Genomic DNA, 72,089 nt, shown 5'->3' on the forward strand with positions numbered 1-72,089 from the left:
TAATCTTCAGCACACTCTTAACTTCATTGTACAACACCTTGAACTTAGCTATGAAACCAGCGCTGAACCCAAACTTCTCCATGACTTTCCAAAGAAAGTTGTGCTCAACGCGGTCAAAAGCTTCTTCCTGGTCTAGAGAAATCAAACCAGTATCTATACCCAACGAACTAGAGACATCCAAAACATGGTACCGGTGGATGACCTGCTCCATAACCTTCCCCAGCCTAGAGGCCGATACCTTTGACAGAAGTTTGTAATCCACACAGAGCAATGATACAGGGTGCCAGTTTTTTGATGTCCCCTTCTTTGGCAGTAGTGTGAGGACTGCCCCTCATGCAGGACACTGGCATGGAACCAGAGGCCAGACACACATTAAACACTTCCAGGACATCTTTAGCGAAGATGTCCCAGAAGGCTTTATACAATTCTACCCTTAGGCCATCAATGCCAGGAGCCCGTTGTCCCTGCATGCCCTGCAGGGCAGTCTGCAGCTCCTGCATCTGGAGGGGGGCCTCGAGCTGTGAGTTTGTCTCTTCCAAGACTTGAGGCAGTCCGTCACAGAACTCTTTTCAGCTCCTCATCATATTCACTTTTGTAAAGGGATGTATAGAAACTCACAGCTCGCGTTCGTATCTGGCTTGGTTCCACGAGCTCCTGCCCTGTGTCGGAGAGCATTGTGTGGATTACTTTCCTCTGCCCATTCTTTTTCTACAGGCTGAAGAAAACGCTAGAGGGAGCATCCATGTCCCTGATGTTCTGGAACAGGGACCTGACCAGTGCACCCTGTACTTTAGCGTCCAGCAGGTCGGCTAAAGCCATTTTTTTTTAACTTTGACACTTTCAAAACAGCTTTGATTTTCTTTGGACTCACTTAAATGTTCTAGTTCCATTATATCGGTTTCTAGATCCTTTATCTGAGTCTTACCATGGTCCCAACACTGCCTAAGACTGCTAAAATCACCCTTCCTCTGTCTAAAAATATAAATAATAATATAACAGAAATAAATAAGGACTTCCCTGAACTTATTGTCAAATTTAAAACAGAATTAAAATGCTAATATGCACTTTTTGGGAAAAATATTTCTGATAATAACATTACATAATAGCAGGGAATGATCACTAAAACCGGTAGGTAAAATATTACTACTTTTAAAGATTAAAATGATGTTTAAACAATAAATACAATCCAGCCTGGCTGAGGAGACCCTACTCTCTCTGAGGTGGGACCAGGTGTACTTTCTGGGTGCATCCTCCTCCACACATCCACCAGCCCATGGGAGTGGACCAGCTGCTTTAAGGCGTGCTGAGAGGCTGGATGAGGCTCTGCGTGATTGCCATCTAAAGATGCATTTTCGGTGCAGTTAAAATCCCCACCCAAGAATAAAAAATCCTCAGATGCACAACGATTTAAAACATCATTAACTTTTTGTAAAAAAAGCTCTCTCTGCACCAGTTTTTGGAGCATACACATTAATAAAAACAGCTTTAAAAGTCTCGAACTGAGCTTTGATTAAAAGCAACCTCCCCCGGATAAAATGTTGGACCTCCAGTGAGTTGGGTTTAAAACCCCTGGAGAAGAGGTAGCCCACTCCTCCACTCAGAGAAGTGTTGTGACTTAAAATGGCTTCTCTTTCCCACTCCCTCCTCCCGTCTGCTTCATTCGTAAAATCACTTTGCGTTTCTTGTAAAAAAAAGAGTTTCATAAAGTCTCTAGCACTGTTAACATTAAGAACACCCACTCTAAAAACATCCATAATGAGTGAGGTATTAAAAACAAGAAATAAAACAAATAAATTAATTAAAACAGCTGCCTTTCCCATCATCATTTATTTGTTTTTTTGCTTTCAGCACAAGTTTCTTTAATCTTAAAACGTCTTGATCGGTGAGGCCAGACTCCGCTCTTCGACTTACGTGGAGCTTGGCTGAAGAATAAAAAAGACCTAAGTCGAGAAATGATCTCTTATTTTCACCCCGTGTTGGCTTTTGTTTGCTGTAAAAAGCTCTTGATTTTTTTCTGATTGGCTGCTGTTCAAACTATAAATGTCACTGTTGTCTGGCACAAACTCATCAGTTTCACTTTCATCTGTGTTGAATTTTTTCTGTCTCCCTTCTTCCAATTTATAAGCTTTTGCATCATTTGTGTTTTTAGTTTTCCTCCTTCTTTTTGTTGCCGTCTTTGATTTTACAATTAATTCCACCTCCATCATTCACATACACACCCGGTGTATATACAGTACTCACCCCGTACACTGGGTCGGACCCAGCAGCGGATCTCCGCGGTGTTGCCCGCGGAGCAGCAATCGGCCGCTCACGTGAGGCGACCGGTGCGGCCACAGGCGCCCCAACCGGGGAGCCCGCAGTCGCCAGAGCAGCCTGCCGGAGCAGCCTGCCGGGCAGCGGTCCCCCGCCGCCCTGGTGTTGGTGGAGCCCCCGCAGCCAGGTGGAGCCGGATCACTCCGCCTCGGACAGGACTTCACCGTGTGTCCCTCCTCTCCACAACCGAAAAACTTGCCAAAAGTCACATACTCATAATCATCTACTTTAATACGGAAGCAGAGGTTGAGCTTCTCGTATCCTTCAGTATCATGCATCATATAGAGATGTCTGCGGTGAGACACTACGTGTTTCATTAATGGAGACTTAAGAGAGATACTACCGCTACTTTGTGTCAAAATTGTATGGATGGTCAACAGGTGTTTCTGACGTAGTTTTGTGAGATCCGGAGTCCGCTCAGCATTTGCAGTTGTCTAAGGTCAAAGTTCATCCACTGCAGAGCACACACACACACACACACACACACACACACGCTAGAGCAAGACTTCACAAATCTCTGTAAGCTTTCACCTACATTGGTTTAGGAAATGTAGGTTGAAATATAATTTAAATTTAAAAAAAAAAAAAAATTGAAGCCGAATGTAATAAAACCTCAACAAGACTTGATAAACATTCACAGGCAAAGGTGTGTTAGTGAGAAGGGGGAAAAAACAGACCCACATAAATTACATGTTAGATGTTTAGTAACATTTTCAACTTATTTCAAAGTTTTCAGAGACACTTATCCGTTGCTACTTACATTATAAGCAACCTAATTCCTATTCTGCTCCTCACTGCTCCAAACATAACACGCAATATTACCAAGCACAGAGGGAATGAACCAATGAGAAAAGGAGGGAGGGGAAATAAGACTCAACCAATGAGAGAAGGAGGGTGGGAAATAGGACTCAACCAATGAGAAAAGGAGGGAGGGGAAATAAGACTCAACCAATGAGAGAAGAAAGGAAGGGGAAATAGGACTCAACCAATGAGAGAAGAAAGGAAGTGAAGTAGTGTTTAGCCAATGAACAAAGCTGTCAATCTGTAAACCAAACTCATCCGGGTAGCACTAATAAGCGTAAATGGTCAACACACGCAATCGTCCCCATACAGTATGTTAGACAAAACAACCAGTAGCATGTTCAGGTAATATCGGTTACACAGCATTTGCAGTTGTCAATTATATAAGGCTCTAAGGTCAAAGATCATCCACTTCCAGCACACACACACAAGACTCAGTAAGCTTTCCCAACTTTGTCCTCATCTCCCATGTATCATTTTCAGAACATATGTATCGATCAATCATGTCTGTATTGAACAGAGGCCCCGGTCAATTTTTTCACACAAAGTAGTACACACGGTCAGTAGGAGAGGAGGAAAAGAGTTCGCCACTTCACTTCCCTGGCGAGTAATATTATTAATATTGATTATATTATTCCTCTTAAATGCATGTCAAATCACATCAAGAAAGATTTTTTCCTTATTACCGCCTTACAATTTCAAACACCGGATATTGCGTTGGTTAGAGAGAGAGAGAGAGAGGACTGTGGAGGGAGGGAGCGAGAGAGAGAGGCTTCTGGTAAAAACTTTATTAACATTAACATTTTTTTAAACTAACTTTATTGAACGTTATATATATAATATAGTTTTTCAAACATGCTTATTTTATTTTTTAAAGAGATTGAACCCACATTCCCAGAGAGTGGAGCCAGGAGCGCACATCCCACTGTTAGGGGAAGGAATGGTCAAGGCATAGGTACATTTTTATTTATATATTTACATTTTATAATTAAATATATTTATTTACTGATTTTCTCTTCTTTTTCTTTTTCAAGCGTTGCGAAGGAGCGTTTACAGAGAACAGGTTCTGAGACGCGTGAGGGGGAGGACTGGACGAGTCAGAGGTAATTTTTTATTTATTGATTGATTTTCTCTGTTTTATGACAGAAGCAGCAGGAAGGAGAATTCACAGAGAGCAGCGAGAGAGAGACTGCCACAACTATCTGCTCATTGTACAATCATTGCTCACCAATTTCCAAGCAATTCTTCACTTATTTAAAAAGTTGTAAGGTAACACGGTGCATGGTGTGACATTTTTTTTTTTTAATCACGCACACACACACACACACACACACAAACAAAATGGACCCTGATCAGTTTGAGACACCTGCTATAGAGGAATTAAATGGGGACCCTGACCAGCTTGGTATAATTCCTGTTCACCTACCTCACGTTGTAGAAGAATTAGATGGGGAGCCTGACCAGCATGGTATAATTCCGTTCCAGCTACATGAAGTTATAGATAAAATAAATAATAATAATAACCCAGATTCTCTTGACTGTCGCCCTGACCCTCCCGATGAAAGCTACTTTCAAACTCTAGACGATGCTCTACATCAACTTCACCAAAATCGTTCTCCTCAAAATCATTTACCTCAAAATCAGAACAATGACATCACGTCACGAAGACGCAATCTCTTTGGCAATTTGGAATTCCGTCAAGTCTTCACCATGCCTCCCCACGGAAATGAACCAGATATTGCACAATTTTATCAAGAGGTTTTGAGACATTTTACAGGTTTAGCGGAAAGAGTCAGACCTGAGGTTAGACCTAATGACATCTTACAGGCTGAGATCCCGTCTAGAATTTGTCGTTCAAGTGTTGCGAAACCCTCGAGGCGGTGGTAAACGAAAGATAAATAAAACGCTAGACTGTGAAATCTTAAATAAGAAACGACGACACCTGTACATGGTACACAACAAAAATAATCAGCTCTGCTTCGCCATCTGCTTGGCTCAGCATATCAACCCTGATCTCACCGATAAACAGGCCTTAGAACGGGGAAGAGAGTTGCAACATCTTGCGGGTCTGACCAATTATACACCTGTAGCCCTCAGCGAGGTCAACAAATTTGAACAGATAGTAAAGTGTAAAATTGTGGTGTTTTGCAGAGGCTATGATGACCGTGCTCTCTCACCATTTGAAACAGTCTTCCCCAAGTCTCGTAACCCCATGTTTCTATTCTTGTTTCAAAACCACTACTACGGGATAATTACTGATACAGAAGCTACGAGCACAGCGAGGAGCACTTTTGCCCTGGTCATTGCATCTCTCCTTCGATCCTGCCTGCAGTAGTCAGTATACTTAACCTGTATACTGTTTGGACTGCAACAGGACATGTCGTACACGCGCATGTTATGTTAAACACAAAAAGTCTAGACCTTTGACTAAGTCGAACCTCAGTACCTGCGAGCAGTTTCACAAATGCCCCAAGTGTAAAAAGCTTTTCTCTGCTTGTACAGATCACAAGTGTATTCATGAAAGATGTAGAATCTTTGGGGTCTATCAACCTCACGACTCTGACCAACACCAGTGTTACATCCAACCTCTGAAGCTAGAAGAACATCACACCCAAGCTATATTCATTTAGGATTTTGAAACATTTGTCAACGGGGAGGGTGAACACCTACCCTATCTGGTGTGTACAAAATCTTTACGGGGTGAAGAATGGATAGCTTATGGTCGAGGATGTGTCGAAAAGTTTCTCCTGAATTTCAGGAAACCTCAGTATCGGAAAGCTGCATTTATAGCTCACAATGCTAAAGGATTTGACAGTTACTTGATCTTCAGATGCATGGTAGAATTAGGTATGACACCCTCTATCATAATGCAAGGTAGTAAAATTATCTGTTTAACCGAAACAGATTACAAGTTACGATTCATCAACTCTCTTTAGGATTTGCAGACAAATCCAAGGGGCATTTTCCTCACAAATTCAGCCCGCAGAGGCGGGTCCTTACCCTCCTCCGTCAGATTATGGCATACAAAGCATGTCGCTGTTTTTGCAGGAAGAGTTTTATAGCTGGTACAGAGAGGTCTGTCAGGGTGTCTTTAACTTTGAGAAGAAAGCTCTGTACTACTGTACAAACAACGTTGATATTCTCCTCGAGGGGTGCATCAAATTCAGAGAACAGTTCATAGACGAAACGCATGTGGACCCTTTTAGTTGCATCACCATATCCTCGGCTTGCATGAAAGTGTTTCTCACCAATTTCCTACCCAAAAAGACTCTAGCTATACCATCACCTGACGACTACAGACGTCAATTCAAAAACTACTCTAGCACCTCCATTCAATTGTTGGAGTGGGTTGCGTATTCCAAAAACATTTTTATCCAACACGCTCTCAACCGGGGGGAAAAAAAGATCGGTTCATACTTTGTAGACGGTTACGCCGTTATAGATGGGGTAGAGTATGCTTTGGAGTTTCAGGGGTGCTTTTTCACGGTTGCCCAACCTGTTTCCGACCTCATGATAGCCCTATGACAGGAGCTGCACACGGGTAGTGAGGAGAAATTGCATCAGATGAGGTCTGCTCACGGTTTCCGTACAGAAGTGATGAGAGAGCACGATTGGACGGAAATGAAAAAAACACACCCGGGGGTGAAAGAGTTTATGAAGAAATATGATCCTCCCGAACTTCTCTCTCCTCGCTCGTCTCTTTATGGAGGTAGAACGAGTACCGTGAGGTTAAGGTACACGGCAGCGCCCAATGAAACTGTGTGTTATAAAGACATCAACTCCCTGTATCCATACGTCAATGCCATGTGTTCTTTCCCATTAAGTCATCCTACCATCATCCATAATGATTTTGAGGATCCCCAAAAGTACTTTGGGCTGATCAGGGCCATCTTCTACCCACCTCGCGGTCTGTTTTTCCCCGTTTTACCTTATAAAATATCTCAAGGTAAACTAGTCTTTACCCTCTGTCGTACCTGCGCTGAGAATCAATCATCAGAATGGTTCTTGTCCTCATGACGAGGAAGCCAGAGCTTTGACAGGAGTCTGGATGACTGCAGGATTACACAAAGCCATACAGTTGGGGTACACTGTGGCCAAAATCACAGAAGTGTGGCACTTTGAGGAGTGTAGCAACACTATCTTTGTTGACTACATACACACCTTTCTAAAAGGTAAGCAGGAAGCTTCAGGCTACCCCCCTGAGGCCGTCGATGAGGAGAGTAGGAAGAAATACATCAGAGAGTATGAGTTGCATCAGGGTATCCGATTAAACCCTGAAAAAATTGAGGCAAATCGAGCCAAGAGGCAGTGTGAGAGAGAGAAATGTCACACCTTGCAATGATGGAGGAGGTTGAATTTGATCCTAGATTGAAAGTTACATTTCATGTTTGATAGTTGATCCCAGTGGGTGTGGCAAGACATATTTTCTGAAATCTGTACTGGAAAAATGTGAGCGTGTGATGGATACTGTACCTGAAAACATTGTATGGATTTATACTTCTTTTGAACCCATGTAAGATGAACTGCAGAAAATGAATACAAAAATTAAAATCATCGAGGGACTACCTGATTCTTTAAAAGATATAAACCTGTTTCCGATCAAAGTCATCTGGTTATCCTAGACGATGTTATTTTTTAGGCTACTGATCATCCTGAGGTGGTGAAAATCTTCACACAATACAGGCATCACAGAAACATGAGCGTTATGATGCTGACGCAGGATGTATTTCACAAGGGTAAATACAGTCGTACCATCAGTTTAAACTGCAATTATCTGGTGTTGTTTAAAAACCCTAGAGACAAATTACAGATGAAAGTTCTAGCTCATCAAATTTTCCCCTCACAAAAACTGTTTTTCCTGGAAAGTTTTGAAGATGCTACCAAAGACCCTAACGGGTATTTAATTCTGGATTTGACACCTTCCTGCCCAGATCGTTACAGAGGTAGGACTGGAATCCTGTCACCTTTAGGAGATGGCGATTGACATAGCTAAAACAAAGTAGGTCATCATTATGTCAGCTCATATAAAAAGGAATGCTCTGTTACTAAAAGCTCTGTACCACGCCTCGCCGGCAAAACTTCAGACATTTTGAAACACTGCTCACCAGACTTTCACCAGGCTTTGTGTAAGATTGCATTAAACCTTTTAAATGGAATACTTCCAGTATCACATTCTCAATACAAACAACTGAAATGAAAAAAGAAGATCATCAGACTGCTGGCTGATAAGATAACCAGTTTAAAGCGTAAACATCAGGCTCTGAAAAAACAGACGGGGGTATTTATTTTTCCTTTGCTCTCTGCAGCTGTACCGCTTTTAGGGAGTCTTATAGGAGGTTTGCTTCCAAAAACATGAGGGAAAAAAAAAGTCTCTGAGGGGTGCCAACAAATTGTATCTGGTTTCACCCCATCAACTGAAAAGATTGACCCGACCCAAGAACCCGATCAGACAGACGGCTGAAGATGATTTGAATGAGAGAATGAGATCTATACTAAATGATCATGGATCGAGTCCATATGAAAAAGTGAAAAGGTATGACAAGGTTAAACAAGGTCAGAAAGATGAGCATCTTGCCGCCCGGTTGAGCATCTTCAGGATCTCATATGGCTGATTTATTCAAAAACCTCTCACTGTGTTATAAAAACTGATAAAGCCACAGGGCTGGACAAATTTCTTAAATACGTTCGCCAAGTTAAACATCCCCTTATCTATGGTGAATAACCATCATGCATGTTTGGCAGTTTTGGCAATTAGCAAATTATTAATAATTGTCAATGATAAATATTAATATTCATACAAATATTACTGAAATCAGTAATCGGGGCACCGCCCTGTGAACAGGGACTAATTATCCAAACCTGTGATCTCAGTCTCAAAAGGGTTATTGATATTTCAGACTGAACAGGGAAAGTCGGTGAATTCAAGCACTGACTGTCAACAAACCTTCGTCACAATATACATGCAAACAACACTAGGAAACTTCTCTTTAAGGTATAACAGAATTTATTAACAACAGTGAAATCAATTCACAACCAACAACACTTATGATAACAAATCTCTATTATATACTAGCCCTACACAAACAATCAACACAAAGAACAACAATCATGTCATGTGTCATGATGTATCATTCCTAAAATCAAATATTTCGGCATTGTACCCAGAAAGAGATTTTCCTGGTTACAGATCCCGGAATTCTCAGGGATGTAGTACGTTTTCACACAGACACGTGAGAGCGGATAGAGGGCGTTTCCCTTCATCATGGCCGCCGCGTGACCCAACTGGACGGCTGGGGAAACGGTGACCTTTTTGACAAACAGGGAGGCTGATAATGTCTTCAGGCTGAACTCAGAGTCACGACCTCCCATGAGGCTGAATGGATCGCTGCTGCGAATCACTTTAATTCTCAAATCTACTGAGTTCAGCAGAAGTCTTTCACAGAAAAATATCTCACTGCGGAGAGGGCCTAGCAGATCCACTTCGTTAGATTCTGCGCTGTTATTGTGCTCACTGGACCAATCCTTTGTTAGGGCCGTTGTTCACCACTATAGAGTCCATAGCACCAGCTGTGTCTTTGTAAAACAGACCTGCGCTAAATTGACTCTTTAGTGTATCCTCTGAAAAGTGGGAAAGTTTCTATCAGGGCTCTGTAAGGATGGGTGACGCTGGATTGTGAAATCAATCTATCCCCCAGAATAACATTGCATTGGCTGAAAATTGTATTGAGGGGATAATTGATGAGTGCCACCCCCGTATTGGCTGGGATGTTGGATCCATCCTTCTCTGGGAAGATGCAGCATGGTATTGTTAAGGTCCTGATACTTTTGGCCATCTCCGGGGATGAAAAATTCAATGGGTTGTCGCTCAGCGCAGAAAGGGGTTGATACTCTTTATATTTTTTATCCTCTATGGATAATTGTGTCATGGGAGCTGAAAAGAGATCCAGTTCCGCCAGGGTGCACTCGGGTGATTTCTAATGTAAAAGAGACATTTTTTTATTTATTAAAATATATCAGAGCTCTGCGCACACTTCCTCCTCTCCCGACTGATTTGCTCCTTTTACGAGCCGCACATTTTTTAAATGCGGAGGAAACGACACGTTCACCCGGTGGTCGTTTCCTGTTCTATGGGATAAGACCAAAATACCTCCAGAACCCTCCTGATTCTTCTTCTCTGTCAGTTGTCCCAGTACTCCTTTGACAGCATCCGCTGCGATGTTTGTAGCGGCCGTTTTAAGATGCGGTTTTGCCATGGCGAAACCTTTTTTCAACAGAGGGGATACGAAACGGATTAATTTCGAGAAGATAGACCCTATACCTCTACCGTACATCACCGGTGCTCTACGTAAAAAACGGGTAGAGCTCCTCCCACTTGACCTTCATAATAAGCTACAAAGCGGTGAGGATCCTCTTTGAGATGTAGCAGAACCCTGGTTATTTATTTATTTCATTTTTTTTCTTCCTTACAAAGAACGTTGAACGGGTTTAAAGTGGCGCTTCACAATTGTCTTTCCAAAGACAAAGTCCACTTTCAATTTCAATGTGTATGTTTTTGATGTAATTTTCCAAGACAGGTACAATACGATACATTACATACCTGAGGCTTGTCACGTCTCCAAAATCGCCTTTGACATTCACTACACACAACAGTGGTGAGTAACTGTCGCCGACCGCTTGATACTGAATGATGTCTGTGTATACAAACAAATTATATATCCCCGCGTTCAGATCACAGGGGTAGGGAGATGAGCGTTTGGAGAGGGTCCACCATTCCATTGACTTTTAATCCAACATATAAGCCAGAGGGGGATAGGTGCGGATTTTGTAAAGACTGTTGCCTCTGATGTCAAACCATTTGGTCACGTTGTTGAAAGAAGCCTCAAAGGAGGGGTCGTGCTTTTTGACCGCCGGGACCAAGTGTTCCTGGAGATCTTTAGGACGGTTATAATACCCTCCACAGTTGAATTTCACAATCACCAGCGGTTGAGGTTCATCGGTCACTCGGTCAAGTTCAAAATAGGATGAGTCTGCGGGTAAATTATGCCAGGTGCGAGGATAGACGATTTCACATAGACCCACCACCCATTCACTGCTCAGTTCAATGGGTTTAGCCAAATCCACCATGTAGCAATTACTGGTATTACTTTTAAATATCTCCTTACTGGCGTTGGAAGTCAGAGTCACGTAAAAACCCCTCGGCAGCTGTGTGCTCCATGATTCTCTATTGAAATCGAGTGACAGAATGATCTTTGTATACAAACTTTTTATATACCGACCACATCCGAAAACGTAACCCAACTGTTGAACTTCTCAGGCCAATTTTTCCATCGTACAAAAACCTGTTTTTTGTTTGCGGCCATTTTTACTTTTTGCAACTCAGCTTCATAAAATGAGCCTTCGATAGGTTCCCCGTCATGATTTTCTAATTTGTATAAGGGGGGTGTGCGAGGAATGTGATCTGTCACTGTAAAGACTTCATCCGTAAAACTCAGTTCATATTTTTTATCAAACACTCCTCTCACCTTGGATAAAGGGACCAGATCCCCTTTCTTAAATTTCATCTTTATTTTATCCCTGTGACGAGAGGAGAAGGTACCATACAGGTTGTGAAACACCTGATCGGGGTTCTCTGAAGTTACCTCCATAGGAGTAATTTTTATACTACTGTGGTAACTGTTGTTGTCACCAAGTCTGGTTAGACGTCGAGGTAACGTCTGGTGTTTTGAGCCGTAAAAAATTTAAACATGCAAGATTTCAGGGTACGGTTATATCTCTTGATGACCGAAACCTTTAAGTCACTGGCCATCCTAAAATGTTTGATACCATATTTCTTCATCAGAGCCTCAAATCTCTTATTGAAAAATGATTTGTCTTCTTCTGTTTGTAGCTTTGCAGGTATTAGACTCTCTTGAAAGACAGATTCAAAAGCCTTTATGATCAGCCAAGGCTTGCATGTCACAGAGGTCAGCTTGAAATTGATTTAAATAGTTTAGTAACAAACACTATGTTTCTCTTGAAATGTAAGTGTCTTGCTCAGATAAAAAATCTTTAACTTCCTGAACACTGACTTTTTCACCGGTTCCATCCTGTACCCCCTGCCGGAGGCGTTGCACACCTCCGAAGCTACCGGGATGAAGCGGGTTGTAATACACTTTTTCCATCCCCCGTTTCTCTGCCATCCTATCCTCTGAACCCTCTAACGTTCTCTAAGACAACACATACGCAGGAATGACTCTTTATTCATTTTATTATTTATTCATTCAAGTTTTTTATGTTGTTTTTCAAAAAGGGTAGAAAAATATATCATGCTTTTAAAACTACATTTCTTCAAGCAGGGTTATATATATTTGTAAACACCATACTACAAGTCAACTATAAAAATCTTTCAAAAGCACACATTTAAAAAATAATCAATCACGTAGTTTTGTTTTTTGTTTTTTTCAAAAGATAGAAAATATATCACGCATTTAAAAATGAGTCAATCACAATGTTTGTTTTTTGTTTTTTTCAAAGGATAGGATCTTAGGGAGACTTAAGATCCGGCATAACAGTCACTGACCAAACGCAATTGGAAAATTTTCACCTCATCTTGTCCAACCAAGTTGTCGTACATGTCGGTGATGGGTTCAAATATTTTCTTCGCAAATTTCAGTTCATGCAGGAGAGTCTCTGCCACCACATGGACTCTGAAATCCTCTGCTTCGCTGTTGCGGGCAAGCAAGAGGCGCTGAATAGCTGGAATCAAATGTGGGGTGATGAGTCTTTTCATCAAATGGTAAAAGTGCTCCTCGTAAAAGTTATCCTCCAACACCTCCAGGCACTCGTGCTCTCTCTGGCTAGGATGGTTGCTCTCACAACCATAACACTTGGCACGACGGTAGATGTGGATAGTCATGTTGAGCAGATGGAAAACGGACAATTTAACGGTGTTGATGAGAAGTGAAGACACCCAACCGTCAACCTTGTCCTCATCAGCAGGGTTTTCTTCCTCCTGTTCAGCAGGGGTTTCCTCCTCCGATCGAACATCCGGTGAATTGGCAGGCGTACGGGGCAACCCACCCTCTATCTCAGTAGAGTCACGTGAATTACAACCGTTCTGCACCGCAGGGTCGTCCCGAGGCGGTGTAAGAGGACTCGAGGGATAAGGAGGTTATTCTTTTTTGCGTTGAACATCTTGTAAGTTGTGCTGGTGACTGATACACTCTTTATAATATAATATAGGAAGGGGAGGCGTGGTTAGGAAAGTTCCGAGAAAATTGTCGTGGTTTTGAACGTGGGAGAATCTGAGAAAAAGTTCAAAAGTTTAGAGTTTTTTTCACAACCAGCGTATTCTTCCAACCGCGGCAGTTAAGGAAGGGGACTGTAATCCTCTCCCTCATCTCCATCATCCTGTCCGCCCATTCCAACATTGGTAAGACTAGCACGGTTCGGAATAAACCGCAGTCAGGATTAAATCTCTGCAGAACAAAAAGGTTGCAGGATCTCTTCACCGCCAACGTCCGGAGGTTGTGGTTCCTGATAACCATGTAGCCCCAAAGATGATTTTCATCCGAGACAACTCTTTATTGCTGGGGTAATTATCCGATCTCGGACGCTTCTCCTCAGGACTCTCTTCACCTGTTTGCATCTTTTTATCATGCTTCTCCTCAATCACGTTCTCACCCACATTTTCTTTATCAGGGTTACTCTGAGAAGTAGCTAATTTTAACGCCGTCTTCATCACACCCCAGTCGTCGAAGGTCATCGTTGCCATGACGGTTGGAGGAGACAACTTTTCCCCATTATTCAGCTGATAAAAGCACAGTTCGCCCACCTCGTACTTGAACACGTAACCCCAGGATCCAAGCATTCCATTCGCCGGTAGAGACCACTGCCCCTGCAAAGCTGCAGACGGTGTCATCTGGGTACAACACAGATACAGCGAACATTTCTTCGGAGCACCGGGCGCGTCAAAAGCGTCTCGGTAGATCGTTACAGCGACTCACAGATCAGCGACGAGGACCAGCTGTCAGATGTTGCTCCCCCATAAGGACTGGCTGAAGTGGAGGGCTCTTCTTTCTCCATCTTAGAAACAGTACTATCCTTCGTTACGGACATGGTGAGTAGCAAGTAGAATAAAAAGGGCCTTTTTATGTATGAACCAATGCTTCCCCTTCCTTTCTTCTCTCATTGGTTGAGTCCTATTCCCCTCCCTCCTTTTCTCATTGGTTGAGTCCTATTCCCCTCCCTCCTTCTCTCATTGGTTGAGTCCTATTCCCTCCCTCCTTTTTTCTCATTGCATCTGTGCCTGGTTCAATGCATCTGTGCTTGGTTCATTCCCTCTGTGCTTGGTAATATTGCGTGTTATGTTTGGAGCAGTAAGGAATTAGGTTGCTTTTAATGTAAGTAGCAATGGATAGGTGACTTTGAAAACTTGAAATAAGTTGAAAATGTTACTAAACATCTAACAAGTAATTTATGTGGGTCTGCTTCTCCCCCCTTCTCACTACCCCACCATTGCCTGTGAATGTTTATCAAGTCTTGTTGAGGTCTGAGTTTTATTACACTCGGCTTTCTCCTTCTCGCACCTTCTACACCAATGTGGGTGAAATGATCATTTTTAAATTCAAATGATATTTTAACCTACATTTCCTAAACCAATTTAGGTGAAAGCTTACAGAGTCTTGTGAAGTCTTGCTCTAGCGTCTGTGTGTGTGTGTGTGCTCTGACAACTGCTGCAAATGCCGAGCGGACTCCGGATCTCACGTTATTACGTCACAAACACCTGTTGACCATCCAGCAAATTTTGACAGGTCATGACGTCACTAACACGTGTCGACCGTCAATCAAATTTTGACACAATTTAATGCTGCTATTACAGTAGTCCAGTCTAGAAGTGACAAATGCATGGACTAGTTGTTCAGCATCCTTTTGAGACAGGATGTTTCTAATGTTCTCTATATTGTGCAGGTGAAAGAAGGCTGTCCTAGAGACTTGTTTAATGTGTAAGCCAAAGGACATGTCCTGGTCAAAAGTAACTCCAAGGTTTCTCACAGTAGAGCTGGAGGCCAAGGTTATACCATCCAAAGTAACTATATGATCAGATAATGTTTCTCTGAGGTGTTTAGGGCCGAGTAAAATTACGTCAGTTTTTTCTGAATTTGGAAGTAAAAAATTACAAGTCATCCAGGCCTTTATGTCTTTAAGACAGTCCTGAAGTTTGTCTACCTGATTACTTTCATCTGGCTTTATAGATAAATACAGCTGGGTATCATCAGCGTAGCAATGGAAATTGATGTGGTGTTTTCTTATAATATTGCCTAAAGGAGCATATATAAAGTGAAAAGTATCGGTCCCAGCACAGAACCTTCTGGTACTCCATGTCTCACTTTTGTATGAATGGAAGATTTGTTGTTAACGTTAACAAACTGGAATCTATCAGATAAGTAGGACTTAAACCATTCTAGTGCTGTTCCTTTTATCCCAATGTGTTCTAGTCTCTGTAACAGAATTTTGTGATCGATGGTATCAAATGCAGCACTAAGATCTAATAGGATGAGAATAGAAATATGTCCACTGTCTGAGGCCATGAGAAGGTCGTTGGTAACCTTCAGCAGTGCTGTTTCTGTACTAGTATGTTTTCTAAACTTTGACTGAAAGTCTTCAAGCACACTATTTCTGTGTAAATAGTCACATAACTGGTTAGCAACTGATTTTTCAAGAATTTTAGAGATAAAGGGGAGGTTTGATATGGGTCTATAGTTGGCTAAGATATCTGGGTCTAGAGTCGGTTTTTTGAGCAGAGGTTTATCTACTGCCACCTTAAAGGCCTTTGGTACAAAGCCTGTTAATAGAGATACATTGATCTGATCTAATATGGAACTATTGATTAAAGGTAATACATCCTTAAATAGCCTTGATGGAATAAGATCTAAAAGACAGGTTAATTGGCTTGGATGAAGTGACAAGTGAAGTCAGTTCAATAAAAATTAGGCGATACCATTGGTTCAGAGGCTACTGTACTGGACAGTGTGTCTGTGCTATTAGTGGGAAGAAGCTGATAATTTTTTTATTTGATGGTAATAATCTCATGAGTATAGAAGCTTTTGAAATCATTGCTACTTAGAGTTGGAGGACCTTTTACTCTCTGTCAGCCTGGCTACAGTGCTGTAGAGGAACCTGGGGTTGTTTTTATTTTCCTCTATTAGTGAAGAATAATAATTGGTTCTGGCATTTCGGAGGGCTTTCTTATTTGTAATTAAACTATTTTTCCAGTCTATTGGAACGACACTTCCTTTCTAACCTACGTGACGTCTGTTTTAAAGCACGTGTCTGTGCATTAAACCATGGAGCTATCCTCCTCTGTTTGACTGTCTTCTTTTTCAGAGGGGCGACAGTGTCGAGTGTGGAACGTAGTGAGGCTGCTGCACTATCAACAACATCATCAATTTGTGTGGGAGTAAAGTTTTGATAACTATCCTGCACATCGACACATGGCAGTGGAGTATATAACGAGGGAACTTTTTCTTTGAATTTACTTTGAATTTTACTTACAGAGTTTTAGACACCTGCTGTAATAGAACTTTTCTCAGAATTCAGTAAAGTTAATAATCCAGAATTCAAATGTTACTAAGTAGTGATCAGACAGAGGGTTTTGAGGAAATACTATTAGATTGTCAATGTCTATGCCATATGTCAGAACGAGGTCGAGGGTGTGATTAAAACAGTGAGTGGGTTTATTTACATGTTGAATGAAACCAATTGAGTCTATGAGCGAATTAAAGGCAGAACTAAGACTGTCATTGGCAACATCCACATGAATGTTGAAATCACCCACTATAATGACTTTATCCGTGCTAAGCCCCAACTCAGATAAAAAGTCTGAAAATTAAGATAAAAATTCAGAGTAAGGGCCTGGTGGTCGATATACAACGACTAGAATAAGTGGTTTTTGACATTTCCAGCTTGGGTGAAAGAGGCTAAGAATTAGGCTTTCAAATGAGTTAAAACTATGTTTAGGTCGAGGGTTGAGCAAAAAGTCTGATTGGAAAATTGCTGCTACCCCTCCTCCTCGGCCTGTGGTCTGAGGAATATGAGTATTATTATAAGAGGGAGGTGTTGATTCATTTAAACTAACATATTCTTCTGGCTGTAGCCACGTTTCAGTCATATAGAATAAATCAATGTGATGATCAGTCATCAGATCATTCACTAACAAAGATTTAGATGGGAGTGACCTAATACTTAATAATCCACATTTTATTGTCCTATTTTTAGGTTCATTTATAGGCTTTGTGTTGATCTTTATGAGATTTGTATGAATAACACCTGTTTTATTTACCTTTGGTTTAGATAGTTGAAGTGGTCGGGGGGCAGAAACAGTTTCTTTGGGGTTTTGTGGGGCAACTGCTGTAATAGAAGCGCAGAGAAGAGTGTAAGACTGCAATTCTGATCTTCTTCCTGGTCCCAACTCTGAAATGTCACGGGTTTGACCGTCTAGGTAACTGAGTCAGGTTTCTACAAATGAGAGCTGCACCATCCAAAGATGGATGAATGCCGTCTCTCCGCATCAGACCAGGAATTCTCCAAAAGGTGCGCCAGTTATCCAGGAAGCCTACATTGTTATCTGGACACCACCTCGACAACCAGCAGTTTAGTGATGATGTGCAGCTATACATGTCATAACTGTTTAAGTTGGGCAGGGGTCCAGAGAAATCTACAGAGTCCGACATTGCTTTTGCATAAGTGCAAACTGATCAATCAATATTCATCTTCATGACCTCCGATTGGCATTTTGGGGTGTCGTTACTGCCGACGTGAATAATAATTTTACCATATCTACGTTTATCCTTAGCCAGCAGTTTTAGGTAGGATTCAACGTCGCGTGCTCTAGCCCCAGGGATACAGACTGTGGTCGCTGGTTTCGCTAACTTAACGTTCCTCAAAATAGAGTCACTAATGATCAGAGTTGTTTCCTCAGCGGGTGTGTCGAGAGGGGAGAATTTATTAGAAATGTGAAGTGGTAACTGTATCATCAGCAAGTTTAAGGATGTTCTTATACCCGTTCTGCCTTCTACAGTCATTGGTGTAAAGAATGTAGAGCAAAAGGGACAGGACCAAATGTTGAGGAAAGCCAGTGGAAGAGGAGCGTTGCTCTGACAGAAGGCCATTCTATGTGTTCAAAAATCTTAAATCCAGCCCAAAAGGCAGGTCTCCACATAGCGAATAAAATGGTCGCCAATGCGACTAACTTTTTCATTTTGCCAGTTGTTTTTTCTGACAGTCACCAGTGGCGACCATCCAGACGCAAATATACAATACATTAATAAAATTATTAAATTGTAATGGCCAAATCTTTCATTTGTGTTTCCCGCTAAGCTCTCATATCCTTACACCTGCATCTACCTGCCCTCCATGAACGGGTTTGGTTTCAGTTTCACATACATTAAGGTCGGTCTCTAACGTTACCAGCATGAAATCAGGAAGACAGCAGGAGCGCTGGTGTCAGAGGAGGAGAAGGAACGGCAGCAAACATAAAAATAAAAAAAGGGGGGAAAGACACCGCCACATGAAGTTAAACTTCACCCGGATAAAACTCCAGATCATCCAGCAGACAGCAGCAGCAGCTCTTACGTTGGCTTCTCCTCTGCCGTGTTTGTCTCCCGACGCTATTGGGCAACACCGGGAGAACGGTTTAAAATCCTGTTTCATTTTACAACTTTGAAGTGTTATCATGTGTTTTATTTAGGCTAATTCGATGTAATTTTGCTCGACTGGGTTTTAATTTATAAGTTAAATGTAGGTAACCATATATTTGGATAACGTTGGCAATAAAAAAAAAAAAATCCCTAAACAAAATGTATTAGATTACATTAATTTAGCAGACGCTTTTGTCCAAAGTGACTTATTATAAGTGCTTTCAACCATGAAGATATTACTCAAAAGTGCAAGAATCAATAGAGTACACATTTATCAAATAGGCAAAAACAGCTTCAAGTGATCATTTTAGTTTTAGTTTTTTTTTTACATTTAGGATGCAGGGCAGACAAAGGCAGACAGTACAGAGGGGAAAGAAAAGGTAAGGGAGACATTAGACTCTGACATCAATATATTTTGGCTCCTGAAAATTTTATTTGGCTCTTAGATTTTTTTGTGTCTAGAGCCCTGCAAGGCTTAGGTCAATATTAAAATCAACAAGCAATTTCATCGCTAAAACATGTGCCTGGATAGTGTTAAATTCAGAGAAAAAATCCAAAAATAAATTTCAGTTGAACAGGAAGGTGCTTCAGTTGAACAGGAAGGCATTTCAGGTGTGTGTGTGAGAGGTAATTTCAGTTGTGTGTGAGAGCCTTTCAGTTGTGTATGTGAGAGCATTTCAGTTGTATGTTTGAGAGCATTTCAGTTGTGTGTGTGAGAGGTCATTCTGGATAATGTCCCTAACGGCCACTCATAAAATTCACCTTCATTGTGTCAAACATTAAACATTGTAAAAAAAGGGCAGAAAGCTACGAAGGTGCTGCAGCTGTTTCATCGTCACACAATATGGCTGAAATGCTCTGAAGTTTAAAGATATATTATTATATATTGTGCTCCGCTCGATTGATCCTCCTTCGTGTTCATATGTTGTGGGGGAGTGGCTTTGGACAGAGGTCTGAAGAAATCAGTGACATTTCGGGTGAAGTGGGTGGGATATTAAATTGCCTACCCTGCCTCTAAGTGAAGATCTGATCCTATATGAAGATCATTTGAAACATAGTTGAAATAATTTCAAAAGGTTCACTTACTTGTCAGACTTCTCTGACAAATCACTTAATATGCAAATGCCACTGTATTCCAATAACAAATCACGCTGCCACATAAACAGATTCATGAAATGCAATGCACACACAGGTGGCTTATTATTCATCTGTCATACTGTACTTCTCAAATCCAGTGATGTTTAATAATTACTGTGTTTGTTCCAATGATAAATGGAAAAGTGCTGCATAAACAGGATAGATGCCACAGTTCCACCTGTACTGCAGGTTTTGTGTGTGGGTGTGTGTGTGTGTGTGTGTGTCTGTGATTGATATTGTGGTCTATTAATGACCAACTCCTTGAGAAATAATCACTGCATATAAAGATGGATGACTCCCACTGTATGAAAATGTATCTAAAATATCTTGGATACAAGTGCTGTCATCTTACATTGGCGTTGTCTGTCATTTGGAGCCAGAGTCTGCAGAGAAGTCATCGTGGTGATAGCCGTTGTATCAAAGTTGTGTCACTTCACCCACACAACCAATTGTTAGTCAGTTACCTAAATAAAACCAAACTTACCAGGGGAATGTACACACATGCATCAGTTCAAACTATCATGAAACGACAAAAAACATCTTTGGGAAAAATGTATCTAACCTATACTTGGACTTTTTTGTTAGGGCCATGTCCCATCCATTATGACCTATATTCCAGCCAGGCACCAGGGGGCGATCCAGATGCTGTGGCTTCACAAATGGGTGCAGTCATGTCACCCAGTCTATGACCAAAACCAAATGCAGGAATCAATTTACATACTTTTTCACAATTTGCTATTAAAAGGTGAACAAAAACAATGTGAGAAGGGAATGAGGTGTTTTGAATTGCAGCCTGTTCATACAGAAGATGGACATCATTGTAAATATGACAGCTTGCTGAGGATTACTCATTACATTTTTCATTAAGTGCGCTCAAAATCCACAGGGACACGCAGCCAGCCAGATGTCATATAAAATAATAGGTGCATCCCTTCCTAACAGCCAATTAAAAGTGTGCTCAGTGCCACAGTGGAAGATAAGCGTGGGATGTCGAGGTGTAGCCTGAAAGGCTGGTTTTTCGCCAGTGACTCCTGCTGTCCTGACATCAGTGGGGAGCTCATACCTCTACTTTGGGAGATGGGAGGGCAGAAGTTAAACTGGAGTGTAAAGAGGTCGGTATGCTGCAGCCAAAACCCTTCTTAGATTGCCAGACAGCATCTAAAACTCTTTTACATGACTGCCTCAAAGTATGTGCTATTAATCCCATTTGATCAATAGTGTCCTGCCCCTCAATGAGACTCTGGATGATGTTGTTACATGAGGATGGTTTGAGTTAATTCAGAAAATACCATGTCTTTTATAATTTCAACAGATAAATAACCTGTTGATACTGGACCAGGATTATACGCATATGATAAGAAAAATAGGAACAAATGCAATATGCATATTAGTGGAACAAATACTTGGAAAAACGAAAACAGAAAAACTGAGAGCTAACAGTGCAGGTAGGGAAACAAGCTGTGACAACTCCATGCTGGATGGAGCGTTAGTCAAAGAATCAAAAGGTGGAGCAAACCTGTTGGCAACCAGCCAGCTACAGCAACATCTGACTATACTTGACGAGAAACATAAGAACCTTTTGTCAGTGCCCCTGTGGAGCCACATCTGGGTTTCCTGCCACTCCCTAGCTTTTTATGTTAGTGTTAAAGGTGTCCGTGGAGCACTACATACTGTTTAAGGCAACTAAGATTTAGACTAAACAACTATTAACTTAACCGACTCAATCGCTGGAGTTTTGAAAAAAATTTGAATTCATTGCAAAGTCAATATCATCTATATATATATATATATATATATATATATATAGATGATATTTTGAATGTATGTGGTATATATATCATACAGAAATATATTTATATATATTATATAAACAGAACTACTCTATTGAATAATTATATCTGAACATCTGAACTTTGCTAACCTCATTTTGACCTTGCCTTGTGTGCAGACTCCTACTGAATGAGACAGTCCAGGTTAATTAAGAAGCAGAATAAAACTAAATGAGAGGAATAAATCAGTCTCGAAATGTTCTCATCAATTATTTCAAACATGATTCATTGAACAAACTGCACATTAATACCCAGCCAATTAAATAGCACAATAATTTAAATAATACATTACAACAATTATAAATTAAAGTTTGATTTCCCCTGCCCCCTTTAGAATATTTTCCTCTAATCTCAACAAAAAAGATCTCTGTTAATAAAAGAAAACAATGAATTTGGATGTAAACTGTTTAAATAATTGATGGAGGTGTCTCCATCATTGCCCACGTGGGTGTGAAGTCTCCCAGCAGAACAACGGAGTCCCCTACTGGGGCCCTATACAGGACTCCATTCAGGGTCTCCAACAAGGCCGAATACTCTGAACTGTTGTTTGGTGCATATGCACAAACAACAGTCAGAGTCCCCCCCCACCACCCAAAGGCATAGGGAGGCGACCCTTTTGTCCACCGGGGTAAACTACAACACAGCGGCGCTCAGCCGGAGGTCTGGGCCTAGCTCCAGACGGGGGCCCCGGGATTCCTCCGGGCTGGGTCCCTTTTCCTCTTCCTCTATTTGCCATGGGGTCTTTGGTGAACCATACTTAGTCTGGCCCCTCACCTGAGACCACTCTGCCATGGAAACCCTACCAGGAGCACCAGGCTCCAGACAACACAGCCTCAGGTTCATAGGGACACACAAACCTCTCCACCACGGTAAGGTGATGGTTCCCGGAGAGGATAATATAACATGTATATGATAAAATCAATAAAATAAAATAAAAATCAAGCGTTTTTGTGGGACATTTCAAGTGCTCTTGTGGGCCCCCTGGTGGCCCTAAGCAGCCCTATGTTCGCTTATGCCTTGGGCTGACCATGCTTACATCAACATGCTAGCATTCACACATTGAGAATGCTGTCATACAGATGTGTCAGTAATGTATTGTAGCCTATACCGTGGTCGCCATCTTGGTTTAGCATGTTAGCATCTAAGCATGCGGCTGTTTCGTATTTCATCATTAGGAAATTCACCTGATGCAAGTGCGAAAAAAAAAGTCAAGGGATTGCCAAAGGCATGTGGATACTTTATCAGTGAACATGAAGATTTGTGCCAATTTTTTTTGCTCAGGTATCAGGTATATGATGACATATTTTAAATCTTTGTTGCCAGAGGGAAAGTCAGTAGGTTTCATACTCCAGGGATCATGTCTGTAAAAACATTCATAGCTGTCATTTCAATCAGAGTCCCAATTGGAGTCTGACAATCTTGTCTGTAATGGTGACAGTTTTTTATGGTAATTACACCAATATCGAATATATTTGTGCGTATGATTGAGTGATCTTGGAGTACCACACATAACAAGGCTCCCTCATGTGTGCAGAAGCGGGAACACTATTTGTGAGCGGCGGCTTCATTTAATTTCGGTGAGATGGAATTCAACACAATGTGTACATGTAATGGCGGCCACACAAAGAGTCACATCAGCCGGCCAGAAAACAGCCAGTGGAAAATATCATCTAACCGAGCGAAACTCCTCTGTTCTCTCTCTGTGTTGTGTTGTTGCTGTTATCTGCCTGCTGTTCTTTAGAGACCAGCACTACAATAGCCACACATCTCTCATTCACCATCAGCTGTCACTTTTACATTCCATCGGCTTTGTTGTCTTTGTTCATGTTGAGAATGAGGGGTCACAATAACTCTGACTTATAAAGGCCTGCTTTGTCTTTGTGCATCTGTATAAAAGACCACCACGAACTGTTTCATAAACACCCACATTAACCAGTGCAAGCCAACACGACTGGATCAGTCCAACAATGTTCAACAAGTCAATGCAGTTCAAGGCCTAGTGCACAAATATTCACCCAGATATTGAACAATTTTTTAAAACTGATTTTAGAAAGTAACTGGTTCAAATGGCTCTGGATAATCTCAAGTAACTGCTCAATAGGAATTAAATGTGTTGACACTAACAGCCTCGCCCTAGGACATTATTTTGATTTGTGAAATAAATGTAAGCAAAATTATTTGTTCAAATTAATTTATCCTAATTATGAACTCTGTCTACATCTATTTGGTATGCATGCTGGTACACTAAAGATGTATTTTCTGTTGAGATATTGACTCTTATATAAATGAATAGGTACAAGTGCTTTATTTATATAGCACATTTCAAGAGTGCTTCACGGAGAAGAATTAAATAACAGTCAAACATAGAGACAAAAAGCATAATGATGAAACTAAGTAAACTAGAATGGCACTCGGTAAAGCAAAATCCTCTATCGCGACCCAACAGTTCCCTGATGAAACCACATTTAAATTTGCTAGATCTAGATTCTCTGACAATGTCTTTAAATACCCTATCTCACAATGTTTAAGAATGTTTAAAATACATTTCTTGATCCACCCCTTTGTCCAGATCCATGACAAATTAAATGGGCTCTTTCTTGGTCCATGTCCCATCCTTCCACCAAGTTTCATGGAAATCTGTTAATTGTTTTTTGCATAATCCTGCTGACATACAAAACACCCAACAACTCAACAATAAAACATCAACCAAACTGATCAATTTGTTTGATGTTTTTAATTCAATTTGTTGGATTAAAATACATGAAAATTATGTGTATGTCCAACTTGAAGTTCAAATGAAGAGAAAGACCCAGTGCTTACCAAGAGACATACAAAGAGGCTCCTGAAAACAGCGACAAAGCCTCCACTGCTACCAGAAAGTCTGGGCGAGTTGATGAAAGTATAATCCTCTGGGTAGAACTCGATGAGAGGGCCAAGTTCCCAATTCCTCTGCCAGGTTTCAGTCAGGGACAGAAAGTCTAATTTCTTAGACAAGACAAAATTTTTCAGCAGAAGTGACTTGTTATGGAACGAGCATTCAGCAGTAGAGGGAAACGGGATGCCTAAGGAGAGTCTGACATTCCCGGCTGTGGCTAAGGGGAAATCCTTCTACGGAGTAATAGGGTGCACCAAGCCAAAGCCTAGCAGAAGTGAACCTTGCCTCCAGAGCTGTCTTAGCTTCACATGAAATGCAGCCCTTCTCCTCCTCCCATATTTGTGTGAGTTCTGGGGCTGCAAACCAACAAAGTGTCTGTCAGCCGTTGGCAAATATGGCAGTCAGGACGGTGGAAAAAACAATTGAAGTAAAAACACCAAATACAACGATATCACCTCTCTGAGTAGGGGAGTCTGCCGATCATACACCAGAGCAGTAACTGCATCGTCGACAACACAAAGAGCAGTTAGAGGAATCGTTGATTAATCTGACAATTATTTTCTGCATGTATCGATTATTAATCAATAATGATGTCCATATCCTGGGGATACCTCTTCCTAGGAGCCTGAGAAGACTAACAAGTATTTACTGTATTTAAGGAGAATTATGGTCAATTAATGGACTAACTCAGTTTGGAGCTGTTTCGTTAGCATTATTTGCAGTCAAGCATGGTTTTGATATTGAGCTGTCATATTTACTCAAGCATTTTTTCCCCCTCTATTTGTTGGGCATTGATAGGAGCAGTTTTGGCAATTAACAAGTTATTAATAATTATCAATGATAAATATTCATATTCATAAAATTATTACTGAAATCAATAATCAGGGCACCACCCAGGGACTAATTATCCAAACCTGTGATCTCAGTCTCAAAAGGGTGTTCACCTGAAATAGCAATATGTATGATATTGATATTTCAGACTGAACAGGGAAAGTCAGTGAATTCAAGCACTGACCCTGTCAACAAGCCTTCGTCACAATATACATTTAAACAACACTAGGAAACTTTTCTTTAAAGTATAACAGAATTTATTAACAACAGTGAAATCAATTTACAACTAACACACTAATAATAATATTATAATAATAATAATATATTTAATTTTTAAAGCGCTTTTCATGGACCCAAAGTGCTGGTACAAAAAAAAAAAAAAAGTGGGACGGGGGAAGGTAGGGATATCCAGAGGAAAAGAGGTGGGTTTTTAGGCGTGACTGAAAGGTGGTGACGGAGTCGGAATCACGGATCTCTTGGGGGAGGGAGTTTCACAGCTGGGAGCAGCCCTGGAGAAAGCTCTGTCTCCCAAGCTGCGGAGTTTGGTTTTGGTGGTGGAGAGGAGACCGGCAGAGGTGGATCTGAGGGACCGTGTGGGTTGGTAGGGGGAGAGGAGATCAGTGAGGTATTGGGGAGCAAGATGGTGGAGGGCTTTGAAGGTGAGGACCAGGATCTTGAAAGTAATTCCGTGGGAGACAGGGAGCCAGTGTAGTTGTTTTAGGACTGTGGTGATGTGGTGCCAGGATTTGGTGTGGGTGATGAGACAGGCGGCTGCGTTCTGGACCAGTTGGAGTTTTTTGATGGAGCTGGGGCTGATGCCAAGGAGAAGAGAGTTTCAATAATCTAAACGTGAGGAGATGAAGGCGTGAATGAGTCGTTCTGCGGCGGGTGGTGTGAGTGAGGGTCTGATCTTGGCCATGTTATGGAGGTGAAAGAAGGAGGTTTTGACTATGTGGCGGATATGGGGTTCGAGGGAGAGGGTGGAGTCGAAGATTACGCCAAGGTTGCGGGCCTGGGGAGATGGGGAGACAGTGGTGCCGTCGATGGTGAGTGTGGATTTGGAACCGATGAGGAGGAATTCTGTTTAGTTTCAGGAAGTTGTGTTGCATCCAGGTCTTAATTGCTGACAGGCAGGAGTCGATGTGGGGGCGGGGGGGGGGGGGGGGGGGGGGGTTGTGGGGGGATTTGGTGCTGAGGTAGATCTGGGTGTCATCGGGGGGAGATTTCGGGGGGGGGGGGTAACCGGGTCAAACTGGGAGAGGCAGCAGGGGGTCAGGGGAGATGGGGAGGAGAGGGTCCATGGTATGTGCTAGAGTAGATGCAGGGGTTGATATGGGGGATAATAATTGATTAATTAGGTTGATTCAATCAGTGAAAAACCGGAGGAATGAGTTGCAGAGATCGGGGTAGAGGTAGGAAGGGAGTTGGTGCGGGCCTTTAGGAGGTTAGTCACTGTGGTGAAAAGGGTTCTGGGGTTTTGCCAGGGGTCCGTGAAGATGGTGGAGAGGTAGGCAGATTTGGCAGCGAAGAGGGCGTCTTTGTAGGCAGTGATGTGGGTTTTGTATGCTTCGTAGTGGACTGTGAGTGGGGATTTTTTTGTAAGTCGTTCAAGTTGGCGGCCAGTTCGTTTCATGTCACGGAGTGCGGGTGTGAACCAGGGTGAGGAGGTGTTGAAGGAGACTGTTTTTGTTTTGAGGGGTGTCAGGTGGTTAAGGGAAGTAGACAGGATGAGGTTTAGGTGGTTTGTGAGATCGTCAGGGGAGATGAGGGTTGAGTCCAGGGTGGGGTTGGTGGAGAGCATGTCAGAGAGATGGTGAGGGTCAATGGATTTGAGGTTGTGGAAGGGGATTTCTCTGGGGAGGCGGGGTCGGGGGGTGGGAGAAGGGATGGTGAACCGTATGAGTTTATGGTCAGAGACGGGAAAGAGGCATGAGTGGAGGTCGAGCACCGGTATGTTAATGGAACAGACGAGGTCGAGGATGTGTCCTTTGTCGTGGGTGGGGAAGGTGACATGCTGGGTGAGTGCGAAATTTTCCAGGAGAATGGTGAATTCATTGGAGAGTTTGTAGGTGGGGCAGTCCATGTGGATGTTTAGGTCACCGAGTAGCAGCAGACGTGGGGAGAGGGATGAGGCTAGTGTGAGGAGCTCAGTGAAGTCAGAGAGGAAGGAGGGGTTTTGGTTTAGGTGGCCGGCAGATGAGGACAACTGTCGTGGAGGATAGGGCTTTGAAGACAAGAAATTCACAGGATGATACTGAGTGGAGGGTGAGTTCTGAGATCCGGAAATTCTGGTTGAAAATAACGGCGAGTCCACCTCCACGGCGGGAGGGGCGGGGTTTGGAGATGTAGTTTAAACCAGGGGGGATGCTTGGTTGAGGGAGAAGAAGTCGTTAGGTTGTTGCCAGGTTTCAGTGATGAGAAGGAAATCCAGGGTGTTGTCGAGGATTAGTTCATGGAGGGCATGGGCTTTATTGTTAAGTGATCAGGTGTTGAGAAGCGCAAGGTTGGCAGAGTAAGAAGATGGTGGGATGGGGTAGGTGGATTAGCAGATGGTTGGACGTCGAGTAGCTCGGTTTTGGTGTTTGGTGAAGTGGCAGAGGTAATTAGAGGGCGGTGAGCACTGAGGTCCAGTCCGGGTTTTGTATCCTGCCAGGTTGCGATGTAAGAGGTCCACAGACGGCAGCGCTCTGATGACGCGGCGGTGTGCGAAGGGGCGTGTAGCTGAGCGGATGGATGGAATGGATTGTCCATGCTGGGAATACATAAATCTGCGGCGAGAGCCTCTGTGGATGTAGCGTGGTTGGTATAGGAGTCCGAGGTGTTTAATCACTGAGATGCAGGATGGGATGGTGAGGTTGAAGAGGTCAAACAGCTGCGGTGTTGAGTATTTGAGCATGGTGCCGGGAGGGAAATCCGGAGGGACCGAGAGCTCCGTGTTATCGATTAACCGTGGACTTGGAGAGTAGAGGAGGAAGGCTGTTGCCAGGATTGTCCACGGAGTGACAGGAGGAGATGTGCAGCCACTGGAGATGTGGGAAGAACCATGCGGAGTGAGAGGGACGGGGGCGACCAGGTGAGCCGCTGTAGCAGCTAGCATGAGCCACCACTCGATGACTGAACGAGGGCGACCCGCTAGCAGCTAGCCGGGGAGATTGTTAACCGGCCGGGGAGTCCGAGCGACTACGGGGAGCAGCTTAGAGACTGTCCAGGAGTGAAGCCCTCGGTATCAGCCAGCCGATGCCCAGAGGTTGAGACGGCCGGTGTACGGGGACAGCGGCAGCAGGAGACGGGAGACGGAGAAGCGGCGAACAGACAGCGCCAGCGTCCTCTCACGTCTGTTTGGAGCGTCGTATTGCCAGAAACAAGTGGCCATTCATTCCCGACTCTGTTATGCAACTAATGATAATAAACCTCTATTATATACTATTAATACACAAACAATCAACACAAAAAACAACAATCCGCTTATAGTGGCTCTGTGGAGGTAGATATGTGCGTAAATAGACTATGTGCGTGCTCTCTGTGTGTATGGAATGTGTGCAATGTAGGTGAGTATATGAATCTGTGAATGTGTGAGTGTGTGTGTGTGTGTGCGTGTGTCCTAAACACGAGTGACTAGGCACATGATGGTGGACGTAACCGCGTAGGTGACGTCACAACACGAGGGGCTAGACACAAAATGTCGGAAGTGACCGCGTCGGTGACGTCGCGCTAGGACGATGGCGGAGGTACTTGGGCAGAGACTTTGTGTAATGGCGAATCATACACGTGTTTTTAACAAATATACTGAATTCACAATATTAAAAAAGTGGTAAAGGAGGGAATGGTGTAACCACTCAATCAGGAGAGAAGTCAATGAAGAAATTATATTTATTACAGGTTTCACAGAATGATATGTGTTGATGAAATATTGATAGAGTCTTGGGCACTTTGATTCCATGGGGAGATATGTATCAGAGGGCAGATACTGTTGGTGATGGTGGTTGATGAGTTGCTGGGTTGATGGATTGAATAATCCCCTGAGACTGCATGGACTAGTCGGTGATGGGGATCTGGAGGGTACGCAGAACAGCAGCATGTGAGTACTAAGGCAGGGAGAGAAACCATTTTTAAACTGACAGCAGCAAGATGATGGACTAACGAAGCAGGTGTGTTGCAATGCTATTGGATGCAAGGGTCCAGCTGACTAATGGCTGATCGCAGCAATGACGAAACTGATGTGCGCATGCGTGAGTGTATGAAAGCCAGGATGAATGAAAAATAAATTACAGCCGGAGCATGAGAGTAGTCCTTACGATTCATCTAAATTTTATTTCAAATGTCAGACATTGGGCAAGAGGCAGGGTGTAGCCTGCCTCTCGCCCAAAACGGGATTGGCTCCATTTTTTGCCATATCAGAGATAGGCAAGCAGAATAAAGGGACCATACTGGATTTAAACCATGCCCTGACTGGGAACTGAACCCCCCATGCCATTGCATACAAGGAAGAACCCTTCTCTTCCTCAAAAAGAGGAACCGTAATCTCAGATTCCCCACGTGAGGGCCATTGGACATTATCAGTTTCTCAGAAATTCTTGGAATAAGTAAAGAGAATAACAATCTTTCCACAACAGGGAAAAACTTTTACTAGCTTCATTGGTTCACCAAAGACGATTAAAAAACAATTTACTGGTTGGACAATCCTTATGTGTGAGGCGATTGTGCTGTGGTAGAACTGAGTTCATCTTAAAGGCCCAGGACATGACTCAGAGGTTCAAAGACCATGGGTACGGCCACAAAATGGTCACAAAAGCATAGAAAAGGGCTTTTGATTTCCAGATAAGTTATTGCAGCCCTCTCCAAAACCCAGAACCTGCCTAGTAAACCACTCAGAGACAGTAAACCTCTGCCAAGGCCGAGCAATCACCCACCCATATATACCTGGATCCAAATCCGGATCCCTCCCTAATGTTAATCACGTCACCATGGCCCATGCATCTTTGATATCATTTTCAAGCAAATCTGTCGCAAAATTTTTGAGTTATCCTGCTAACAAACAAAGAGCAAATCACATAAACTCCCTAGTTGACATAACAATCTGCAACACAGCCCTTTGGCCAACAGGCTAAAACACATCATACTCAGACACTGGCATGTGCTACACTAACTGGACAAAACATTTGTGGACAAACCCATTTTGACACTGACTGCACAGCTAAGGTTAAGGACTCATTAGTGCAAAACTAACCATCAGGAACAAACAATTGAAAAGACTCCATCCCACTTCCTACACCTACCTTGTACACACTGATCAGTTTTCCCATCTCAAAATTCATGAGGGACTGCCGTAACCAAATCACTAGGAAGATCATTTTAGTATCCACCCTCACCATAGTCTCTGTCCCAATTCAGGGTTTTCCTCCTTCGAAGGGTGCATTTGTAGACCGGTTGCGTCACAGTGTCGAGACTCGGCTGTCGTAGGCTCCTTCAAATGCGGCCACCGAATGCGCCCTTCAAGCCCCGGGCAACGAAGGACACACCTGGTGGATCCTACCCGGCCCAGGCTATGCCAGGATTCATTGCGCGGAAGGGTAATAGCCGCAACAATAACGCGAACGGAGAAAAATCAGGCTTCATCAATGTACAAATTTGATGTCTAGCTAGCTAAGGGTACATTTCTTTAATAAACCTTAAAACATAATTATTTCTGTTAAAACAGTTTTGTGTTAAGTTGTGCGACAGAAACGGAGTTGCTGTATCAGACGGATGAATATTCCCAGCACATTAGAAACGTGATGAATTGAAATTTTAATTTATAGAATTAGATATGGAATTATATCATAGAAGTGAAATGAAATAAACCATACATTGATAAACTGTTGTTAGTTTATATTATAAAAATGAACCCGGGTATTTTAGCCATGCTGTCCTCTCAAGGATATATGTAATACCTAATCAAGTCAGTTGGTGGCGATAATGCGACTCGCCAGTGAAACAGGAATAAGAATTAGAACAAGGAAATCTGCCGTAGACCAGACCATCTCATTTCGATTCGCCCATCACGGTCTACCTGGCTGACGAAGAAGTATTGCTTCCATCGGTCGCGTGGGCTACCTCCTTAAAGGTTGCGGCCACTGAATTGGGGCACTCATTTATGCTACTGAAGGCCCCTGCCACGAGGGGGGGGGGGGGGCAGCAGCTTCAGTAGGGGACCCCAAACTTCCCTTTCCCGGGCCACATTAATCAGCTCTGACTGGGGGATCCCGAGGGGTTCCCAGGCCAGTGTGGAGATATAATCTCTCCACCTAGTCCTGGGTCTACCCCGAGGACTCTTCCCAGCTGGACGTGCCTGGAACACCTCCCAGGGGAGGCGCCCAGGGGGCATCCTTACCAGATGCCCGAACCACCTCAACTGGCTCCTTTCTACGCAAAGGAGCAGCGTCTCTACTCCGAGCTCCTCAAGGATGACTGAGCTTCTCACCCTATCTCTAAGGGAGACAGACACCAGCCACCTTTCTAAGGAAATCCATTTCGGCCGCTTGTACCTCCGATCTCTTTTTTCGGTCACGACCCATTCTTCATGACCATAGGTGAGGGTAGGAACAAAGATTGACCGGTAGATCCAGAGCTTTGCCTTCTGGCTCAGCTCCTTTTTTTTCACAACGGTGTGGCAAATCGAGTGCAATACCACCCCCGCTGCTCCAATTCTCCGGCCAATCTCCCGTTCCATTCTCCCCTCACTCGCAAACAAGACCCCAAGGTACTTAGACTCCTTCACTTGAGGTAAGGGCTCATTCCTTGTTCTCCTTAACCGGTGACATGTTCTCCTCAACCTATTTATCGACAAGCAAAAGCACTGTTTACAGACCGGACAAAACCCTACAGCGCACATTTCGTCCAACAAAGACATTTCTTGCCCAGACATCTGAAGTTCCGGGTGACGGATAGTTAACATGAGAGCTGTGAATTAGACCAGCCTTGTTTTAACCAAACCCCTCATGTAATATATTTGAACAAGAGCACTGTGAATATAGTGGTGCATGTTGTGTATTGTTGTCACCACTTTCATATTTTCACTGAATTGTCAAAGCAATATAAAAGTATTCACAATTTAGTAATATTCACACAGTTTTAGCTCACATTTCTATGAAGCACTATCCAATCCTCAATTTTAGAATATCTACTACTCTTTTGATATGGTCACCCCATGCTATGATTTATCCAGTAGGTGATCACAATTTAACCATGGGCTCGTGAGCATCATGCACGTTTTCTAAAAATGACCTGGGGTGGGTTGCTGTTTAATTCAGCTCATCCCTCCCCTGCATAAACCTACTACCTTTACAGGCCCAGTGGAGGTGAGGAACAGCATCATTTAGCATCACAGTTAGATATAGTGCAGCAGCATGTGCTTGGAAAGTGTTTTTATATAAAGAACCCCTCTATATTCAATGTGTGCTGTTGCTGCCAAAAGACTTTGATATAGTGAGTTTCCTGCAGCCCTGATCTACAGCTCTTGCTTTCTTTCCTCCCGTGGCCACCAGTGATTCATTTCCTAATAAGTATATAATGCTCATAAATTTAAAACAAAATATATATATGTATTTCAGATGGTTGCACTCTATCTGTATGCTTTCCAGGCTACCCACAGCCCAGTCTATAAGCTGTGAGGAGAGTGCAGAGGGTGAATGATCAACTGCTACTTCACTGATTATATTACAGAGCCCCTCCATCTGTCTCACCCACTCTCTGACTGTCCCCACCCCTCAGAAGATGTAGAAAAACATCTTGCTCTTTATATTTTCCTCTACGTTCCTGCCTCAGCTTGCCCACCACTGTACTCTGATTTACAGAACCCTTCACACATGCTGTCTCAGTCAGATACTCCCTCTCTGCTTTATTTCTATGAGTGCTTGCAGAAAGGCAAGTGTGGTCAGTAGGCCTCTGTTTACACCGATATACAACCACACCACATCCACAATTTGTTGGGCCGATCATCAGTTAAGAGTAGAGCCAGAGAGAGTATAAGTATAGGTAGTAGAGCTTGTAAAATACCTCTAGGCATGTGACGAGTTTAGCTGTTCAAAGAGAGGAAACATTGAAAATAGTTTGTGTTAAATTTAGTGTTATGTAAACTAGTGAACGTGAAATATCGCTTCAGACTATCCTGAAAAAGACCCGACACTGTCGTGATGACGGCCAACGTAACCTTGCCAAAACACAACGTTGCTCAAGAATTGATAAAGCTGTTGTGCACGAGCACCATGGGTATAGACGACTTCGGCCTACATGTTATCTCAGAAGCCTGACCGCATGGTCTTCTGAAGAAAGGGAACGCCAAGACCCCTGGACCCCCGCGGCGACCTGCGGAGACCCCGCATCTCCCCCTGAGGGCGCGGTTTGGACATAGCCCAACTCGCATCCCTCATTGGCAGAGACCCGCACGACGTCACACGGTGTCCGGGTGGTGCCCCGTTGCTATTAACATTGATTAATAAGCTCTATTGATTTTCATAATTCATAATTATCTTTGATAATTATAAATTATTGCTGATAACCTAATTAGCCCAAACCGATGCACAACATAATGGTGCCCCTTGTGAGGCCGGATGTCGTTTTGTTCTGACAAATGGAGCCACCGTGTGAGAACAGATATCATTTGCCTGAACATAATGACAACCGGTGCGAAGCTCTGAAAAGATCAGCTTTATTGCCATATGTACATGCATAATAACCTGATATTAATAATTTTTAATTATTAATTTTCCCTCAATTATTAGAATTGTTTTTGTTTTTTTTAGGCATCTCGTGCTACTTGCCAAGCAGACGCGTAGTGTGATTTTTAGGTTCACTTTCAGTGTGTAATTTGTAGTTAGTAGATTCATGGTGAATTGTTCAAGTTTGCAAACGCACATCACTAATTTGTTTGGAGCCTGGTGTTCATGACACTACAGTCGCGGGTTCGATCCCCTGCCGGCTCACCTAATTACCATTCCAACAGAATAGGTTTTAGAGCCAACAACCAGCATAGGAGAGCAGCTTGTAAGCCACAGGTTGAAGCCTTCACCTGTGCACTTGTGTCAGCACCACTGCTGTCACTGCTCACAACAAACCCACTGGGCAGGGTGAACTCACTAAGCAGTGAGATGATTCCCCAAACACCCCAGGTGGGTGGAGCTGAGGCTCCTCTGAGACCAAGCGACACAGACCTAGAGGATGTGGTCGCCGCTCTCCTCCTCCTCTCACTTAGAGGACAAAATAACCTCCAAAGCTTTGAGGTTAACACCTGCGGAAACATATTGCAGGAACCAGTTGGGCAGGCCAACAACCCGGTCGGGAAGCCAGAACTCCGACCCGAACCCGGTGAGTATGAAGCAGCTCACCCAGGTACAGTACAGCGACCAAGCTGTGCACAAACATCTCAGCCTGCGACCAGAAGTCCAGCTAGAGATGACTTTGGTGCAAGAGCACCACACAAATCTGCAGGAGCAGATCCAGGCACCTCAGCCGAGAGTTGAGGGCGACCCTGAAGAAGGCCACACCAGCAAGGTAAGCATCGCTGCCTGCACGGCCATCCAGGAACCACACAGTGTTCCTGATCTTGAAGAGATGTCCTCTTCTGGCCTAACCAGCCGACACCTGCTCCATGATGCCCTCCAGCCGATGGAGCAGATGAACCCAGGTTATCAGGAGACACACGCTAGTAGCCTAGCGACCCCTGCCGGGGCAGTCTCCCATTTCGTCAGTTCAGACGACCACCAGGCATCTCCACCAGCCTGCTTGATGGACATGGGTGCCCCACAACCAAGGGACGCACACCCACCAATCTTCAGGCCCAGCTCCTTGCGTTCTGAACGAAGAAAGGAGGATTGCTGCCAGCTAGAATGCACAACACGCGTGCATTCTGCCAGAGGATATGAAGGCAATGTCAATATCCTAGTTCCAGGGAACATAGCGCTCGATGGTGATGACAGGCCTCGCGTTAAGGTGAACGGCAAAACTGAACCCCAAAGACGCTGGCCACCTCGCCAGCAGAGCGGGCAACACAGCCAGGGGGGTGATGACCAAATCGTCGTCCCAGGTTCGAGTCGAACCATGTCTGCAGAACCCCCTTCAGCCAAAAAGGGAAGGTTTGCGACACCTGTTAAGGCCACGTCTCCTCCAAAGACATCTGACGGAGACAGCAAAGCAGCTCGACATGTCCCGTCCTCCCCCAGGTCCACCGGACCCCTTAACAAGACTTGATGCTGGTCCCTCGCCAGCATAACCAGGCCGGGTAAATGCCCCTTCCACTGCCAAAGTTCCCTTTGCAGGTTGGGGGGTGGAACCAAGAGAACCCAGGACACTCCTTGAACCATCACACACAAGACCTGTGCCCTCTCTTTCCTGTCCTTCTTTAGTGGCCAAGCCGCCAACTCCGCTACACCCAAGAAGTGGTAGTGGGTGTATCCACGCCTATTTCTTCTTCCAGAACCTGATCCTGGTTTTGACTTCTTGCCGCCTGTGAATCCACGGTTACAGCAGCATGACAATCGTCATCTTTTCTTGACCACAAGCCTTTCTCTCCTACGCTGAGAAACACACTCAGCCCTGTACTGCCCCCATGTGGTCGGAGGCATACACATAGCTGTTACACAGCTCACTTGAACGTGGAGCTAAAACCACCACAGTTGCAGGTCCAATCCCTGCAGGTTCACCTCACTAAATTCCTGAAAAGATAGGATTTAGCAAATGTTCAGCAGTACACTGCTACCTTGTAAGTCACAGGTATTAGCTACACCTGTGCACCTTTCACCCTTTCTTGTGACCTACCACCAGAGGTCAGCGTAGCCCTAGGTAGCGCATTTGCAGACAGGTAAAATAAGTCGCCAGACACCCCTAGTGGCCTCACACAGACCTGCAGGCTGTGATCTTTTTCACCTTACTTTCCCCAAGAGAATAACCTTTGTAACTAAGATCTTTGCCTGCAATGAGGAATTGCAGAGGAACCAAACGATCCATGGTCTGACAGACTTGAAGTCCCTCCTCTTTTACAGCTGTGACCAGAGAGTCACCTTGCACTGCAAACCGAGTAACCTCAACATGCAGGTAAGTAGGAGATGTGCAGCTGGCATGTAAGACACGCATGCAGCCTGCTAGCAAGCATGTAGGTGGCACTAGTAGCGCCAAACACCTCATCAGCAGAGGGACTACATAGCAAAGGGGATCAAAGCCATGCCTTCCCCCAGGAGTAGTCTCTCCTCCACCAGGAAGAAGCAGCCTCCAGCCTTGAAAGCGAAGAACTCCCAGCACCTTCCCCTTTCACACAGGAGTCAGACTCTGGTTCGTCACTGAGAGCCACAGAGACTCCTCCTCCAACAAGAACAATTGCATGACCTGGATAAGACCCTCCAGGGTACCAGAGTCACTGTAAATGGTACTTCGTGCTTTTCTATATTTTGCATGATTAGACTTTGTCAGCAGCTTCCAGACAGCATGAACTAATGTTTAGTTGGTAATAATAGGAACAATTATTACATAACCCCCACAGTTACATCTGGCATAGTATGGTACTACACCCTAATACATGTAAAAGTAAGTAGGACAAGCTTGGCACGTTAGCAGACCTGCCACCGAAGCTCATGTCCTATAACCGCCATGATTCATCCACTAAACTAACCCTTGAAAACTAGACCGTGTTCTTAACGGCTCCCCAAGGAGACCTGTACACTTTGTCCTCCATCACCTCAACCTCGACCGCCGACACGGAGATTTTGACCTTGACCCGACAGAGATTTTGACATTTTCAGAGGTCAAAACCAAACCGCCGACGACACCCTTCAAAGACAGCATCCAGCTGAAGGGACCAAATTGGTAAACTAAGTCTCAAAGTGACTAGACTAACCATTAAGGTTACTAGTAAACTAGTAGGTCGTCAGTTTTCCAAAACACCAAGTCAGTTTGTCTTTTTAGTGTTTGAATCATCATGGCATTTACTGCACATATCACATGCAGACACACAAAACACCATAGGCCAGACTGGACTCCTCGTTCAGACACAATCTCACACACCAGTCTGTGCCATTCCACTGGCCATTAACAACCTTTCCTGTTTCTCTTTCCTTTTCTTTTTGTTTTGTGCCATCACCGATGACCAAACAGCAGCAAGAGAAGGGTTATGGTTAATATTTCATCATGTGTTTTGATTTGTGTGATGTTTGAATGCAACTAGGCTTAGTTAGAAAACTCTGCCCAGACTTCAGGTATGAACTGCATAGACTGTTGACTCTTTCCCATTCTCAGGAATACATGGACAGTAACCCTCAGGTTACCCCTTCTTTCCCACAGATGCTCAGCCCTTGAGTTGCTCTGAACACTGCGAACTGCATCCCACTCTTCAGAGCAAAAGCGGGATTGTTGTGCACGAGCACCATGGGTATAGGACAACTTCGGCCTACATGTTATCTCAGAAGCCTGACCGCATGGTCTTCTGAAGAAAGGGAACGCCAAGACCCCTGGACCCCCGCAGCGACCTGCGGGGGTCGCTGCGGAGACCCTGCATCTCCCACCTGAGGGCGTGGTTTGGACATAGCCCAACTCGCATCCCTCATTGGCAGAGACCCGCACTGCACGACGGGTCGCGCGATGTCACAGACTCTATAAAACATTGCGATGCCCACCAATCATCGCTCTCCAGGAAAGAAACCCACTTTGATCAGGTGGGTTCCTCTGATCTACAAAGGAGGCAACCACTTCAAAATCTAGACTTCATCCACGGCGACGATCACTCTAGAACCCAGAAGAAGTGACCGTGCACGCAGCTGAACCAGGCCCGAGGATTCCCGACTTCGCCAGACGAATCAGAATCCGCTTATTTTTTTCCTCTTCCTTGTGCGCGTTTGGAAACGCACACCGCGCTGGTACCGAGACAAGAGCCGCCGAGACGGAACACTCTGTCTATTGATTCCTGCAGAAGGAAAGATCTGAACCCACAGTCTTTCAACCGAGTTGACCACCGCTCCGATCCGAACCCCGGAGGACCGCGCACCCTGCCGCCAGTCGCTAGGAAGCGCCGCGGCTCCCGCCCCGCGCATCCGAGGACGAACCTCACATGCTTGTTCCCCCGCAAGGAGTACAGTAAGAGGCTTTAGCTCTGGGCAGAACGTAGATTTTTTATGTGTGTTTCAGTAGGTTAACTTACTGTGTATTGTTGTGAAGTTTGTACAGGACCTCCATGTCCCGTTTATTGCTGCTATAATAACCGCGTTATTATCAGTGTTGCTTGACTGTGATTTGTGTCCGACCATGTCGGACTATTGTGTGTTGCTCTGCCATCGTGTCTGAACTCAGCACGCTTCGTCTGTTTAAAGACCAGAGACGCGCCGGCTCACAAGCTGAGCCGCTGCGCCCCTGCGTCCCAGACCAGGTGCTGGACCTCAGTCATCATCGCATGAGCCTTACTGCTGCTTTGATCGCTTTCCCTTTGCTTTCCTACTAACAAACATGTACACACTCGTGGGTGCTGGAGAGATTCTGGTCCAAAGTTAACTTCGTCCCGATCTCTCCTTTGTTAGTCACATGTTTAAAGGTAGCCGCCGTTTAACTTGAGGTCTCACACCCCACCTTTCTTTGGCGCCACGTGACTTCCCAGGTCACGTCCGCCATCTTGTTCCTCCTCCCCCTTTCACGGGCACACGCCTGTGCACACACTCACTCACACGCGCGCGCACACACACACTCAAGCACTCACTCACTCACTCGCTTGCTTGTTGTCGTCTTTTCATATGATGAGCTTAAAATAGACATTTAAGTACTATTGATTGTAAATTGATATTGCTAAAGTTAATAAAAGCTGTTATACTTTAAAGAGAAGTTGTTTTGTGTTATTTGCATGTACATTGTGATAGTAGCTGGTTGACAGAGTCAGTGCTCGAATTTACACCTTCAGTTCACACCTTCAGTTCACTCCATAAATGTTCATATCTACCAGATATGAACATTTTGAGTGAACACCTTTAATTCTTGAGACTGAATTAACAATTTGGTTATTGGTCCGGGTTTCCGGGTGGTGCCCCATTGCTATTAACATTGATTAATAAGCTCTATTGATTTCCATAATTCATAATTATCTTTGATAATTATAAATTATTGCTGATAACCAAATTAGCCCAAACCGTTGCATAACAAAGCACTTTGTGACAAGAGTGTAAACCTAGTATCTACTAATCAATGACCTTTACTTATCAGTTATCAGATGTAAGGTGTTTGTGCTAGAAGTAATTCTGACATGGCCTCGTTTCAATGAAATGTTCCCCACATATCCTGTTTGGAGGAAAGAATCTTCCCCAAATTATACGACAGATATCTGTAGATGTCACTTCCAAGGCAGACGACTGAGACAGAACTGGGCAGATTGTGCATTTGAAGTACTTACATCCTGCAGTGCAACACAAGTTCAGAGTTGTAGAGTAGAGCTCAGCCATGGTCACCATGGTCACCAGGAGCGAACACATCCTTTAAACCTACGTCCAATCAGACCATGGGGTTGATAAGAGAAACACTGCATAGATGAGCTGCTGTGTGAAATGTTTGCGGTTCGTAAAGTGCAGCCTTCTGCTGAGCGGTGCACCTTGACAGAGCAGTACCAAAGGATGGAATCATTAGGCTTCCACAGTTCTCCAAGCTCAACAGCTGGAAACTTAACTAATGCCGATACAGCTCAGCACAAGATACCTCCAAGTATGTTGCCCAGGTGCTGTGGATAAGAACTGCTTAGAGACACCAAAGTGAATGAGTTCAGCCGTTCAGGAGATTCCAACACAGGTACAGGATAATCACTTGCCTCTTGGGTTTGTTTTAATGTGTAAGTTGCCCGACTCTACATCTAATCACCTTTTTTCATGCTAAGTGTGGCTGAGTGTTTGGCTGTAGGTGCGGCAGTGGGCGCGGTTTCCTTCTCTGATATATATTCTAAAGATATTTGCTCACCGTCATTTTCGCGGTGTTTTAGGATTTTGGTATCTGAAAACGTGTACTTCCTGGCGAAGCCTCAACCATACTGCAGACACCACGCCAAACGCCAGCCGCTGGCAACCTGCCTCACCCCTGCTCACCCAACCAAACCTGCCATTCACCTGTTGCATATTTCTACTTGTATAAGTTCGATGAAAACCCATATCTCTTGAGTCTGTGATCGGCATACTGAGTCCAAAACATAGTTTAAACGGTACATAGTGGGCTTCTTAAAATCAAGTAACAAATAAATATTAGAAAATTGTGAGGGAATATCTATTTATAACTTTAAGTTAAGAGTTATTTATTCTCATTCCCCGTAGCCAAGACACTGGTGGTGAGGATGAGGAATGAAGCATGAAGTTGCGACATCCCATGAAGGGCTTCTGGTTAGACGGTTTAAAGAGACACGGCCAGGCAACTGGTGTTGAGTTTGGTGCAGAGGTGGAGGTGGCTCGTCGACCTGTTGAAATGACAGCTGAATGACAGAAGAGATGGAGAGCACTTTAAAATGTCAATAACTTGATAGTGTTTGGCTCAAGGCAAGGTTTTGGGTTGTGACTGGATGAAAATGAGAATGAGCTGGTGGAGCTCAGAGATGGTGGATTAGGAGGCATGTGCAGAAGACAGTCTACCCGTCTGGACTTTGGTTAAGCTTCATTTATCCTCACCCGGCAAAGACTTAACGTTCTGGCCCATCATGCCATCACTTTTTCTGTGCAAATCAGCAAAGGCGGAACATTACTTTGTATGTAACACTAACTAAAAAATTACCAGTGAGACAAACTCACAGGTATATTTCTTCCAGTATATCCAGTTTATTTGTTTCAAGCAAATTAGTATAATTTAGTGTAAATCTGTTTTGCTATAAGAATGAGGTGGTGCTAGTGTGCAAGTCTCAGTTTCACCAGCCTTACCACCAGCAACATAGCTTATCAATGAGTGGAAGATAGAAGAAAGAAGGGCAATGACAATACCAACAATATCAACAGGCAAAGAGAGCACAATGTATTTCCCTGCGACACAAAATAGAAGAAACAGTCTCAGAGAGAGAGAGAGAGTAGCTGAGCAGACAGAAGCACACACACTCATACTCAGCCTCAACACTACCAATGACACTAGGCAGACACACACTGAGCCACGCTCACACTCAAACAGACAGCAGACAGAGTGTGTGGGCATTCAGGATGCAGCACTGACTGTGGTTGCCAGCAGCAGGAACCTGCTGCCTCAGCTCACAGAGCAGAAGAGGCTGTGCTGCTGTCATTCCAGGCACTGCTGGTGTCAGCAATGTGGAAATGAAAATAGATTGGCTTTGATTTTTGGATTCCACAGAATTTCCCTCCCTAATCACCAGAGGGATTATGGTTACCAGCCGTCCCTTAAAATACGGAATCTTCCCGTATTTGACAATTACATGTTGCGTCCCATTTTGAATCAATACAGGACGCGAGTTGTTCTGCCCTACTCTGCCTCTGATAGGCTAAAACTCGCTTCTTTCGTTGGTTGGATTCATTAGGTGGAGGGGAGTGAAGCACCCCTCCACCAGAGAAGCTAAATCTTTTACAGAAATACAAACGTGAGTGGGAAGAATTAAACTGCTGTTGCGACCTATGGTCGCCTCGCTGAGTGGCGAGTTCTGTGCTCCGTGGCTGTGCATGTGTGGCGTGCAGCAGTGGCCGGAGCTCGCACTTTGCCGGTTCTACTTGCTCTGTGGTCTCAGTGAGGAATCCTCACTCTGAGCAGTTGCCGCGTGACAACTGTTTGGTTTCTCCCCTCTCCCCGGCCCTATGGAGTGACCGAGCAATGGTATATATTGCCCTGGCGACCCAAGAAGAGTCAGCATCTGATGCAGCACCGTCACAAGCCTGTAGTCCGCCATTGTTGTTGTTGAAGATGCCGCGGGCGAGGGGCGAGGGTCGAGGGCTGGGGTGGGGCGATGACATCATTGTACGCGTATCTGGCGTTCACACAAACTCAAACACACAAACACAGGGGGGAGATTTATCTTCTCCACCCTGGGACCTGGATTCAAAAGAGTGCGTTTTCAGGCAGTGAAAACTCCGGGTGCGTCTGGACGGGAGGCGCATACGTGCAAAGATTTCCGCGTATTTACAACAAATTCACATTCGTGTAGACAGGGCCTAAGAGGGGTTGATCTAAGAGATGAACGGGTCTGAAAAAAATGAGGGCATGACAGTTTCGTTGTTGCACCTTCATGTGCAGATTGCGGCTGATGAGAAACTTGAGATGTTTCATAAGTCTTCTGCAACTTGTATCATATTTGACCTGATTAACAAATGAAAACATTTGAAAACAAATATTTGTTTCAGTTCCCCCCACCACCCAACTGTAAACCTTACAAATAGTTACAGGGATTGTTTTACAAAATCTTCTGCAAACATTTCCTTTCTGCTCCTCATGTCTGTAATACAATTTCAGGAAACCTGAGGTTTGCCTCCACATTACAATCTTTTCAATATGGTCTTAAAGCATTTGTGTTCCACATGCCTTTTTAAGAAATATAGGGAAACATTTTTACTGTGCTATTTATTTGTTCATATTTTGTCATGATTTTGATCTCATCCCTTTGGACTGTCCTTTTATTAATTTAATTAATAAGTACGGAATACTTTTACGTTATGTAACTGAGTTTGGAATAAAGGCTCTGTAATAAAATTTGATTTCAAATAAGAATTTTAATCATGTGACAGATGTGTCAGCCTGTGATCTCAGACTGAGATGCACAGAACACCCATGAGACCAGGGTTTAGGATAAACAGTTGTCTTTACTCTCAATCCAAATGATCATACACAAGAATTCAGTCCAAAAACATGTGCACAAGGAAGCAACGTGAATGCAGGCTGCGTATAAAGTGTCTCCACTTCCTCCCACTGTACAAATTTAAGCTAAAATATCTGAGATGCAGGCGCTGCCATTTTGTGATTCAAGTGTGCCAGGAATAAAAAGAAGGCTTTTGGCAACGTGTCGGTAGCAAAGCTAACAAAAGTAACCATGTCTGCCAACATTCGGCACCACAGCAAACTTAAGTGGTATTTAAAGAATCAAAGGTCTAATTAAAACCATCATATTTCTGCACTGAAACCTGTTAATACCCCCACACTGTTTTCCAAATTCTAAGTGTGTAAGACCCCAGAAAATGGTTACAGTCTGAGACTTTTGAAGCTCAACTTCATTATGCTTGCTTTATGGTCTCACAGTAACGTCTGCTCGAGTCTCCTTGCCTGCAACATCCTGCCCCTTGTGTCATTTTCAAAGGCTGCATTGTGTTGTGTAGGTTTTCGCACAGAACAAGTGTCCATTTAACATTTTTGTATTTCCCAACAGTGTCCGCAAGGATCGCAGATGATTCCCAACCTGGAGAGTCTCATTAAGAGCCACATGCACGGACATGCTCGGAAAACACGTGCGCACAGAATGTGTCCAAGTGCACATCTGCACGTACACACGACCTTTGGAGACGGAACAGATGTTCACATTTGCATGTCAGCAGGAACACACACGCACACACATACTGAACACCCATTTACCTGCTTATTCATGAAAATGTCTAACTTGCCAATCACGTGGTAGCAGTGCAACGCATAAATCAAGCAAATACAGGTAAAGGGCTTTAGCTGATGTTCAAAACTTTGACTGTGGCATGCTTGTTAGTGATAGACCGGCTTTTTCACTATTTTCACCCTCAACATTATCTAGAGTTATTTCGCAGAAAAACAAAAAACAAGTTGTCTGCAGTTTTGTGGACAGAGATGATGAGAGATGTCAGAGTATGTCTGCTCCCAGTTGTGAGTCACATTGACTAAAAGCGTTTAACATTCACTCATTTGGAAATGTACATTAAGAATGGTCAGACTGGTTGGAGCTGATGTAAGAAAGGCTATGGTAAGTCAGACAACAACTCTTTACAACTTCAGGGAGCAGAAAAACTCAGAATGAAAAATACGGGATGTTCTACAACAGCTGAAGAATCTGGCTTCAGCAGCATGAATCCATGAACTCAACTTGCTTTTTGTCAACAGGTGGTGTAATGATGTGGGGTATGATTTCTTGGCAAAACTTTGGGCACCTCACTGAATCGATCATCAGTTGAATGGCACATCCAACAATTCACAGCGGAAATGTGCTGCTGGAAAATCTGTTCTCACCACCGGAAATGTAAATAATGAAGCAAATGATGGCTGAATTCCATTTAGCTGCTTCAGTTTCAGGGTCCTGCTATTCTTTCTACGCTGGCTCGCTGTCAAAGTCATTTCTTACTGGGACACTTGATCTGAACAGAGCCATTATTGATGCGGTCAGCAATAATCTGTGCAGCAATCTATGCTAAATATTCAACATAACTGCTGTGAAAAAGGCCTATAAAGTGTTTGGTGAAAAACAAAACAAGATTAATGTACACACTTTAATATAGGCAAATGCATTCCTGACATTCTGTCAACATGCATGGTATATATTTAAACATGCATACATACTCATTTGAATCCCCCCTGTAGATTAGGCTACATGTCTTTGAGTAAATCAACTAAAGCACAAGTGTCAACATTTACCCTGATTAATCTCCCTATAAGAATGCATACCCCCATTCACAGGAAGGCAATGTGAGTGAGTGAGATCAGAAACTATGTAACAATGTTATTTCTTAAACATGGTAATTACCACATTAACTTAGACAGTGGACATATATCAAGAATGCAGGATAACATTTTCCACAGGAATGACTTCAGTTTATATAATTTGTAGCCATACAAAGCATAACAAAAAAACTGAGGACAGGACAGCAAGTATTTGAAGCAGCATGACCTTCCATGTTTCACATTTGCCAAAATGTAAACAAATAGGATATTAGCTAAAACGCACCAGCGTTAAATTTAGCTACATGTTCCAACTTTCAGCTTTGTTAATCCTCAATAATTTTTCAGCAGTTGTTATGTTTACCTCATGATTCTATATTAAAGGGTCCAGTTAGCAATTTTGGAGAAACCTTGTTCCTCTCTTTGTTGTTGTAGATGATTTTACTGCTCTGGCCGGGCTGCGAACCCACAGCCTCGGGTATGTGAGACTGACGCACTAACAACAGGGCCAAAACCACTGAGCATCCTTACGCCAGCACATCTCTTTATGTGTCGAGGAGGGATGTTTACATAGTGCACACAGTGTAGTGAGGTGCACCATTTTTTTAATTTACAGAGCAGGGCTGTGCCGAAAAATAATATTTTTCCCCTGGCGGACAGCGGACACAGAACCGACAACTAGTGGGCCGTGATGAAAGATTTTTACAAAACGTGTATTAGATTAAAATAGCTTACTGCCCCTTTAAAGCCTGGCCTCTTCTCAGTCAGTAAACTTCGAATGTAGCATTTGGCTAGTAAACAGCTTTTACTGTTTAAAAAAAGAATGTGATAATGCATTAACCTCTTGTAGTGTTCTTGTGGTGGGTCAAATTTCAGCCTGCATTTGTATGACAGACTATATATAACATATGTTATATTACAATATTTACATACAGCATTACTTCTAATGCCATAGGTTTGTGAAGTATATGTTTGTTACGTGCCGTGTTTTGTTTTGTGCCGCTCTCTCCAGGTGCGTGTATTGTCACTCCCGCAGCTGAAGCTGATCAGCGCCCATCAGGGGAGGCGTGATATAGCTGTGCAGAGCCAGTGACAACGGGGGGAAACGGAGCTTCAGTGGGGGCCTGTGTGAGCCGGAGAGCCAGAAACCCTAGACACAATAGTGACGTAACAATGTTGAAGAAAGAAAAATAAAAATCCCTGTTCACAACTAGCACATCCATTGAGGAGTAATTTCCCATTTTTTGTAAGAATCTATGTTCCTGTGTAACTTGGATTCTTTTTAGAATTCCATATTAGTCATTAACGGAGTTAAGACGGCACAACAAAGTCTGTTTTTGTTTGTTGTTGCTCGCTAGCTGCAGCTGATGAAATCTGCCTGTAGCAGCTATTTCTAGCTGGCAACATTGACAGTTGTTAGATAGAAAGATGCTTTTGTTTAAATCTGTATAAAACCAAAGACTCATTGTTCTAAAAATCAAGAATATGAAGCTGAGTCTGTTATCACTGTTTGTAAATAGTGCAAAATTGGAACAGTAAGAGGAAACTAAGATGGACAGGATTTAGCTAAATGTATTTCTGAATGTTTAGGTGTAAAAACACAATTTTCTAGGTTGCCTTACAGCCTACGGATCCACTGCAGGAAGCGGGTTTAAAAAGATATGTGCCACAAACAGACAGATAAAATGTTCAGGAGCTGATTAGACCTAATTAATACTGTGATCATGACAAAACATACAGCTGACAGGTGGTGGGAGAGAGGAAAAAGCAAAGGAGATGCACGGAAGAGGTTGAATTCAATGAAGAGTACAACAGAGCAAACTTTGGGTAGTTACAGAGTGTGTCAGCGAGAGATGTGACTGACAGATGTATGATAGGATGTCAGGCTCCCCATATGGCAGATGGAGCGAGAGCCTGCTGAAAAGCATCAAACACATGCAGTCTAAGACACAAAGCAGGCTGTGGTTGACTTAGGCTCGATTGGAAAAAACTTTCAAATACTGGAGGTGTTGTGTTGGCATTTGGCCTGCTCAAAACACCCTGCGGTCAACAAGAAAAAAACAAAAACAACAGCCAAGACTCACTTCTGGATTCAGCTTGATACACTGCCTCTGTCAGCATCCATTAAGAAAGTGAGATACTTATTTAGCGTTATGTTGGTCTCATGTATGATTAAGATTATATATTGTAGCTATGGTTCTTTGAATGTCATTATGAACTGAAAGGTAAAAGGGAAATAGTGACACACTGGTTTTGTGGGCTACCATGTTCAAAAAGAATATGTAGTGCATTCCAACCTGTAAAGCAAGTCATTTGAAGTTGCTGTCAGGTGCTCTGACGACATGCAAGGTCAGATAAACAACAGTTTCTATTATTCATCAGGATTTTCTGCTCATGATAGAATATTCCAATACTGTTCATAATGAGGTCTGTGAGGTACAATGACACGCATGCAAACCTACATACACTCATACATAAAACAATTTGTCCATGCATTGCATGAATCTGAGGGTTACATATTGCTCAGAGAATGGAATGTTACGAACCAAAATGAGCATCATATCAGATATTGTAATACCATTGTTATAAGTTCTACATGATGGGACTGAGGAAAATCATTATCACATTAGCGATTTGAAAAAAACCAACAAATATATATATATAGCTAATTTAATAATTTTAGTAAATTGAAAAACAGACTGGCAGTCTCCAACGGTACAAAAAAACCAAAGCACTAGAGAGAAAAAACAAACAAACCAGGGAAACAAGGCACAGGAGACATCACGGAATTTCAGCATAACAGACAGGTTGCAAACAGGGCCGGAATCCAGGTTGGGGCAAAAATCAACAGTGAACACACAGGTAACAGGTTTGGTCAAAGATCACAGACAAAGACAAAGGGAAGCACACAGACTGAATAGACACAAGGTGGGCAGGGCAAATTGAACACAGGTGAGACACATTAGGAACAGGTGCAGTCAATCACAGGGGCAGGAGACATAGGAAAAATAAAGACACCAAACACACAGGGGAATGGGAAATGCAGGGACATGAGGAATACAACTTCAAAAATAAAACAGGAAGTAACAAACAGGGAATACAAAGGTAACTTAACTAAAACATAGACACAAGGACAACCACAGAACACAATCACAAAAGCAAAAATACTCCACAACCCAAACACTTCACAGTCCCATAGTTCGTTGGGGCAGAATCATAACACTCTCCCTGATTGGTCTTGCCCCTGTTTTTTGAAGAAAAGATACAACAATTGGTTCAGATAGAAAATTACAATGGCTTTTTTCCCCCTCAACATTCAGTTGTGTAGTGAATAACAAATCTGGCCAGAATGACAAGAGCAGGCATGAGGGGTATCAGAGGTACACTACAAGCCTTTTTTTTTTTTTGACAGCTGACATTTTGACATAGAAGAAAAAGCACAGGTGTTGCTGATAACATTGACATCGGCTCACAGTTAAGCCGGGCATACACTGTGCGATTTTAGAATTGCTGTTGTTAAACTCAAACTCAAACTGTCTGAGTAAATCGTCTGCGATGTGAAGCCAAAGCTCAGATTTGATGTGCTCAAACTGTCCGGTTCGACCGTCAGCCTGGACTTGACCGCATCACTCTGTGCGTGTGAAATGCCCATCGGCTCCTGCGGAAAGTTCCTCTGAGGCGGAGATGTTTGTGTTTGCCATAGAAGAAGAACGATGACAAGACAAACATGCGATATCTGTTTGTCTTGTTTTTGTCTCGTGACTTCCTGTTTTATTTTGAAAACTAACTAGCCTCTCGTTTCAGGTCTCTTGCCCTTCCTCATGTGTCACCGGTCTGATTGTCTTCCCTGATTTCTGATCTTGTCCACCTGTTCCCCATTCCCCTCAGGTGATTTATAGTCTGCGTCTCCCTTTGTCCAGTGCCAGAGTGTTATCGTTTCAGCCGAGCACCCCAGCCCCATGCCACAGTCCTCGCCTTGCCCCAAGCCTTGCTTTTCTCGTATTTTTGGTGTGTACTCTTTGCCTCCTTGTGAGTGATTTTTGATTGTAATTTTCATAGCGCAGTGTCGTAGCGCAGTTTTAGTTCATAGCCATCAATTAGCTTAGTCTTGAGGTTATTTTACCTCCGTGTTTTGGAGTGTTTTTTGTTCTTCAATAAAAACGCCTTAGTTGTGAAAGGAATTTTCTACAGCCTGTTATTTTTGTCATTCTGTCAGAGGTTTAAGATTATTTGAATAAAAGCCTGCCTGAACTGTCTACTCTGCATCTGAGTCCTCTTTAAATTTATCAGAATGTCTGATGGCAGGTCGGGGGCAATTAATCACGGCTCACTCCCCCCTGTAAATTGCACGGCAAACAATGCACGACAAAGCTGAAAATCGTCAGACTCTAAAAAGAGTCTTACGACTCAGAAATCAGGGCAAAAACGCCCTTAAATTGCTGTGTATGCCCGGCTTAAGACGTGACTGCATGAGTGAGCCAGCATGTGAAATACCAGGATCCTGAAACTCTAGTAGCAAAGTGGAATTAGTCCATCAATCACTTTTATTACTTACCCATGTAGGTATCCTTGTGTATAATTAGAAATTCCGTAGTAAATGTTGATGTTAAGGCTCATATTCATTACATTAAATCATCTACAGCCATCGTCCAAGTGTATTTGCTGGAAGTTTATCTTGTGGAGGACACAAAGAAGTGAGTAACTACACCTGCAGCCATACACCTGTTGGAAAGAACAGCTGTCAATCACACTGTATCCATAATATTTTGTTTTATCTGTTTTACTTGAAAGGAGACCATAACTTATAAAATTAAAATCGTACTGTATTGAAAAAGACTTAACACCAGCAATCAAGACCATAAACTGTTTACTGACATTATAAATCGAGTGAAAATGTGTCATTTTCTCAGACTTCAATAGAAACGAACTTCTTTTTGCAACCAGTGGAGTGGCCCTCTGCTGGTAATTCCAGATAATACAGGCTTCAGGCCCTTCTGTATTAGCTTAATTTTCTGGACCCGGTGACTACATCAATTTTCATATAGTCTATGGTTTGATCATCCTTTTTTTTGCATGCCTCTAACAAACCTGGCCTGGCATAACTTACTGTGATTAAAGCTATGGTTATGGATTGATGACAGCACTCACCACCTTCATAAACAAACCCAATCTACAGCCGACCATTTTACTCCACAGAATTTTTTCCAGCTCATCCATCTGCCTGTGCTCCAACACGGCTCTCAAGCAACTGAGTTTTGACAGATTGGGAATTATCACTAACTGTGACTCTTATCTCTCCTCTTAACATTAATCAGCAAAGAGCAGTGTAAAAAGCATTGAAAGGTCCCATATAAAATAACTAAAATGACAGACGAGGTCAAGTGCAATGTTACTGATGCAGCATTAAATATGATAACACATGCTGCTCTGGGTTTTAGAAGTGAGGCATCAAATGTATATAGCCCATGGACAAGGTTACCTATTTATTTTTTAACCACAGGAAAAGAAAGACTGCTGCAGATGGAAAAACAGAGAAGTTGATAACTGAGCTGGAACAGGATGTGACCTTATGCCAGAATAACTCAAAATAATAATATTGTAAGGCAGTTGATTGTCAATTTAGTCACAATTGAGTCATAAGTCATGATTATAATGGCCAGTTTGCTGGACCAAAAGCATAATTAGGGACACGGATGTTTCAGCCTCCACCACTGCACCTCCAGTACAACTGCCATCTCACAAGCAGCTGAAGCTACAAACAGCTCTGGTGAGTTAACTGGTTCTGTGAATTTCAGTTGACACCCTAGTGCTGGTATATGTTCAGCTTGTAATGGTAAGTATTATATGTACAATTCAAGAGGCCACAGTGGATGAAAGCAGAAGATGCAACAGTAGAATTGGAATGTCACTTGGTTGAGAACAATATTCAAAGTAGTGAGGATCCACTCTAGTACTAGCAAAAATGTGAGTATCCTCACGTGTACCACGTCACTGAAGTTTTTATGCTCATCAGCATCCTCACATTGAAGGTGGTAGGAAACCTAGGAGCGAGCTGCAGAGACTGGAAGAAATAGTTTTACGAACTAGCTTTGATGAGGGGAATGGCTTGGCTGTGAGGCAGACGAAGAGGCTGTGGAGACTGGGCCAAAACAGAGTGGAGAACAGGGCTTAGCTGAAGTCGCAGCGAGAGGGGTGGGGTAACCAGGTGAGGTTGGAGGGCTTGGTGGGTAGCCAAGCCAGGGGGAGAGTGGTCCAGGGAGCAGAACATAGCCAACAGAGGAGGTGGCTGAGACAGGATGAGTGAGGCTGAGTGACTGCAGGCAGAGGAGAACAGGAGCTGACAACATGACAGAGAAACCAGTGTCTGACAGAGTATTGAGGTAGGAACCAATTTGAAGCAGAGTCAATGATGATGATGATGGTGGCTGGCAGCTGGTGGCCTGACTCCCCCGCATCTGACTCCACTGCTGTAATTAAGCACACACGCATACACACTAAGGGTGTGAATCTACATTCTCATGATTTGATTTGATTACGATTATCCTGTCTTCGATTTGATATCACGATGCGATGCATCCTCCATTTTCGATATTACTGCACATCAAGGCTCCGTTTTCATCAATGAATCAAAGCAGTCACATATATATGACCTCCGTTTTTTAATTTATTATCTTAACTGCTCTAAAAAAGTGAACTTAGCAAACAGCCACGTTGTGTAATCTATTTTATTAATGTTATATTACATTTTATTTGGAATCAGTTTTTGGGTTGCCTCAGCAAAATACTGAGTGATTTTAAGATGGGCTTTTATTGTGAAGGGCAGAACAGAAGCAGGGAGCGGATGCGCTGTAGTGTGTTTGATGGTGGCAAATAAAGTTGTTGTTCTGTCTCCGATCACGCTGGTTCATACTACGGTCTCCGTGTTATTTCGTATAAATGATACAGTACAGGCGTAACAATAAACGCTCAGTTACAGCATCAATTCTTGGCTGAGCTGGGTCAGCTATTTCCTTGGTAGGCGTTACTACAACCAGGAAGTAATTTTGAACTCTAAAACTTTATTGTCCATCCGAGTCAGAAAATCAACAAGTAAAGGCAGTAGTCTATAATCGATTATGGTCCGTCACTGCATCAACGCAGCATCGTCCACATCCGCATTGCGATGCATCGTACAAACGATTAATTTCATCACCCCTAATACACACACATATAGGGAAGAGGAGAGACTGCTAGTTAGGCAGAAGTGGACAGACTGACACCCCTCCGCCATGTGACAGCGAGAGGAACCACTGCACACCAGTGAAGGAAGTTCTGTTTTAAATAGAAAATCAATACAAATCTCTCCAACACTCACTCTGTATTGCTCACTGTACCATTCTTTCAAAACAAATTTCTCATCAAACTGTTTAATGTCTCTCGTGTCCTATGGATGGGGGCATTTTTATCCTGGAAGAGACCATTCCCATCAGTATATTAGTTTTGCAATGCTGCAACACTAAAAGTCCATTCTGCTCTGCAGAGCATTTTATATATTCTGGCTCAGGGCAAAGACTCCATCCCTAAGTATTAATGATAAATAAAATGATTGTGTAAGCACAGACAAACAAAAACAAAACACGCATGGACAGAATTAGTGTAAATTAAATAACTAGCTGCTGAACATGGCCAATCTTTTTGCGGCTACATATGTGTCTGTGGAGATGGTGGAGAACAAATCAGAGGCAAATTTGCACATTTGTTAGGTGGACACATACTGTACACCTCCAAACCAATGCTAACCGTGCTCCATGTTTGCTGGCTTTCTAAATAAGCTGTGATCTAACATGAATTACCCTAACTATGTAGTTGCCACCTGCATCACATGCTACTTTTGGCGAACACTGATGGCCTTTTAATTCAGTGTGGTCATTCCAAATATCCACCACCATGTGTGAGCACGCTTCTTTTCATCTCCACCAAAGGTGGTTCCCTGCATCTAAGCTAAACACAACCTGATTTTAAATTTGCACCATTGAAATGTATGATGTCAAATTACGTCTACATGCAGTCGAGTGAGCTGACAAACAGGTTATAATTATGTGTTTCTGAAGCTGAGGGAAATAAAGGTCAATCAGAATAAAGTATAAATCCAGTGTCCCCCCTACGTGCGCTACACCGCTGACTGCCATTGCTAAATTATTATTATATATTTTTTTAATTTACGAGTGTCTTATCTATGGACAGGAACAGAAACCCTGTATTGAAAAGTCTCCAGGGCTAAATTATGAAAGAACGTAGTATCAATAAGCTGCAAACTGTATTGAAGAAATGAATGCGTTCGTCTACGATTACTTTCCGCTTTTTCCAATCCTGAGGAGATCCGTGTGACAGGGGGCGGGGCCCGCTCTCACTGCCTGACACACGCAGTCCTGCTCCAAGTGGCGATGGTGCAGAAGGCGAACCGGTCAAAAGTCTGGTTGTACTTCACCAAAATCAATGGAGAAGTGTAACAAATGTTATGCAAGTAAAGGCAGTAACACAAGCGATCTTTCGAAACATTTAGTGAAAGTGGAAGTACACTGAAAAAAAATATCGTTGGATTTACTCTATTTAATAGTGGACAATGGTTGCACATAAATTATTTGCTTTCCGGTTAACTAACAAAATCGTGTTATAACAACACAAACTACTTAAATATTTAAGAAACAATGAATTTGTGTTGATACCAAGTTATTTAAATCTGTTTGAATAAAGTGAATTAACCTTTTTAATTGTATTAGTCTAGTACAATTTGATCATTTAAATTCAACACAACTCAGTCCTTTTTACTTCAACACTATTTTATCATTTAACTCAAGCATTATTAATTTTTGTAAAATATGATAAATAAATAAATTCAATATTAAATTACTTTTAAAAATACTGTAAATATATACGTTTCACTTTGTATACAGTAAATTCAATTTTTTAATCTGACAGTTGTTTGAAAACTTTTATGGCACAACCAGGAATATTGATTCAGCAGAGGTAGAAATGTCTTGAATTGTCACAGTTAGTCACAAGATTTATACTTGTACAGTTAAGTGCACAGCTACAAACAATAACTGTTTGCCAGCAGTGGTGGACTATAGTTGGGTGTGAACATTTCAATGCTTCAACCAATCTCTTATAAATGTCAGAAACGTGTCAGAAAAGGTCAGAAACATGTCCAAAAAACGAAATAAAAAGCCAAATGGCAGACTATAGAGAAAAACTATTGCCTGATCAGCCATAACATTATGACCACCTGCCAAATATTGTGTAGTTCCCTCTTTTGCCACCAAACATGCAGCTCTTGTGGGGTGTTCCCGGTGTGCAGTGGTCAGCACCTATCAAAAGACCCTGTTGCTGTTTCACCGCTTTTCCTTCCTTGGACAATTTTTGAATGTGAACACCCCACAAGAGCTGCATTTTTGGTGGCAAAAAGGAAGACCTACATCATATTAGGCAGGTGGTCATAATGTTATGACTGATGGCTGTATACATTCTTCTGAATGCACCATATAAATGTCAAACAATCTTCAAATTCAGACAAAATACCACTTTCATATTGTGAATATTGCTAGAATAATAAAGTGCAATTAAACATACAATCGGAACATTAAACACCTTACATGTTCCATGTAAAAACAGAGTTCACCTCACTGTTGCATTTTTGTTTTTAGGCTTTGGACCTTTCTCGAAAGTTCAGTTGCCTCCAATTCCATAACTACCTTTTGATTGACTTCAAAAGTGTAGCGAAGTTTTGTCGGGTACCTTATCAATCCGTGTATCATTCGTTCATTCGTTTTTCAAAATAAAACCAAAAATAAAAAAAACAGAAAATGACTTGTTTTCCCAATATTCGTTTCCAAACCCCAAATGAAAAAACGGATAACGATTCATTTTTCCACTTTCCAGCCTAAATTTTTCCACTTTCCGTTCTTGTGCTCAAATGAAAAATGGAAAAAACGGATAACGAGCGTTTCATCCAATTTTGGTATTTTCATTTAACGCAAGGTGCGTGACCCGGAAGTGACCTGCGACCAGGACGCTTTCAGAGGGACTGCAAAAAAGTCATGGCCGGACTAGAGCAATGTTCAGAATATTCTGACATAATTAGGCAGCTTTTTGAGGAAGGCAAAACTCATGCCGAGATTTCCACCGCGCTGCAGCAGTTAGGTGTCCCGAGATCCTCCGAAATGTCCATCAGACGCTTCTGTGTTCAACACCAGCTCAGGCGGAAAAGACGTGTCAGACGCAGAACTGGAAACGGCAATCATGTCATCAATAGATCAGGTAAGTGTTCCCATTTTAACATCGAACAACACGTACGCTATTCATATTTATTCGTGTTTACATATCAATGTTTACACAATATTTTGCACCCTATCACAGTTTTGTTATATGCGTTTGAATGTAAATCTTTATTAAGGTTGGAGTCTTAATTTACACGGCTAGGCAGATTTTTTTGAGTTGCAATAGTGTCCTGGCCGCGGCCTGTAAAAATGATGTCATAGCGTCCCTCGCGACCCATATAGCAACCGTCTACCTGCTGCTTCTCAACTGATGCCCAAGGAAGCAATTACGAGCAGTGTAAAGTTTACGGCTTTGTTGCAAAACTTACAATCATACTGTAATCAAGCTTCATATGTGGATTTTTTTAAATCCAAGACTACTAATTAGTGAACAATTAAAAAAATTACATAATTGAATTATCGTTTAAATGAATTGATTACATATGTTATGTCTTGATAGACAGGGCCATCTTATGGACGGAAATTCATGACAGGATACCTGTCATCAGTGGGGGTTAGGGTAGGAGAACCTCGAGTGGGAAAGATTCTCAGAGAAGTGCACCAGCCATATAATGAGCTGCGTCGCCAGGTAAGTCACCTACATTAAGCATATTCAACAACAAAAAGATAATTTTTTTAAATAAGTGACCTCATGAAATGTTAAATTTAGACTTAAAGTATGCATATTAGTAGTCCATGCATGTATTAAGTTTGTATATTATTTGAACATCTATGCTAACTTAATGTTATTGCACTTTGCATTGATTGAATTATATTTGTTTTAGGGAGCACGTAATCTAAACCCAATACCTTACCACGCGGAGTATATGTGCCACAAACTTCACCTCGACCAAAATGAGAAGCTGGGAATGTTTGGAGTGACACACGTCTTGGCTATTGATGGATTCAGCAGTAAAATTGTTGCTGATTCCACAATGCCAATAAAGAACAACCTTGTTATTTACAAGGAAGTGTACAGGCAAGTCCAATCAAGGTTACTTGACTTCCACTATGTGGAATTAATGTACAATATCAGTATTATTACAATACAATCAGTATTTGCTACATGCATTTGAATGTGAAATTAATCAGTATCTATCATAGCCACATAAGGATCCATATAATCTAAATATTTTTCTATTACAGGAAAGCAGTTGCTAACAATGGCATGTGGGACCAAGTCAGAGTGGATCATGGCAGGTAGTATTACTTGACCCTGTACATGCAAGAAAAGCTGTCTCATCACAGACAATGTAACAGGCTACCTTATGTGCAGACAACCTCTTCAAGGGTACATTTTGTAATACTGATTACACATAAAGATAATAATTAACTTTCTAAATAAATTTAACTAACATTAGCTGTGCAATGTTCAATGCTTCACCTCATCGCTTGTACAAAATTTTCCTGTCTGGCCCAACATCTTGGCATGAGGTGCATGGTTGAAAGGCAGGAATTGATGCTGAAATATCTTGACTTCATACTGTCTGAAACAAAATTGAAGATCGAAGGATATTTACAAATCACTGCTGTATATAAAGCCTAAATACCTGTATTTTACACACCAGACCAACTTTTTCTGCTTTTTGGTTGTAAAAAAAATGTTTTCTGATCTGAAGTGTTTTCAATCAGTCTCAAAGTTTTTCTTGTGTTTAAACAGAACCTTTGTGTGGAAAGAATTTGGCCAGAGGTCAATAATCGGGTGAACTATCCCATAAAACAGGCCCTCGTTCACCTGCTGGATCAAGAGCTACTCGACATGCAAGATAATGTAACGAAATTTTGTGTCTCCAACCTGGCATGTCAAGTGAGTCAGATTGGACTTGGCAGAGTTGTGCAGTCCTGGAATGCCCATAGGATACCAGGTAAGGTATGATATTATTTGTATGTATGGAGCTTTAAACAAAATTTTGTCCAAAACTAAAAAAAAATAATAATTCTCTACCCATTTTAGGCAGAGGGATACCAAAACAACTTGCAGCTGGTAGTTGTCCAGCAAGAATTCCCACAGAGCTGCTGCCCAATGCTGCTGAGGCAGCACACATTTATGAGCAGGAGTTTGGGTCCTCCCTGACTTGGGTATCTGCCTTTGGCTCTGACCCATTTCCGTCGGAGCAAGACCGATGTCGTGCTGAGCAGCTGTTCGGAGAGAGGTTCCCAGACATGGCACTTCTTTTTGGAACAGTGGTCAACAATGACCATAGTATGTTTCAGGAGGCACTGTTCTACCTGATCAATGTTACTGAGAGACATGCAAGATAAATATAGGTGGGGATAAAGCAGCCATGTGAATATATTTGTACAGTAGTTTTATGAGGATGTGATTTAGTAAGCTCAATTTCAGAAGAATAAATACCAAGTTTGTTCAAAACTCTGCATATTTATTTTGTCAAAAAATACAAGTATATAAAAGTATAAAACCTTGTAAACCCTGAGTGCCACAATAACTAAACATGTGACAGTAATACTGAAAAAAAAGTGCTTTAAGCTTTATCATTATACATTATTACATTACAAAACACAATGCTCTGAAGAACTGGCAAAGTATGATAGTATGTGTATCATACCATACAGAAATACAAGTATAACAAATATAAAATATTGTGGACCCTGTAGTGAATGCCACAATAATTTAACACGACAGTAATACTGAAAAAAAGTGCTTTTAAGCTTTACCATGATAAATTATTACATTATAAAGCACAATGTTATGAAGAACTGTATAATCAAACATTTGTTGCTTCCATAGCAGAAAGAATAGACTAAAGGAATAACTTTTCCAGTGCTGCCAGCGCCTCAGGAGTCCAGCCACTTCGTGGATGTATGTGCCCAAATCCACAGCACGACACTTTGGGCAGTAACTGTGGCTGTTGTTCCACTCCGCAATACATGCCTTTCACCCGGTTAGGCTTCTGCAGCAGGTTGCGAACATTGGCTTATCTATAGGACCTGTAGATTAAAAAAACCCCAACTTGTACTTTATCATTTATTTTCAGTGTTAAGTAGATGGCCGATCTAGCATCTAGCAATATTGTTGAATTTGCAGCACTGCGAGTGGTTATTGTTCTTCTGGTGAAATGCCGTTCTGAAGAATCCCCACGGGGGGGGGGGGTCAAACAGCACTAACTCTCTAATAACTTTAAAAGTTCATAAACTATAGCCATAGGATAAATTATAATTACTGTTTGCAATGACTACTGGAACACTTGCAAGCAGTACTTGTAGAAATCATAACAATGTTAGGTAGCGTTTTAGCTGTGTGCTCCCACGAGTATAGTTTTAAATACCATAGGTCTATATCGCTTTATTGTTTTAAATAAAAAATACAAACCTGGAATATGACAGATATTTTCTCTGTGGTCATGTCTTCCGGCTTCAGAGTAACCCTCTTACTTCCACTGAAGAGCACAAAAATGTCCATTTGTGTTGATGCAACGGTTAGCCAACGTGATGGTTGCCAGGCATGTCGTTGTCCCACGAGTAAAGGGTACTTCCTGGTCACAGGTCACTTCCGGGTCACTTAACATGCGTCAAATTAAAATACCAAAATTGGATGAAACGCTCATTTTTCATTTGAGCACAAAATCCGAAATTGGAAAAACGAGTCATTATCCGTTTTTTCATTTGGGGTTTGGAAACGAATATTGGGAAAACAAGTCATTTTCAGTTTTTTATATTTTTGGTTTTACTTTGAAAAACGGATGAACGAATGATACGCGGATTCTTATCTTTAAGGTAAAAAAGAGGCCAAACAGCATTGCAGTTGCAAGGGTCACATACTCAATGTCCTGAAGCACCACCACACCTTCGAGGATTATGCCCACATCTGAATAGTCACTGCTGGGAGTGTCTCTGACAACATAAATCTGCACTGTTGTTGTCTCTATGGCACTTAGTGTATTGGCCTCAATCAAGTCCTGTTGAAAGGAAAATAAGGAAGGATATGTTACTTCTCTGTACTTACCACAGACCTCACTAGGATATTTGTCTTTTTTCTAAATAACACTGCACAAAAAATAGCTACTCTTCTCAAACTGTAAAACGGAAAAAATAAATAGTATGTAAAATTATATAGCAACATTTCATAATTTGACGTTCAACCCTTATGCCCCGCTTAAAAGGACAAAAAGTAGTCAACAAACACTAACCCTGCCATAAAAAATATTAATTTCACTTAGACTTCAAATCTAATAACTTTTTTTATCTTTTATATTTCTCATTTTTAGAATTAACCTGTTTAATGAGGTAGATGCAGAGCCCTTTAATGATGTTTTCTCTGCCGGCATCAACGTCATCCTGAGGGAGTTAAAGAATCACAGTGTAAACATAATGTGCTTTACATACTAAGCACAATTAAAAATGCAGATTGTAAACTTGTGGTTCCAATTTTCATCTAGATGTACACAGTTATCAAAAACAATCCATCAGATACACAAAATACTTCTGTATGAGTCATTGTTAAGTTTTCTTACAGCATCATTTTAGGGTGTACTACTGGAAATATACAAAAACAGGAATGTACAAAATGTGTGCCTTTTAGAAGTTATGAATGAGTTTGTGTCTATACCTTGCTTGATGATTTGACAATGTCTGATAAAGACTATGTTGAGTCTGTGATCTTAATGCTGCTGCTCAGCTATGGTAATCATACCAAATCTTCATCAAGACATATTTTTAAAATTGCACATTTGATTCCTTGGAGTTGTACAAGTAGTCAGATTTTAGGAGAATTCCCAATTGAACAGACTTAAAGCGGAAAAAGAAACCACCAAATTATATTTTTGCTTAAAAGTTCTTACATTCATCATGGCAGCCATGTCTTGGAGTTTCTTCCCATGCTGGCCTGGTCTTTTTCTTAACAGCCTCAGAAGATTTGCAGAGAGGAAGTCAAGCTGAGAAAGGAAGCTTGATTGTAGAGGCATAGTCGTCATGTGCTTGAACTCAGCATTTATATGAAACAATATGATACAACTTTTAAAAAACAGCTCACTAACATAAGCAGAACCCATGTGTTACACCAAAAGTATCTGCCGACCACATCACTGTTTTCACTTGTTTAACTCCAAAACAATTACTGCCATTATCTAGGGCTTCTCTGAAATGAATCTCATGGGCTTCTCTCGTTCTGAGGCTGAAAGTTCCTAATCAAACCTCACTTGATACAATATCTGAGGCTGTTGCAGTACAAAAACGACAAAAATAGGGGCCTGTAAAATTCTCAACAAAGCCTGCTATTCCTTGAGCCCCTAAATTGTCTGCAGCAATAGTCTGAAATGTACCTTGCAGTCTGTCAATTTGCGAGACAAAAATTCCATCAACTTCTAAAGACTCGAGATCGTGAAGAAGTGGCTCTAATACCTTGTCATAGCCATAAGACTTTACATCATCCGTTTTGCACAAAATGTGAATTGAGGACAAAAAGGAATGAAATATACTGTTTTGTTTACAATATTGACCATCCCCGAAAGACACAATTTATTTTGCCTTCTCTGATTCTCTTCGGGGTTTTGAGTACAGACTATCTTCTCCACAATAGCACTTCTTAAATCCCTACAAGTGCTACTCAATAGCACTTGTAGGGATTTAAGAATGGGGACATACTGAAATGTTTTGTTCTCTTTAGCATCCAATATATATTCAGCGGGTTCAACAATATTAAAGTTGGTCTTGTAATACTGTTAACATTGATATGTAGAGCTCAAAGGCCTCCACTTTTCAATGGCTTCATTTAAAGGATCCCCTATGCACAGAGAAGTTGTTATTTCCTCTATGATGGATTTGTCAACTTGGAGCTTGTGCTTCTGAAAAATATCAACTAGCACATCAGAAGTGTGTGAACTTGAGAGAGCGCTATTTAAGGGGTGAAGCTCAAGCAAAGAATCCTTAATAGCTCTGCTTGGTACATGGGTAAAATGTTCTAACTTTAACAAAGCTGCTGCAAAAGTGTGTTCTATTACATTTAGAACAGAGCATTGCAATCTTGTTGTATATCAGAGAACACCTCCCCTATGGCATCATCTGGAGGCTCGCTGCAGAGCTCAAAGGAATAAATGTGTTTGATGTCAAACTTTCTGGTTTAAAATATCTTAAATCATAAGAAGAGTGTGTTCTTCTCTTGTGGCATTTAAATGTACCATAAATATTAGTTTGAAAGTTGCAATCTGAAAACACGCAAGTTACAACTTCACTTTTTTTCAGGTGTGCATTAATGTGAGCCCAATAATACCTTTCAGAGACGGGATCTTTACTAGGATACAATTGGCACCTAAATAAACAGCTCTCTGATTGCTATTGACTAGTTCCTGTCACGTAAAATCTATTCAAATTAATTAAAAGTGGATTCCATGTTCTGAAGGTGCACGGGCAGCTAACATAAACACACGTAAATTGATTATTATTGCCATAAAATCTATGCTTTACCCTAAAATGTTTTAATACCTGGGTCCTACTTGAAAAAGCGGAGGGACAGGCCTTACAACACCACATTCACAGCACCACTTGCAGCACCATTCGCTGCAAAAAAATTGAAACAAATAAGGATTAATGTCAAACAAGAAAATCACATTTTAGGTTCTAAAAATGAATTATCAAAAAGTGAGATATCAAACAAAATACTAAAATGAGGAGGTCCAAATAGGTTTTTCACAACTCTTTCCAAACACACAGTAAGAAAAAATAAATAAAAGACACACTCACCACAGAAACTTGAGCCCACTGTTAGAAGCGCTGACTCCAGGGAACAATTTACTAGTCAATCTGCAACTAAAAGCAATACAAAAAAACTAAGTTGATTAATCTAAACAAACACATACATTGTTTTGTAACAGAGCAGCAAATAGCCAATATATATATTCATACAAATCACAAAATGCAATTGGCTCCGCTGATTTTTCAACCTTACAGTAGACAGTGACAGTTACTCACCACAAAAAACAAACAATCAACAGAGAACAAGTAAGGTGCAGGGTATTGGCGAGGCATCTTCCAGTAAAGTACTACGACATTACAATGAGTTCCAATTTTTGAATTGAAGTATGTATCAGCATGTTTCCGAATTCAAAATAAACATGCAATTCAAGAAAAATAATTAAATGTCATATGAAATAATAAAATTTAGGCAAAAAGGCTTCCATTGCCTTCTCCCCCTCTAGAAATGTTAGAAAACTTCTGCAAATCCTCTCAAATATAAAATATTAATTAATCGTAAATGTAATTTTTTCGAGGGCAAGGGGGTTTGACAGTCCGGCAAGCCACATCTGTAGACTTGGTTTGGTAACAGAAATCCAAAATTTGGCAATAGTGTGTGTTGCTTGTAACATGCAGTATACAGTCATTTTCTTATCATCCTTGCTTAGTATGCAGTTTTCAGTGAAAATTCCGAGGATACATTGCTTAGGCTTAATGATAATTCCACACCTGTGACAAATGAAAGGATATTCAAAACTTCCAACCAGAAAGTCTGGATACTCAGGCAGTCCCATAGGCAATGAAGTAGAATACCTTTTGTACCACATTTAACACACACATCAGGGATATTGGGATCAGATTTATTTAAAAATGTTGGTGTTGTATAAGTTCTTATCAACCATACGAATTGGATTAATTTAAAGTGGGTGTTTATGGATTGTGTTTGGGCTTTTAGGCAGCTATTCTCCCATTCTTCTACTGAGATCTCGTTGCATAAGTCCTCACTCCACGCCATTCTTTTATTTTCTGAGGAAACTTGGGAACCGTCCACAATTATTCCGTAAAACCAATAAATTAAGCCTCTCTTTGAGTGGTGTTTTACTGTTATTTCCTCCACAGAGGTAGTAGTAAGTAAGGCTAATGATTTTTTGCATCTTGGATATGAAACTTTTGATCTGTAGCTATTTAATGAAATGCTTGGACTGAATGTCATATGTCTGTTGCAAATCTTAAAAAGACATGACACTATTATTATTGAATAGGTCTGCAACCTTACAAATGCCTTTATCAGCCCAGATTTTAAAGCCCATATAGCTCTTACCCGGTGAGAAGTGACTGTTTTCCCAGATCGGAGAGAACTGTGATAATGATGGTGTTTCATCTCTATGTTTAACTACCTCATACTATACCTGTATTGTACTTTTAACGAAGGGATTCGGCGTACATTTCTTGAATTATTTTAGTTTAGCTTAGTTCAAGTAAGAATTAAGAGGTAAAGGAGATGTACTATATCTTTCAATGCTTACCCAGGACAATGGACTTCCTAGCGAAAGCCAGCAGGAGGCAGTTTAGAGTTGGGCTACCAAATAATACCATTGAAGGTTTGGAAGTTTCAGTCAGACCTCCTCTTTCATAGTGGAGATAGAGCAAAGATAAGCAAAGCCTAGCCCTTCTATTGTTCCAGACAAACTTACAAAACATCTTTTTAATTTTTGCAAAAAACTGAGAAGGAGGCCTAAGTGGAATGGACTGGAAGAGGTAAAGGAATTTTGGACGAACTTTCGTTTTGACAATATTTATGCGGCATATCGTGGAAATTGGTAACAATGACCATCTATTAATTGATTCTGTCACTGATTCGATAACTGGATTGTAATTTGCAGACACTAAATTATCAATTTTAGGGGTAATTTTTATGTCTAGGTAAGCGAAGCTATTTGAAACCACTTTGAACGGTGTTTGAATAGGTGGATTTAATCTGATTTCTAAAGGAAAAGGATAGTAGATTTTGATTTGTTGATTTTATACCCCGATAGATTACCAAACGTGTTAAAAGTGTCAAACAAAATGTATAATGACTCTTACAAACAGGATAAAAACACTATGATATCATCTGCAAACAGTCCAATTTTATTCTCCATATTATTTATATTTATACCAATAATATTCTGATTTCTCCTAATGGCAATAGCCATGGCTCTATTGCAAGTAGAAAGAGGGGCAGCCTTGACTCGTGCCCCTGGCAGGATCAAATCCTTTAGATATTATATTATTAGTTGCCACTGAAGCTATTGAGTTGCTATATAATATTTTAATCCAAGTGGAGAAATAATTGCCAAACCAAAACGAGAAAGCACTTTGTGGAGATAGCCATGTTAGTGCTGTATCTGGATGCTCTGACTTTACATTAATAACAATTAATAGCAATTATTCATTAATAATTAATAACATTTTCATCAACACAATAAAAAGCTTGACGCCCCTTGACAAAGCCATTTTGATCAGGATCAATGAGAAGAGGCAGGTACCTTTCCAGCCTACGTGCCAAAACCTTCGCCAGTATCTTAGCATCAGAATTTATTAGTGAGATTGGTAGATATGAATCACATTTTGTCGGTGGTTTCCCGGGTTTTGATATTAAAATTATGAGAGCATTTCATAGGGATGGGGGGAATACACCTGATTGAAAGCTACCCACCAACAATTCTAGAAACAATTGTACTGGAAATAGGAAAATAGTCTATATGACTATAGGTATTATGGCTAGTGGAGTGACATGAGTATTCTCTCTTAATGGGGTTTCTAAATCTCCAAATATCTTTTAAAATTAAATCGAGCATAGACTGATGAATAATTTTCCTGCTTCTTGGATGACAAATATCTGAACCTGAAGATCGGTCAAGTTTCGGATCTAGGGTGCAGTTGAAATCACAACCTATTATTATGTCAACGTGTAGTGAAGAGATTGATAAGAAGTGATTATTATAAAAGTTCGGGTCAGCATTGATGGGTCCATACAAATTTACCAGAACTAAATCCTGGTTCAGTAACGAACCTTGTATAATGCTGGATCTACCAGCAGGATCCAACAAAGTTTTTTGTATGCGTAGGGGGATGGATTTATGCACAAGCACGGCAACGCCTCTGGCGTGTGATGAAAAAGAACATTCCAAATCTTGGCCTGACAAAAATGACAGTCCTCAATTGCCAGTCTTTTGAGCAACACTAATGTTAATTCCTGGTGCTGTTGCTTCACCCCGTTATATTGTCTCCGTTGTTTTTGTACCTCCGCGGACAGGTCCGGGAAAAACGACGTGGTGGTTGCGGCACATCACTTTTCCTTTGTGGCGAGCTGCTTTCATCCCCTTCACCTTATCTTGATAGTTGAGAAACTTCATAATGATGGCGCGGGGCGGCCAGTTCGGAACCTGCCAACCTGGTAATCTGTTTGCTCATTTTATGATGAGCGGGCTTTGAAATGTGTCCGGACCCAGAACTTTTGGCAGCCAGGTTTGAATGAAAGACAGTGTCTCCTGCTCATGAAATTTGTTTGAAGGGATGATTCTTTGCTAGCTAACGAAGATATGTCGTCTTCAGCTGTGCTGATGCGAGTTTTGGCCAAGGACAGCCTTCCAGAGAAATCAGCAATTGCTTTTTTTATTTCTTGGTAAGATGTTATGACTTCACGTATTTGAGTAGAGAAGTCCGCTCTAAATAAATATATTGCTGCTAAACTGTTAGCCTCGTCATCTACCTGGCCACTAGCATTAGCATCTTCCTCCCTCTCTCCATCATGCGAGGTCAGGCCTGTGTTAGCGTCGACAGCGTCGTCAACTTCTCCCGTTTTCTTCAGTTTGATTTCATGTTTGGTTGGCATTTTGGATAACAAATTATAGTGATATCAATGTTGGGGCAAGTGCGGACAGTCGAGTGGATCTTTTGTCGAAATGGAAGTGCAAATATGGGCCCAGTAGGTCAGAGCTCGAAGTCCTGCTGCTGCTGAGGTAAACGCCATAACCAGAAGTTCCTACAACCCTTTTCAACAGGAGACTCCAAGGGCTTTACTCAACTCAACTCAAGCTTTATTTATAATGTCCTTTGTATTATATTAGTTATTTGTTCAAAATTGAGCTGTTCAGTGTTCAAGAACGTACTGAGCACAGTACAAGAAACAAAACAGTTGTCCATTCTATCCTCATTTTGTTAAATTTTTTCTCCTCAAAAGGAAACAAGAACCGATAAGTACCGGCTCACATCCCTCATACATATTTTGCATGTAGCCTTTGAGTTTATGTTATGTTAGTTAACTGCATGAGCACTGTTTGGTAAGTGCATATGTGCTGCCTCTTTGTATTGCTGCACTTGGGTATTGGTCTTTTTCATGGCACATTTCCTTCACTCATAACGCTGACGTTCCTCATGAATTGAAGTGAGCTCTTCCTTCCGATTAAATGTCTAACTACAGTAAATATAAAGTTACAAATAACATTTGACACAAGGTGCTCATAGAGAAGGATTGCACTCAAGTGTGTTTGTCTTCTTGAACTTTATTTAAATACTTGACTCCAATTGAATGAACTTTCTTCTGCCGTTTTAACCCCGCATGGATCATCGAAAAACACTGGCAAAGAAACCATTAGGATAAAAGCAACCACTTGAGATTGTTTGATTGTCATTCAACAGCTGGAAGACCTTCGAGACCTCTGAGGAAAGAGTTGACCTCCCTGCTGCCTCACAGAAAATGGAGGTTAGTGATAACTGAATATTTGAACAGGAAGCTGAATAATAGCAGCTGAAGAACATTGGCAATTGGAAAGTTCAAGGGTGGACAAAGAATCATAATTACATCTCTGTGAATAGAGATGACATAGAAAACACACAAGCATACCATGTGCACACCTGACAACTTCTCATTTCTTTCATGGTATACTTTAATTACTATCACTTTCTCCACAGACTCAAATGTCCTGCTGGCTAATAGACCATTGTATGAGTTTAATCTATCACAGATATTTATGACAGTACTGTACAGTATGAGTGATTATACTTTACTTTACATGTTGCTGTTGGGTTTTTTGTCATCATTATTGCAGCCCTGGAATTTAAGAATTGTCTTTGTTTCACCTTTTTTGGTAAATAACTATATGCAAGGATAAAGAAAAGAAATGAAGGATATTGAAGCAATTTATGATTCATCATTCTTATATAATGTGTTACAATCAATGCAATAAAAGAAAAAGCTGGGATTTTTGGTCCACTCAGAAATGGTCATTAAAAAGCCAGTAAACCAGGAAACACAATTACTCTCCTTCACTTAATGTGAATGTAGAAAACAGAATGTCAATTGCAATAATTCAGTTTTTTAACTTTGGACAATTAATACACCAGTGAAACTATCCATCTGTGTGGGAGGGAACATTTTAGGTTTAGCATAACTATTAGAGATCAATTTAATATCATAATGGTCTAATGATGTTTCATAGGTCATTTAATCACCATTTTATATTGTATTAAAAAAACATCCTTTTCTAATGGGCACATTTGTACTGAGTAAACAAATGTGTATGTCAGTGACTCAGTCGTTTGTTTTCAGACAAACAGTTTGGCTTCATTCATCTGCATCAAACCAGACTAATTTAATTACACAGACCAATGACAGATCATCCAGTGTGTGTGTGTGTGTGTGTTTGTGTAAGGCTGGCCAGCTGTATCTATAAAATCTTGCTACAATAAAGGGATATGTCTGGACCTTATTTTGGAAACTGTCGGCAAATGGAATATTTATCTATGACTCAATTTCTTTACATGTTTGGGCAGTTGCCAGCTTATTCACTCAAATGTCGACCGCGTACCAATTTTAAATCGCGTTAAGACCTTGGCTGCACTCTTTACTCCTTGTGACCTGGTTCACCATAGCGAATGTGATGATTGCAAAGATGGCAGCGATAAAACACCCTCACACTTGAGCGAGTAGTACATATTGAGCTGTAAAGAGGCCAGCGGGCCTGTCTTTGTATCAAGGCACATACAATTTAATGCCAAATAGCCTTCCTGGGTTTAGTGTGTTTGCAGGTGAGAGAGGGGGAGAGAGAGAGAGAGTGTGTGTTTGTGTTGGTGTGTGTGTGTGCATTTTAATGGTATCATAAGTTGTGAGGAAAGGAGCAGAGAAGAGGTGAGAGGAGGGAGGTGAAGGATGCAGTTAATGCAAAAGGTTCAGTGCAAATACACTCTCAGCAGAGGACAAGGGGTTTCTTATCCTAGCAATGAGTCACAGCAAATGTTTCTGTCAAAGATCAGACACAAGGACAATTATCTCTGATGTCACACTTTGCTTGTCAAAGGTTGTCAAAAGTTCAAAAAAGAGGAACTGCTCAGTCGAAGCTTGTATCTTGATTTGTGTACATTTTATTCAAATGAAAAAGAGAAAGGCCGAGGTGTAGCTGATTGTCAAAGAGGAATCAGATTAAGGGTCCAAAGGAAAAAGGAAAAGATTAATAAAATAGAGAATAAAATCTGAATCAACTGTGAAGTATTATTACTTAGTCAGAATATCATAGGTATCAATACCACTGTGTTCACTAGAACGTTGTTTATTGCAAAGACAATTACGTACTTTATTAATTTCCTGCGGCAGTGATAAGCATAGCACTGCTACAAGAAACGCACAGCGACACTCTAAACGGGATGGACTGGAGGCGGGAGTGGGATGGGGATGTGGTTCTAAGTCATCTTAGCAGCACCAGCGGAGGAGTAGCTCTCCTATTTGCGAAGAATTTTCTGCCAGAGTCACACACTGTAGAAGAGAGAGTGAAGGGCAGGCTTTTGGTATTCAGAGCCAAGTATGAGCTTTTTCATCTGATTTTTATAAATGTCTACGTTCCAAACTCACGACCTGATAGAGTTCTTTTTTTGAATGAGCTTGGTCGGGTTTTGGGTGAGTGTGACCCGGAGGAGTATTTGTTTTTAGGGGGAGATTTTAACTCCACTAGTGATGATGTACTGGACAGGAATCATAGTGAGCCACATGCTCCTTCAAAAAAAAACCATGAAGCAGCTGATGGAGACTCTGATGGAGAGTTTGGCAGATGTGTGGAGAGAACGGCATGCGGCGCAGAAGCGATACACATGGGTTCATAGCAGGGAACATTTTTTCTCTATGGCTAGATTAGACAGGTTTTATTGTTTCACGCACAATCTTAATGTTTTTAAGGGGTGCACTATATCACCTGTTGGGTTTTCTGATCATTCATGTGTGTCTTGCGATGTATATATTGCTAACATAAAAAGCAGATCTGCATATTGGCATTTTAACACTGCTTTGCTTTTGGATGCACACTTTAGGGATGTTTTCATTTTCTCTTGGAAAGGTTTTAGGGACAGCGGGGAGAGTTTAGTTCACTGAGGCTGTGGTGGGACCGGGGTAAAACTGACATCAAGCAGCTTTGTCAACAGTACACTCTCAATGTTTCTCCGGACATTACCAAGTCTATGCAAAATCTAGAAAAGACCATAGTAGACCTGCAGAGTTCTGCTGAGTCCGCTGGGAATCAGGGGTGTGTTGACGACCTCAGGAAGACAAAAGCTGTCTTGGCAAACCTACTGGGTTTGAAACCACAGGGGGCTCTGATTCTGTCCCGTTTCCAGAGCGCTGCACTGATGGACTCGCCGACAAAGTTTTTCTTCAGCCTGGAGAAGAAGAGTGGACAGAGCAGAATGATCCATGCTCTGTGTTCGGCGGGAGGACAGCAGCTCACCACGGCGTCACAGATAAGGGGGAGAGCCGTGGAGTTCTACTCCGACCTGTTCAGTACGGGATACACGGCAGATGACGAGGCTTTCGATGTGTTCTGCAGGGGCCTGCCCACAGTTTCTGGGGACAACAACCAGGAGTTGGAGGGGCCCCTGACTGAAGAGGAGGTTTTCAGAGCACTACAGAGCATGCAGGGGGGAAAAGCCCCTGGCATCGATGGTCTCCCCCCCTGAGTTCTACAAGACTTTCTGGGAGGAACTGAAAACAGACATTATGGATGTGTTCACCGAAAGTTTTGGGGACTGCTCGCTTCCGCAGAGTTGCAGGAGGGCAGTGTTAACTCTCCTCCCTAAGAAAGGTGACCTGATGGACATAAAGAACTGGAGGCCGGTCTCTCTGCTGTGTTCAGACTACAAACTGCTGTCCAAGGTCCTGTCCTCCCGGCTGAAAAAGGTGATGATCTCTGGTTCATTGGGTTTAGATACTGGGCTAGTTTCATTGGATCAGGAAAAGGCTTTTGACCGGGTTGAGCACCTTTACCTGTGGAAAGTGCTTGAAAGGTTCGGCCTCAGCCCTGGTTTCATCGCCAAGATACAGGTGATGTATGAAAGCATTGAGAGTGTGCTGAAAATTAATGGTGTTTCATGTGAAACTTTCAAAGTGACCAGGGGGATAAGGCAGGGCTGCTCGATGTCGGGTATTTTATATGCTTTGTCTATCGAACCCATGTTGCACAATGTCCGCTCATCTGTCAATGGCCTGGTTTTTGCCTGGGTTTAATACACCTTTTACTGTGTCAGCCTATGCAGACGACGTCATAGATTTTACAAAGGGTCAAAAAGATGTGGATAGCTTAGGACACATTGTTAGGTTTTTCAGAAGATCTCAGAGGCCAAAGTGAACTGGGCCAAGAGTGACGCCTTGGCTGTGGGGAATTGGGCGGGAGGTCTCCCTCAGCTTCCAGGTGGGTTGACCTGAAAGAGAGGGGGTTTAAAGTACCTGGGGGTTTATCTGGGGGATCAGGGAACCACAGCAATGAACTGAGAAGGGGTGGTGGGCAAAGTTGAGGGAAAGTTGAATAAATGGATGTGGCTGCTTCCCCACGTCCTACAGAGGCAGGGTGCTTATCATAAACAATTTGGTAGTATCCAGCCTCTGGCACAAACTGAAATGTATGGACCCCTCTGCTGGTCTTTTGAAGAGTATCCAGTCGATCATCCTAAATTTTTTTTGGGACGATCTAAACTGGACTCCTCAATGTGTTTTGTACCTGCCAAAAGGGGAGGATGGGCAGGGATTGGTGGACTTAGTGAGCCGGACAGCTGCTTTTAGACTACAGTTCCTGCAGAGGTTTTTATTTGGGAATGATGATGTCGTATGGAGGCCAGTGGCCAGCACCATTTTAAGGGGGGTAGCAAGTCTGGGTCTCGATGCTTCATTGTTTTTAGTGGACTGTGGTTTTGTCCCTGTATGTAAACTGCCTCATTTTTATCAAGGACTTTTTACAGCGTGGAGACTTTTTAAGTGGTCCAGACTAGGACCTGCAGCATCTCTGTTCTGGCTCCTGGAGGAGCCTCTGGTGTGGGGGGCCCGGCTGGATCTCCACGATGGCAGCAGACCCGGACTCACAGAGAGACTAACGGGAGCTGGAGTGACGAAACTGAGGGGAATCGTGGAGGCTGCTGGTCCTGGTTTCCAAAACACGGAGGCAGTGGCCTCCCTGCTGGGCCTTCGGACGGCCCGCCACACCAGGGCCATTCTGAACAAGAGGAACAACAGACTGGACAGTGAGGAGAAGGAGATGCTGTGGGACTATTTTAACGGAACCGGAGCCCCAGACTCGGGGGACCCTTTTCCGGACATTGTTTTTTTAATACATCATGCTGACTCACCGGACACTGCTGCTGATTTCCACATGCAAACTGGAAAAGGTTTGTACAGAAACTGTGTTCTGGCCACTCACAGGAAGACGCTGGGTGAGAGGAAGGACATGGTGTGGAAGGAAAGACTACCACGGGACAGCAAGCCGGTGTGGAGACTCTTGTACAAGCCTCCACTGAAGGAGGTCTGGAGACCTGCAGTGGAGAATCCTCCACGGGGCTCTGGCGGTGAATCTCTTTCTGTCCAAGATAAATCCCGCCGTGTCCTCCAAATGTCCATTCTGTCCACACACAGAGACCACCATTCACTGTTATCTGGACTGTCACAGACTGAAACTTCTTTTTAACATTTTAAAAACTGTGTTTTTCGACTGTGGGGAAATGTTTACGGAGACTGTTTTTATTTTTGTTGCTGGCTACAAAAAAACAAGATGCTAAAAAGTGGCAG

The 72,089-nt window shown here is 42.2% G+C and overlaps 1 long non-coding RNA gene across 1 annotated transcript; it reads left to right on the forward strand.

Annotated features, from left to right (window-relative positions):
• The first annotated feature begins 36,384 nt into the window (after window positions 1-36,384).
• On the forward strand, window positions 36,385-46,150 carry LOC118319875. Its single transcript, XR_004796141.2, has 3 exons — window positions 36,385-38,558; window positions 43,783-43,940; window positions 46,042-46,150. It is a non-coding gene; the product is annotated as an uncharacterized LOC118319875 (long non-coding RNA).
• The last annotated feature ends 25,939 nt before the right edge of the window (window positions 46,151-72,089 follow it).

The sequence above is a fragment of the Scophthalmus maximus genome, chromosome 9 (assembly GCF_022379125.1).
Source record: "Scophthalmus maximus strain ysfricsl-2021 chromosome 9, ASM2237912v1, whole genome shotgun sequence".
NCBI lineage: Eukaryota > Metazoa > Chordata > Actinopteri > Pleuronectiformes > Scophthalmidae > Scophthalmus > Scophthalmus maximus.